Raw genomic sequence first — 70,870 nt, 5'->3', positions numbered from 1 at the left:
TAGCCTGGACAGCAGTTCATTTTGATTGTATATATTAACTGCTGTTATTGTTTTATATGCATTTTGATAGGCTACGTGTTTAGTATATGATCCACGGCCCCAGGTGCCGGTGAGATGTTTGAAACACTAACTGATGTATATAGTACCGCGAGGCCAGTTCGTACAGGGTACGGTAACTAGAGCCCGCGAGGTTTTGAAACAGTTAGTGTATATGATTGATCATATGATATACACATAAAAGTGTTGCTTTCGTTGTTTAAATGTTAAATGTTTAATGTATTCATTTATTAATTGCGAAAAATAAATTGTGATTTTAAGGCTTGCTACGGGTTCCGGAGCTACCACTCCCGTTCCCTAGCGCCGGTTGCGGCTCAATATTTTGGGTCGTGACAATGTTGGTATCAGAGCAGTTGGTCCAGTTACCACTGCAAGTTTGTTTTGATGCTTGTTTGAGAGCAGATGGTCCAGTTACCACTGCTAGATTTGTCTGATTGTCTGTTTGACATGAGATATTCTGTCAGTAAGTATACCTAGGAACTACTGCAGCAAGAGAGTCGGACCTTAGTTGTCTGCATTTGTTTGATGTGTGCATCAGTGATATGTTATAGAACGCGCGCGAATCAAGGCTATTAAGCTAATAAATGATTAGTATATGTATACACAGACGATTGAGGCAATTAAGTGTGTATTGCTCGTGTAAGGAATATTAGGTGATTCTATATTTGTGAATTAGGTATAGACTAATTGAAAGTTTAATGTTTGTGATTCCTTATGAGATGATACTGAAGTTAAGCAAGGAAAAAGAGGGCTTAGATGGTCGTTGGCGTTTGGAACTGTTTCTTTTTAGTATGTCTGGGCAGAACAGAGCTTAGTCACATGCTGCAGAGGAATGGGAGGAAGCGCCTCCTATCTGTAAAATGGTTACATGTCAGTATCTGGGATTGGCAGTTCTTCTAGAGTTAGGGGTAGAACCCACCCATCAGAGATATAGTACAGTAAAGAAAGTGAGGAGAACCCTGAGGAGGATCCAGAGGAGGACTTAGAAGAAGAAGAATTGTTAGACGAGTCAGGCGTCAAGGATTACCGAAGTGAACATTTCTGGTCCACTGTTCGGAGGTACCGCAATTTGAGAAAAGATGGAGTGTTAGCAAATGGCCATGCACAAGTGGTTCTGAATCAGGTTAGGAGGCAGATGCGCTCATTCTCTAGGGGAATACTACCAGCGGGACTGTATTCCATTGACTTTTTATGTATAGTCGAAGGAATTCCAGACCTTGATATAGATAATGAGACAATCAACTGTAGGTATGTAAGAGGATTAGGACCAGAGTATGATGAGCTAAATGAGCATGTTCACGAGCACTTTGGGACGCTCACTATGATGGCTCGTAGGATCGAGGGTGACCGCGAGTGGGATGGCAATCCTGTTCGACCCTACTTTTTCAAACGTGCGTTTTATCGAGGTTATACTAGTCGATCCTCTGGTATTAGGACTAACCCCCACTTCGTGCATAGAGGCGGAGGCAGCTCTAGTAGAAGAGTTAGGGGTCGACAAACAAGCGTAGCTATTAGGAAACCTAGTGTCCCATATTAGACAACCCCGGTATCAAATGATTAATATGCTTTGAGTATTTGTCTTTATATGTTGCATTGCTGTGTATATGTTCACTGCATGGCATGATAGAGCATAATGAGTAGAGCATACCTATAGGATAATACCTCAAATAGGCAGGGCCTATAGGAAGCGATATCGATAAACACACGCTTAAGAAGTGAATATATAAACATAACTTACAAAAACAATAACATAATAAACGATAAATAATACATTTATCGCGAACGTAATTCCTGTGTTACGTTCTAGAAGTCGTGAAAGAAAAGATGAAATACTGAAAAGGAAATTTGATATGAAAGAACTGATACCTACACTCATAAGTGATGTGTACCAATATCTATACTTGTACATGGTATGATACAAGTATAGTAAAGAGGTGACAATAGTAATTACGGCTATAAGAAGTTTCAGAATGAACTGGGTTATCGGAAATATGGAGAAAGAAGGAGTAGTGTTAACAGAAGAATAGTCAGTAAAACGACAGAAAGTGACAGCAATACAAAAATTTGTAATATACCCAATAACAATAAAGAAAGCCGTTAATAGTCGCAGAGTGTACAGTCTGGAGTAAACTTACGTTCTACGAAAAGTATGAAAGATTTTTAAAAAAATTCAAAGTACAATTGTGCTCAGTCATCGCATATGACATCACATAATCACGATAGGAATGCATAAAAGAATAATTTTCAAAGCATAGATCATGCATCATATTTTCGCAATGATGAAGAAAATGCGGTTTCGAGCAACTCTTTGGTGATGAGAGGTGTCATCACTCTGAGCTAAAAAAAATGATTTAAAGTGCTAGCTAGCCAAAGAATGTTTTGAAATCATTTGTTGAGTATGTGAACTCAGATGTGAAACTCTGCGACGAATAACAAAAGATTCTTAATAAGTAAGAATAATACTCGTAAAATAAATCTCAATAAAAGAGATAAGCCATCTTAACGTATAATTGCAATAAAGCTAACGAAGCTAAGGTAAAATACGAATAAGAAGTTATCGCTGGAGGACATATGCAATCAAGATATGATGCGTATATTCTATTGAGTAGGCAACTCACCCCTTGTCACCTATTTTTCAGGAGATAGACCTGTAATACCCCAAAGTAATTAATTATTTAATTGGACCACGTGTCCAGTTTTGAGACGCCGAAGTGGCGATATCGGAAGATTTTCCGATAAGATTTAGATAAATAAGTTTTAAGTAGGTCGGTTCTGAGAGGTTTATAATGACGTATTTAATATTATCTCCTAGCTAGAAAGTTGGAATTGGAATAAAAAGGGGAAATGTCAAGAAAAGCCCCAAAATGAAGTTCAGGGACTAAAGTGGTAATTTAGCCACTACGTCTCAAAAATGGATATTTATAAGTTTTGACGGGAAAATATTAATATTGGAATTCGTATTGTTTATTGGATATAAATAATACGTATGAAAATTGGTTAAAAGATTAATCAATTTAGTTATGGACTAAATTGAACAAAAGAAAAGTTCAGAAGATAATTTGTAACAAAGAAAGAAAACAAGGATCAAATAATCCTTTTAACCTTGATATATAAGGAATTGATTATGAAAGAAAGGATCAGGAGGAGAAGAGAAAAGAAAGATCGAGAAAATTGAATTTATTTCGCCGATACACTTCGTCACTTCGCCGTTTCGCCGTTCGACGTCCGTTTCGGACGATTTTTGCGTCGATCTCTTCGGAATTCAGTCCTCTACCTTTCCCAAGCTTCAAACTAAGGTAAGTTTGACGTTTTTATGGTGAAAAATGGATAAATGATGGCTGTTTTGGGCGTGTGACGTGCGATTGGATCGAATTCGCTTTAATCACGTCGTTATCGTCGTTTTTGATGGTTTTTAATATGGGTTTAGTGTTTAAATGATGTGGGTATGTATTGGTATGAGTTTTGGATGTTTTGGAGCCTCGGAAATGGTCTGGAAGCGCCGGAAAAACGTCGTACACGTCGGTGCACGACGTGCTGCACTTCAGCACGTCGTGCTGGCGCACGACGTGCACCACAAGGGTGCACGACGTGCCCTTCACAAAAATTGAAGGGCACGACGTGCCAAGCTAGCACGACGTGCCCTACCTCGACCAGAACCTCCGTGGGACTTCCGGGAGTGAAAATGAGCCTCCGATAGCTTGATTTGGGCATGAAACTCAGTCAAATGTTTTAAAATGAATATAAAACATTATAGAAATGAATGTTAATATGATAAGTAAGAATTCAGTTAAGAAAGTTATATAATTCTCGAGTACGAGGAATAGTACTCGATAAGTCGTAAGTACGACTAAGGATCATTGAGTATACGAGCGAACTAGAAGTGGAATCTAATGAAACTAAACCCTAAAACTTAAAAGTATTATACGTATAGGAATACGAGATTCACGTCTAATCAGTAAACGTTAATTATTTATCAGACGTGTCAGCGAGCAGAGAGGTCAGTAGACGTGGACTAGCGAGGGCATATCATTTCATAGACCACGTCATTGATTGGATTGCGGTCACTGTGAGTTGTACTTTTACTTTCATGTATTATATATATTAAAATTATTTTATGAAAATATATATATATTGTTTTCATGCATCGCATTATATACAATTGATTGGATGTTATATGTTTATTTAATTTCTATATGCGAGAACTAGTATGCGATCCGAAGAAACTAGCTACCTATTGGGTGTCAATAGGCTGTGTGATCACCAGTATCGAGTCAGTCTAGTATGTTTGCATTGAGAAATGACTTGACACAGCTGGGAGCTGATGATGATTATGAAATTTACGATTGGGTATATGATTTCGATACGAGAGTGAACTCGGCTACGGTGTAGCCTGGAAGTCCCCGTATCTAGTGGCTGGGCCACCAGCGAGTTGGACTCGCAATTGATATTTACGATTGGGTTGAATGATATATGATTATTCGAGAGATGTGTCGCATGCTAGGATATTAGTTTCACACGGATCAAATACATGTTTATATGTTTTATATTAATATTTTCTTGAGATGCGATGCTATGTTTTTATATTAATACTGTTAGTAAATGTCAACTCACTCAGTATTTCCCCAAATACTGACCCCTCACCTTTGATGTCTTTCAGGTGCTTAGCTTGTGGACTTAGCTAGAGGCCAATTTTGAAGTCCAGAAGTCAGTTGTATATGTTAGTTTCTGACTTCTGTGAGTGCTGCAGTAGTGGTCCTGTGTCGATAGTATAATAGCCTGGACAGCAGTTCATTTTGATTGTATATATTAACTGATGTTATTGTTTTATATGCATTTTGATAGGCTACGTGTTTAGTATATGATCCACGGCCCCAGGTGCCGGTGAGATGTTTGAAACACTAACTGATGTATATAGTACCGCGAGGCCAGTTCGTACAGGGTACGGTAACTAGAGCCCGCGAGGTTTTGAAACAGTTAGTGTATATGATTGATCATATGATATACACATAAAAGTGTTGCTTTCGTTGTTTAAATGTTAAATGTTTAATGTATTCATTTATTAATTGCGAAAAATAAATTGTGATTTTAAGGCTTGCTACGGGTTCCGGAGCTACCACTCCCGTTCCCTAGCGCCGGTTGCGGCTCAATATTTTGGGTCGTGACAATGTTGGTATCAGAGCAGTTGGTCCAGTTACCACTGCAAGTTTGTTTTGATGCTTGTTTGAGAGCAGATGGTCCAGTTACCACTGCTAGATTTGTCTGATTGTCTGTTTGACATGAGATATTCTGTCAGTAAGTATACCTAGGAACTACTGCAGCAAGAGAGTCGGACCTTAGTTGTCTGCATTTGTTTGATGTGTGCATCAGTGATATGTTATAGAACGCGCGCGAATCAAGGCTATTAAGCTAATAAATGATTAGTATATGTATACACAGACGATTGAGGCAATTAAGTGTGTATTGCTCGTGTAAGGAATATTAGGTGATTCTATATTTGTGAATTAGGTATAGACTAATTGAAAGTTTAATGTTTGTGATTCCTTATGAGATGATACTGAAGTTAAGCAAGGAAAAAGAGGGCTTAGATGGTCGTTGGCGTTTGGAACTGTTTCTTTTTAGTATGTCTGGGCAGAACAGAGCTTAGTCACATGCTGCAGAGGAATGGGAGGAAGCGCCTCCTATCTGTCAGAATGGTTACATGTCAGTATCTGGGATTGGCAGTTCTTCTAGAGTTAGGGGTAGAACCCACCCATCAGAGATATAGTACAGTAAAGAAAGTGAGGAGAACCCTGAGGAGGATCCAGAGGAGGACTTAGAAGAAGAAGAATTGTTAGACGAGTCAGGCGTCAAGGATTACCGAAGTGAACATTTCTGGTCCACTGTTCGGAGGTACCGCAATTTGAGAAAAGATGGAGTGTTAGCAAATGGCCATGCACAAGTGGTTCTGAATCAGGTTAGGAGGCAGATGCGCTCATTCTCTAGGGGAATACTACCAGCGGGACTGTATTCCATTGACTTTTTATGTATAGTCGAAGGAATTCCAGACCTTGATATAGATAATGAGACAATCAACTGTAGGTATGTAAGAGGATTAGGACCAGAGTATGATGAGCTAAATGAGCATGTTCACGAGCACTTTGGGACGCTCACTATGATGGCTCGTAGGATCGAGGGTGACCGCGAGTGGGATGGCAATCCTGTTCGACCCTACTTTTTCAAACGTGCGTTTTATCGAGGTTATACTAGTCGATCCTCTGGTATTAGGACTAACCCCCACTCCGTGCATAGAGGCGGAGGCAGCTCTAGTAGAAGAGTTAGGGGTCGACAAACAAGCGTAGCTATTAGGAAACCTAGTGTCCCATATTAGACAACCCCGGTATCAAATGATTAATATGCTTTGAGTATTTGTCTTTATATGTTGCATTGCTGTGTATATGTTCACTGCATGGCATGATAGAGCATAATGAGTAGAGCATACCTATAGGATAATACCTCAAATAGGCAGGGCCTATAGGAAGCGATATCGATAAACACACGCTTAAGAAGTGAATATATAAACATAACTTACAAAAACAATAACATAATAAACGATAAATAATACATTTATCGCGAACGTAATTCCTGTGTTACGTTCTAGAAGTCGTGAAAGAAAAGATGAAATACTGAAAAGGAAATTTGATATGAAAGAACTGATACCTACACTCATAAGTGATGTGTACCAATATCTATACTTGTACATGGTATGATACAAGTATAGTAAAGAGGTGACAATAGTAATTACGGCTATAAGAAGTTTCAGAATGAACTGGGTTATCGGAAATATGGAGAAAGAAGGAGTAGTGTTAACAGAAGAATAGTCAGTAAAACGACAGAAAGTGACAGCAATACAAAAATTTGTAATATACCCAATAACAATAAAGAAAGCCGTTAATAGTCGCAGAGTGTACAGTCTGGAGTAAACTTACGTTCTACGAAAAGTATGAAAGATTTTTAAAAAAATTCAAAGTACAATTGTGCTCAGTCATCGCATATGACATCACATAATCACGATAGGAATGCATAAAAGAATAATTTTCAAAGCATAGATCATGCATCATATTTTCGCAATGATGAAGAAAATGCGGTTTCGAGCAACTCTTTGGTGATGAGAGGTGTCATCACTCTGAGCTAAAAAAAATGATTTAAAGTGCTAGCTAGCCAAAGAATGTTTTGAAATCATTTGTTGAGTATGTGAACTCAGATGTGAAACTCTGCGACGAATAACAAAAGATTCTTAATAAGTAAGAGTAATACTCGTAAAATAAATCTCAATAAAAGAGATAAGCCATCTTAACGTATAATTGCAATAAAGCTAACGAAGCTAAGGTAAAATATGAATAAGAAGTTATCGCTGGAGGACATATGCAATCAAGATATGATGCGTTGGCAATGACTAGAGGACACAATATTTATCCTCATATTAGGACAAAGGACGTGATGACAAAGAGTTATGTTAGAAGAAAGAAAAAGTAAAGGATACAAAATGATAAAGAATAAAATGATTATCTTTATGTCAAGATAAGTAAGGTAGCGATCAAGAATCATCTCGGAGGAAAAAAGAGTAAGAGTACAACGGACGATGGAGACGATGATATTGAATGATGAATATCAAGTGATATTTAAAGAATATATAACTTTATCAATATAAGTGTTTGAAGATACAAAAATAGAAAGAGGAAGGATACGGACGATGAAGAAGATAATCCAGTAAGATGTGAAGGTTCGAAGTTGGACAGATCAAGAGAGATAATGATGCTAATTGACTGAGATTAAGTGAAGTCACTAGTATCAGCATTAAGAGTTATAAATTGCGATAACAGAAAGGAAACAAGTTAAGTTTAAAATTCTAGTATAAGGAAAAAGGCACATGTATAAGCATAAGTGTCAGTAAATGTAAGAATGATGGATAATATGAAAAAAAAAGTATAATGAAGGAACTCATATACCCTTGAATTTGGTAAGGTGGTTAGGGAAATGGAAAGATTTAAGAATACGTCAAAGGGATTATCAGAATAGAATAGCAATAATGGAGCTATTATAAAGAGAGGAAAAACGTAAAGAATACAGTAAGTAAAGGGTAATATGATACTTCATTGCTATTGAACAGATAGGAATGAATTACATCTAAAAAGCCATGGTATTATAAAGACGAAGTCAGTTCTAGTACAAAGGAATCAAGTTGTTTAAAAGACAAATAGAACCATGTTATAAGTATTAATGAGGCATAAAGTATATAGGACAACAGAAATTGAAATTACTCCCAATTGTTTTGGAAGTTATAAGGTTAAGTACAATCTAAATGTTAAGGGCAGTCAGAAAAACACTTCAAGAAGAAAATGAGAAACAGAATAAGGATAAGCTATGAAACGATCATGACCAGTACGAAGATGATATCTTGAAGAGCGAAAATAAGGTCGTAAGACTATTCGAAAATAAGAAGCAGAAGTGTAAGATGAAATAGAAAGTTGTTTATACTGTAAGAAGAAGTTACGATAAAGAAAGTGATAAAAACCTATAGAATTATCGGATTTAAAACAACTTAAGTATAAAAGGAGATAAGTTATTAAGGATCTATTGGATCAGCTAGATCCTAAAAGTAAGAATGAAGTTGAACAAAGGTTAGTTAGTGAGAAGGATTCTAGAGACAGTTAATGGTCAAAGAAACATATGAGACTCTTATGAGGTCATCATAGATAAGGAATCGTGAAGTAAAGAAAAGACAACTTTGACTGATGAATTAATAAGAGACTCGAGACGAACTTTAAAGAAGTAATAAAGAAAGGTAAGAGAAATAAGAATGCATTTAGTACCGGTCAAGGAAAGCAGCTGTACAAAATACATGATTAACAGAAACAATGTAAAGGACACGATAACTTAAAGGAGAAAAGAAAAGAGAAGCTAATGACAGAAAGAGGTGGATTGGACACAACTTCGCTAAGAAACAGCGATTAAGGTAGATAAAATGTAGTTTGAAGAGAGCTAATTGACGAAGGAATTACGTGGTGAATGGTCGAAGAGAGAAATAGGAATTAAAGACAATCGTCTAAAGCGGAAACATGGCAATAAGGAACGCCAGTAAAAGTTAAAAGTTGCTAATTTGTCGTTACAAAAACGAACACATATGAAAGTACGCCACTAAGAATAAGAATTACCAAAGATAATAAATCGATAAAGTATTAAGTGAGGATTAATTGATGCTAATGGTGGTCAGAAGGAAGATCATGACCAGTTGTAGATGACGTCAGGATTACGCTACCAACGATACGTCCTAAGCCACGCTATTTTGGCAAAACAACAGACGAGACAAAAGTAACAACAAGAAAAGTCTCAACAATACAATGGACGAAAGCTATAAGAAGAGAGCTAAAAATTAAAGTACAAGGGACGATACAATTATACGTATCAGTGGACATCAAGAAAAGTATAAGGACAATCCTAAGGTCCCAACAAGTTTTAAGAAAATTCGAGGACAAATTTTTATAAGGGGGGAAGAATGTAATACCCCAAAGTAATTAATTATTTAATTGGACCACGTGTCCAGTTTTGAGACGCCGAAGTGGCGATATCGGAAGATTTTCCGATAAGATTTAGATAAATAAGTTTTAAGTAGGTCGGTTCTGAGAGGTTTATAATGACGTATTTAATATTATCTCCTAGCTAGAAAGTTGGAATTGGAATAAAAAGGGGAAATGTCAAGAAAAGCCCCAAAATGAAGTTCAGGGACTAAAGTGGTAATTTAGCCACTACGTCTCAAAAATGGATATTTATAAGTTTTGACGGGAAAATATTAATATTGGAATTCGTATTGTTTATTGGATATAAATAATACGTATGAAAATTGGTTAAAAGATTAATCAATTTAGTTATGGACTAAATTGAACAAAAGAAAAGTTCAGAAGATAATTTGTAACAAAGAAAGAAAACAAGGATCAAATAATCCTTTTAACCTTGATATATAAGGAATTGATTATGAAAGAAAGGATCAGGAGGAGAAGAGAAAAGAAAGATCGAGAAAATTGAATTCATTTCGCCGATACACTTCATCACTTCGCCGTTTCGCCGTTCGACGTCCGTTTCGGACGATTTTTGCGTCGATCTCTTCGGAATTCAGTCCTCTACCTTTCCCAAGCTTCAAACTAAGGTAAGTTTGACGTTTTTATGGTGAAAAATGGATAAATGATGGCTGTTTTGGGCGTGTGACGTGCGATTGGATCGAATTCGCTTTAATCACGTTGTTATCGTCGTTTTTGATGGTTTTTAATATGGGTTTAGTGTTTAAATGATGTGGGTATGTATTGGTATGAGTTTTGGATGTTTTGGAGCCCCGGAAATGGTCTGGAAGCGCCGGAAAAACGTCGTACACGTCGGTGCACGACGTGCTGCACTTCAGCACGTCGTGCTGGCGCACGACGTGCACCACAAGGGTGCACGACGTGCACCATGAAGCTCAGATAGCTTGATTTGGGCATGAAACTCAGTCAAATGTTTTAAAATGAATATAAAACATTATAGAAATGAATGTTAATATGATAAGTAAGAATTCAGTTAAGAAAGTTATATAATTCTCGAGTACGAGGAATAGTACTCGATAAGTCGTAAGTACGACTAAGGATCATTGAGTATACGAGCGAACTAGAAGTGGAATCTAATGAAACTAAACCCTAAAACTTAAAAGTATTATACGTATAGGAATACGAGATTCACGTCTAATCAGTAAACGTTTATTATTTATCAGACGTGTCAGCGAGCAGAGAGGTCAGTAGACGTGGACTAGCGAGGGCATATCATTTCATAGACCACGTCATTGATTGGATTGCGGTCACTATGAGTTGTACTTTTACTTTCATGTATTATATATATTAAAATTATTTTATGAAAATATATATATATTGTTTTCATGCATCGCATTATATACAATTGATTGGATGTTATATGTTTATTTAATTTCTATATGCGAGAACTAGTATGCGATCCGAAGAAACTAGATACCTATTGGGTGTCAATAGGCTGTGTGATCACCAGTATCGAGTCAGTCTAGTATGTTTGCATTGAGAAATGACTTGACACAGCTGGGAGCTGATGATGATTATGAAATTTACGATTGGGTATATGATTTTGATACGAGAGTGAACTCGGCTACGGTGTAGCCTGGAAGTCCCCGTATCTAGTGGCTGGGCCACCAGCGAGTTGGACTCGCAATTGATATTTACGATTGGGTTGAATGATATATGATTATTCGAGAGATGTGTCGCATGCTAGGATATTAGTTTCACACGGATCAAATACATGTTTATATGTTTTATATTAATATTTTCTTGAGATGCGATGCTATGTTTTTATATTAATACTGTTAGTAAATGTCAACTCACTCAGTATTTCCCCAAATACTGACCCCTCACCTTTGATGTCTTTCAGGTGCTTAGCTTGTGGACTTAGCTAGAGGCCAATTTTGAAGTCCAGAAGTCAGCTGTATATGTTAGTTTCTGACTTCTGTGAGTGCTGCAGTAGTGGTCCTGTGTCGATAGTATAATAGCCTGGACAGCAGTTCATTTTGATTGTATATATTAACTGCTGTTATTGTTTTATATGCATTTTGATAGGCTACGTGTTTAGTATATGATCCACGGCCCCAGGTGCCGGTGAGATGTTTAAAACACTAACTGATGTATATAGTACCGCGAGGCCAGTTCGTACAGGGTACGGTAACTAGAGCCCGCGAGGTTTTGAAACAGTTGGTGTATATGATTGATCATATGATATACACATAAAAGTGTTGCTTTCGTTGTTTAAATGTTAAATGTTTAATGTATTCATTTATTAATTGCGAAAAATAAATTGTGATTTTAAGGCTTGCTACGGGTTCCGGAGCTACCACTCCCGTTCCGTAGCGCCGGTTGCGGCTCAATATTTTGGGTCGTGACAAGACCACAATGATCCATTTATTTAGCTTCGTGCAGTCAGCTGATTTGGTTTGGTTAGGTGGGTCAATGATGTCATCCGAGTTAGATTTCTTTTTCTTTATAAACAATTATTTTGGGGAGTGTTTAGAACAGCTATTTATTACTTTGAATTAATCTACGTGTCTTTTGTTTTGAGACTATATTTTTAGTTGTGGATTTATTGAGATATTATTATTTTGAGAAGTTTAATATACGTTTGAACAAGAGATTTTATGAAGGATTTCTTTCTTTTTTATTGGTCAATAAATAAAATAATTCAAAATTCCAGCTATTGACTTGATTAATAATAAATTTCAATTAAGTTTTTGAATAAATTTTAATATATTTTGAGAGAGGGGGTTACAGATGTCCTCTTGAGTCCACCCGGAAAGGGCACTTTAGGCACGTACGGATGTGGAGGTGGTGGTTTTGCAATAGAAGTTTCATCCACTGCATTCTCACCTTGAATTGGAACATCTTTAGGAGCGGTTTTAACAACATGTGGATCATCAAGAGCCTTTTCCACTTTGCAATTCAACTGCCTTCAAGTGCTCTCTCCGATAAGTTTCCGTGATAGATAGGAATCCGCCTTGATTTCGACCTTGCATTGAGCTTGCCAATTGAGAAAGTTTCACCTCTAGATGATGAATGGTAACAGATTGAGTTTTATCTTTTTGCCTCGATTCCGCTTTCATCTTTTTTAGGCGCTCTATAATCTTCTCAAACTTGCTTCACCCATCCAGCGTCGGTTTTTTTGAAACTCAGGTGGATGTTGTGGTCGGTTTCCATAATTATTGTTGTTTCCATGGTTCAGTTGAGGTCAATTTCCTGACTAAAAATTAGAAAACGCATCACACCTTCATTGGCATTAACATGACCCCTATTTTCTCTCCATGAAAAATTCAGATAATTTCTCCATCCTATATTGTAGGTGTTTGAATAAGGATCGTTGCCTTGCCTTTGGCCACCGACATAATTGACTTGATCATTCATAGCCTGACCTAATAGGGGGCATTCCCCTCCCATATGGTCAAATTCTCCACATATGTCACAACTAGTTTGAACCGCTGCTACGAGATTTGTTTTATTGTCTATTTGTCTTTTGAGCAAGTCCACTTGAGCTTGTAGCGGCATTCTCTGCTTTAACCGCTTCCATTTCATTAAATTGGTCTACCGTCATCACACCCTTTTGGATCGATCGTCGTAGACGCTCCGTTTTCCAAGAACAATTGCCCATTTCCAATTCCTCTAGTAGAGCATTTGCTTCGTCATATGTCTTCCTCATAAGATATCATGACCCAATTTCACGGCATCACAACCGGTGCTAGAGAACATGCAAATGCTCGGGGGCAAACCGAGACTCCAACCTTACTTCTAGCATGGCAACTTAAAATCATGCGAAGATTAAAACAAATAAACATTACTTGGAGGCAACTTGAGATTAGAACTCTCAACTCACAACATACATGAAACATGCTCGAGATAAAAAAAAACATCGATATATAAATAAATGTGGAAACATTCTCACGTTAAACCATCCAACATCAAAGTACATAAGCGATAAAGTAAAAAAATACTACAAAGACGTATAACGACAAAGATATCTACTTGCTACGGGTTAGAATTAAAATAATTTAAATTCTTTTAAAAACTCGAACCTTCGAATGTAAACTGGAAATTCATCCATATTTTACGCGATAAAACATAAAATTGGGAACAACAACGGGGCAGTCGAAACTGAGTGAGTTCATAATGCTATATTCAAATATTAAGTTTAAAACCGAGAATATTTTATAACATATATAAATCAATACAAAAATCAATTGAACCTTGTAATATCCCATAATATCATCGAAATCTAAGTGATCGTGAAGTCCGATAAATCAATCCACCGAGTAAATTCATGTAATACCCCATAATTCGATGATGTAAAAAAGTTATGTACATGATGTAATTTTTGTTTAAATTCCAACATAGTAGTTGGAATAGATAGAGTTTTTTTTTTTGACGAGGGAATAGATAGAGTTAAATGATATCGGAAATGGATAAGGGAATTTAAAGGATTTATTATGTGAAGGTTTGTAAGGATAATTAAGATTATATTATTAATATAGAAGTAATCTTAGGTATTTTAATTTAAAAATTGAAGATTTTGGACAAATGGCGTAAGTTTCGTCAAATTTTGATGTAATATAGGTAATTTCCGATATGATATGTATGACATGAGACACATATGGGTTTATTCTAAGATTTAATGTTTGAGTGTGGCTTAGAGCCCAACCTAATATAAGTAAGATAATTTAGTATAAATAGGTGATTTTGTGAAATTATTCATAATTCAAAGTATTTTCTCTCACTAAATTATACTTTCATATCTCTCTATATACATCAAATACTGTCCTATATAATCACTAATGAACACAACTTGATGCTTGCATGCAAGATCAAAAGGAGATTTTTAAAGATTTTCTCAAGAATCATCATAAAGCTTTGCAAAATCATATTTTTTATTTTTCACGGTCAAAAATTCTAAAAGTTTGAAGAGATTATCTTGAGAGGGTATATCTTCAAACCCTTTAGATCATTTTGAGTTTTGGTTGGTGTTTTATAGAGATTTTTATGAGTTTGCAGATAAAAAGTCGATAAGCTCTTGCTAATCTACGCCGTTTCTCAAGATGAGAAGAAAACCTAAGAAACCCAGTTACACTACGCCCAAGCAAATTTCGAATCTGAAACTTACGATTGTGGAGGAAATTTTGGAGGAGGAGAAACGTGAGGAAGCTGAATCGAGTAAGAAGAATAACGAAGGAGGAATTGATCTGGTAAATACTGATGTTGATTTGGTGACTAAGGAGTATGGGTTGGATCTTTCGAATCTAAATAGATATATGGTTGTTAATAACCTATTTGAATCAGATAATGGTAGAGATGATGTTGAGAGTGTTAAATCGGTAGTCAGTGAGAAGAGCCTGAAAAGTAATGGTGGGAGGATCTCTGGAGCGAGATTCTCTCCGGCTGAAGAGATCAGAGAAGAGGAGGAGAACCCAAAGGTGGAAGAGAAATCCTGGAGATCTCTTTTTGTTTCTAATAGAGTTCAGAGTAATGGTGCTAGACTGAAGTACCACCCCCCAGCTATCAGTAATGGTAACAAGGTGGTGAAATTCCATTCTACTGGAGTTCAAGAGGAGGAAGATAAATGGAAGCATGCCCTAGTGTGCTCTGTTTTAACTGAACCCCGTTTCTTCAGATTCCAAGGGTTTCTGCTGAGTAGATGGAGGAATATAGGTTTGAAGGAGGTGATTCAAATCAATCCTAAGATGTTTTTATTGCATTTTGAGAATGAGGAAGGGAAGATGACTGCCCTCCATGATGGCCCTGTATTTTTTGATCAAAAACCGGTTGTCCTAAAAGAATGGCAAAAGCGCATGAAGTTCAAAGTGGATGAGCTATAGAAGGTGCCGGTTTGGGTCCAGTTCCCTGATTTCCATGGGAATTTTGGACTCCAGTCATGCTGGGAAGAATGGCTAGCTTGTGCGGGAGACCCATGTTTACAGACCCGTGCACCAACAACCTGTCCAGGTTAGCTTATCCTTGAGTCTTAATAGAAATGGATGTGTTTGGTGAATTTCCTGCAGAGGTAATTTTGGAAGATGAAACAGGGGAGAGGTTTTTGCAGAAAATTGTGTATGAATGGAGACCCCAAGCATGCTCAAAATGCAAAACTTTGGGTCATAGCTTGGTGAATCGCAAAACTAATGGAGGGGGTGTGAAGAAATGAGTTCCTAAAAGTGTGGAAGCTATCAGTGATGAGAAGGATATTAAAAAGAATGTGGAGACTTTGAAGGACCCTATTCCAGAGTCTCTAACTGGAAATAATATTGAGGTTCACAAGGGCAGGAATATGAGTACAGGAGATACTCAGAAAGCTAAGTCTGCAGCTATGGTGAAGGGTAAAAACAAGGCTCTTAGTCAGAATGTTGTTAGTGCTATGAGCAATGTCCATACCCAAGTTGAGAGGCAGCCTGGAGTGAGAATTGGAGTGATAGGAGACAATAGGCAGAAAAAGACTAGTATACCCCCTGAAAGGGGAAAATGATTGGGGTCTGAAACATTAGGGGTCTTAATGACCCCAATAAGCAATATGAGATTAGGAACTGGATAGATAAAAATCAGTTATCTCTTATTGCTATTGTGGAAACTAGGGTAAGGAGAATTAATATGGAGAAGGTGTGGAAGGGTCTTAAGTTGAATGGTTGGAAAATCATTGATAATTATGATTTCTGTGAGTTGGGGAGAATTTGGGTGATTTATAGAGTCGAGAGGATCAATGTTACAAGAATTAAAAGCAATGATCAAATGACTCATTGTAGAATTATGTATGGGGAGAGAACTTTTCTTTGCACTTTCATTTATGGTGCTAATGAAAATGTTAACAGGAAGACTATGTGGAATGACATCAGGGATATTTCTAGAGGCAATAATGAGCCTATGTTACTGGGGGATTTTAATGTTATCTTAAGAGATAATGAAAGATATGGTGGGAATATGGCTAGTATGGCTACTTGTGAGGATTTTCAGGATTGTGTTGATGAAGCTAACCTCCTGGAAATGAAGTGGAGTGGAAATCTCTTTACCTGGACTAATAATCAAGATGGCAGCAGCAGAGTTTGGAGGAGACTTGACAGGGTGTTGATTAATGAAATATGGCTGACTGATTTTGATAATACTGAAGCCAAAGTTCTATGCCCAGATATTTCTGATCATGCTTCCATTATTGTTGTTTTTAATGATGTTAGAAGCCCTAGTATGAAACCTTTTAGGTTTTTTAATATGTGGGTTGACTGTGAGGACTTTTTGAGTATAGTGAAAAATGGCTGGGATAAGCAAGTGGATGGGTTTAAAATGTTTAGTATAATCAAAAAACTCAAGATGTTAAAGTATGATCTTAAGAAGCTGAATAGAACCAAATTTAGCAATATTTCTGGTAAAGTTGAGGATACTAGGAAAATGCTAGAGGAGATTTAGACTAATATTCAGAGTGATCCCCTAAACCCTGATTTAATTGATGAAGAGAAGGCAGTTGTGATTTATTTGAAGAAATTACTTAAGTGGGAGGAGAATTTCTTTAGGCAAAAATCGAGAGTGCAATAGATTGAATTAGGTGATTGTAATACTAGTTTTTTCCATAAGTCCCTCAAGCAAAGGAACTCTAGCAATAGGATTAACCACCTTATTGTTGACAATAACACTATCACTGACCAAAGAGAGATTGTGTTCAGTATAGTGGAGTATTATAAAAAGCTTTTTGGGGTTTCTAGAACTAGACCTAGAAGTGTGAACCATAACACCATTGCTAGGGGTTGTTGTGTGTCTGATGAGGACTGCATTAGGCTCATTGATGTAGTTTCTGACAAAGAGATTAAGGATGCCATGTTTAGCATCAATAATGATAAAGCCCCGGGGCGGATGGTTATGGTAGTCTCTTTTTTAAGAGGAGTTGGAGTATTATTGCCAAGGATGTCAGTGATGCCATTAGGGATTTTTTTTGATAATGGCTTCTTATTAAAGCAACTTAACACCACTATCATTTCTATTATCCCTAAAGTTGAGAATGTTGAAAACCTCAATGATTTGAGGCCTATTTCCTGTTGTAATGTGTTGTATAAATGCATTACTAAAATCATTTCAGCTAGAATGACCCCCTGTTTGAAGTACCTAGTGAATAAGGCCCAGTCTGCTTTTGTTCCTGGTAGGAGGATTATTGATAATATATTGCTTGCCCATGAATTAGTTTTTAACTATCATAATGGTAAGAAGAATGGTGATTGTGCTATGAAAATTGACTTTAGGAAATCTTATGACTCTATTGGTTGGGACTGTATTGAGGAAGTCTTAAATGGGTTAAAGTTCCCCCCCCCCCCCCCAAGTTTATTAATTGGATCATGAAGTGTGTGAGATCTCCTGCTTATTCTGTGATGGTTAATGGGAAGCCAAGGGTTATTTCAAGGTGAGTGTGGCATCAGACAGGGTGACCCCATGTCTCCCTTGCTTTTTGTGCTTGTCATGGAATATCTTTCCAGAGCACTTGACCTCATTGATGAAGAAGATTTTGATTATCACACAGGCTGTAAATCTCTGAGAATCAAGCACATTAGCTTTGCAGATGACCTGTTCATCTTCTGTAAAGCTAATAACATAAGTATTACCAAGATTGCAAATGTACTCAAGCATTTTCATGAAGTCTCAAGGTTACAGGTTAACACCAGCAAGAGTTCTGTTTACTTTGGAGGAGTTAATGAAAGCTTGAAAGTTTATATTTTGTCCATCCTGGGTTTTAATAAGGGTTCTCTGCCTATCAAATACCTAGGTGTCCCTCTGATTTCGAAGAGACTCACAAAAGAGGATTGTAAGGGGCTTATTGATAAAATCACCAAAAGGATTTCCCATTGGACTGCTAGACATCTTACTTATGCTGGGAGGTTACAGTTGGTTAATGCTGTCCTTTTCAGTATGCAAGTTTACTGGAGCAGTATCTTTATCATTCCAATTGCAGTGGTGAAAAGTGTAGACAGATTGTGCAAGAATTTCCTGTGGAAAGGCTCTATTGAATATAAATATGGTAATTTGGTGGCTTGGTGGCTTGGTCTGAAACTTGCTGTAACAAGAGTGAAGGTGGTTTGGGGATAAAGAATATGAGATTATGGAATAGGGTGGCTGTTATGAGGCATATCTGGGATCTTGTGGGCATGAAAGAATCCCTTTGGGCCACTTGGATTATAGAAAACAAACTCAAGAAGCTTAGTTTCTGGGGCATAACTAAGCCTTTAGTAGCTAGTTGGAATTGGCAAAATTTGATTAAGCTTAGACAGTACATCAAAAGCTGTTTTAAGTATGATCTTGGTAAAGGTGATTGCTCCTTCTGGTTTGACCCTTGGTGTAATGGCAAAGCTATAGTGGATTTGTATCCTAGTGTGTCTTTTAATAATGCAGATGTTTCTAAATTTGCAAAGGTTAAAGACTTATGGTGCAGAGGCAGTTGGAGATTTCCAGGGCCTATGGATGAGCATGTAGACAATATGTGGAGTTTCATTAAAGATAATTTCACCATTGATGAGAGCAGTGAAGATAAAGTTAGCTGGAGTGTTAGCCCTTCTGGTATCTTTTCTATTAATTCTGCCTGGAATCATTTTAGAGAGGAGAAGCCTAGAGTGTCCTGGTGGAAAGTGGTTTGGGGCCCTGGAAACATTCCTAAACAAAGCTTCATAGCTTGGTTAGCTCTTAAGAACAGATTGAGAACTAAGGATAAACTCATGAAATGGGGGTGTATTGATAATGATATATGTGTGTTCTGCAATAGAGGGCCTGAATCAATTAATCATTTGTTCTTTAGATGCAACATTACCAGTGGTATCTTCAAGTCAGTCATGTTGGCTTGTAATATCAACAGGGAGATTGTTAACTGGAGAAGAGAATGGTCTTGGTACAGTAGAAGAATAAGGGGTAAGAGCCTTTTAGCCAAAGTGAGAAGATTGGCTTTCGTCTGTACCATCTATCAGATTTGGAGAGGTAGGAACAAACTAGTGTTTGACAGAATTCCTGTAGATGCTGGAGCCATTAAAGGTTTGATTAAAAGAGATATTCTGATGAAGATGTTTGCAAAAAGAAGCAGGTCTATTGTTTTTCAAAATTTATACCATAACTGGTATAACATGTAATAGATTGAGTAGTTGCTGCTTTCCAGCCTTGATGTAAGTGAGACTTGTTTAGTGCTTAATATATCTCTTGGTATATTTTACCAAAATAAATAAATTAAATGTGAATTATATGCATGTTCTTGAAATTTATGAACATGGAGTTTGAATGTTTTTCATGCAATGGTTCTTGGGGTGTTATTATGAAATTGACCACATGGGTATGCTTAGAATCAGTAGTAGTATGTTTGGTATGATTTTGGTGGATTTTGGATGAGTTTGTGAAAAGTTAAAGTTTAGGGTCTAATTGGTCAATTGACAAAAATTTAAGGGTTTATCGGATATTTGTCCAAAAAATGATATATGAAAATTATGGACTGATTTATAATGATTTAAAAAATATAAATTATTTTGGGGTTTAATTGATTGTAAATTAAGGTTTTGGGTTAAATTGGTTAAAAAGTAAGTTTAAGGACCAAAAAAGTACTTTTCCCAAAATCTGGAAATTTGAAACTTTAGGACTGAAATAGTACCCAAGAGTATGATTTAGTAAGTTTGAATCTTTGTGAGTAAGTTTTAAAAAGAAAAATTAAAAAGGGATGACATGGTAAATTTTGAATGTTCAAGGGCCAGTTTGGTAATTTTTCCAAATCTATAATTATAGTGCCAAGGGTTTGAATTGAAACCCAGAAATTAAAATTGAGAATTTTGAAAAATAAAATGGTAAAGAGGGCGAATTTGTAAAGTTTGAAAAGTTTAGGGAGTTTTTGACACTTTTACCAAAACCCTAATATTTTAGCAGAAAGGGGATAATTTGATTTAAGATATAAGAATAATATTTCAAGAATAATATGAGAACCAAATGAATAAGATATGAAATTTATGGGTTCTAAAAGAATTTATCGGTTTATGCTCCGAGAAATGAGTTTGTCTTTTTCGATGTTTTAAAGTAATGTTTTTGATATCAATATTGGAAAAATAATTTCCAATAGTTATGGAATGAAATCCGAACTTGAAAGGAAAAACCTCAGTTAAAGTATATGATGTTAAAAAAAGAAAACGATATCGTCGAGCATTAAGTGGTGTACTCGGCTGACGAGGTACGAAAAGTTTTTTCGAAAAAGAAAAGATTTGAAGTTAGCCATTTCCTAGCTTAGCTAGGTGTCGTCTCCATTTTTCAAAACCTTTCAATCCGAAGTCAGCCATACGTTTAGGCGAGTGACCCCCAAATCCTGCCCCGCTCACAATCACCATTAGTTTTCATCCTCTCCTTTTATTATCTCCTTTTTTTCGTTTATTATTTTTCCATTCCCTCCCCATCTGGTTATATTCAACCAATAATTATTGAATTTTGAATTGACAGAGTAATTGACAAATATTTTAATACTAAAATTGATTGTAGTGTCTTCTTTCTAATTCATTTGACATAAATATGATCGAGTATGGACCCTAGAAAACTTAAAAAGTGCAACTTATAAATTAAATTTTATATAAAACAAATACCAATTAAAATGAATGAAAGTATCATTTCAATTATATGAAAAAAATCGGACTATATATGCCATAATACCAAGAAGTCGTCTTCCTGATTTTCAGCTAAAATGTTAGTTTTTCTTGGACTAATTGCGTTGTTATATCTATTTTCAATCTAGAAAGATAACAACAATGGGGAAATATGACTTAGATGACCTGGCTGGATCCTTTTCGGTCCACGGCTGGAATTGTACTTTGAATATTGGGATGACAGATCAAGCTACACTGTGTATATATAATCACCCATGGCCCCTCAATTTTAGGGGTACGGGCGCTAAACCCCCCGATGTTTAAAAACGGGCGCTAAACCCCCTAAATTTTGTGTCGGCGCTCACCATGGCTTTTTTGGACGAAAATACCCTTTGTGCCGTCTTTTATTTGGCGGCTGTCTTTAAAAAAAAAAGTTGACTGACACCATGTGTCAGTTGACACGTCATCAAAAGACAAAAAAATAAAAATACCCGAAACACCCCTAAATATAATATCTGATAAAAAAAACTCAACCCAAAATCCAACCACCTGTTCTAACCCAAACCACCCCAACCCAACCACCTCCGCCACATCACTGCCGGAAAATTTTCCGGTCATCTTCTCCAAGTGAAAGATGACCGGAAAAAATTTTCCGGTCATCCGGAAACAGATCCAGGCAAGGATCTGTTCCAAGAACAGCTGGAACAGATCCTTGCTTAGGGATGACCGGAAAATTTTTCCGGTCATCTTCCGCTCGGAGAAGATGAACGGAAAAATTTTCCGGCAGTGGTAGGGTGGCGGCGGTGGTTGGGTGGGAGTGCTGGTTGGGTTGGTTGTTGTTGTTAATCAAATGGTTAGATTAGATTGGGTTGGTTTGTTTTTTTTTTGTCTTTTTTTAACTAAAGTAAGGGTATTTTGGGTGTTTGAAATTTTTAAGGTATATTTCTGATGTGTCAGATGATATGGCAGTGTCAGTTTTTTTTTAAGACTGAGAATTGACTGAAAAAACGGCGCCAGGGGTATTTTCGTCATATTTGGAGCTTAGGGGGTTTTGTGAGCGCTGACACAAAGTTTAGGGGGTTTAGCGCCCGTTTTTAAATATCAGGGGGTTTAGCATCCGTACCCCTAAAGTTGAGGGTCCATGGGTGATTATTAGCCCTTATCCTTTGCCTGAGCTAGAAGGAGAATTCGGATTTTCCTATGAATCATTGATGAGAGAGTTTGCTGCTAAGATGAACGTCACTTCAGCCTATAAGGCTGCATCCATCCCTGGAAAGACAGATTTTTGTCTGGGATGAAATAAGACTTCAAAATAATATAATCATTAGTGGGGCAAGGGAGGTGAAATCCTCAAATCATCTTTTTTAATATAAAAATAATTTTTTATTGTTCGAAAAAATGAGGATACAGCCTCAATAATACAAGAATTATACTCCCTCCGTCCTAAATTGATAAGCAGTTTAGGACAAATACAAGTATTAAGAAATTTTATAAATCTATGCAAAATGAGTAATTCTATAAAACATAACACACTTGCCCTTATTTAATGTAGTATTGACTTTATTTTTTTAGTAGATTTTGCTCTTTTGTTTAATGTAATATATTACAATTAATGAGGGTATATATGTCATTTAAGCATTAAAGCAATAAATTACCGTTTATAATTTGGATAAAAAAATTTAAAATAGTGCCTACCAATTTGGGACGGAGGGAGTATGTGATTAGGAATAGCTTCTTATTACAATGAGAAAATTACACCAAATCACCCAAAAACTCAAAAGTTTGTTGAAATCACCCAACTTTTTTTTTTTGCAAAAATCTCTCAATTTTAAAAGATTCTTTTCATCTCTACCTTTTAATAGTTGTGATTACTATTTTATCCCTATGGTGTATTTTACCTATTGTGTTTCCATTACACCTAATAATTTCTCCTCATTTTACATAAACCGGGCCAATTCTAACCGAACCACCACCGGTCATACCATTATTGGCCGGTCAACGGCCGGACCACCGCGGTCAACGCCCAGACCACCACCATTAATGGTTTGTGGTCTAACCATTTTTAATGGTTGGACCAATTTTAGTTAGATAATTAAAAATTAAATAAAACACCATTTTGAGATTGAGGAGATTTGAACCCTTGACCTCTTATAAGAGAAAGGTTGTAATTGTTGTCAACATTTACTCTATAATATATATGTATAACTGATTATAAATTTAAATTAACTTATTAGAATGAAATTAATTTATAATGTAAATTAAATATCAACTTAAATTAAATTTATTATAAGTTTAATATTAAATTAGTCTAATTAAATTTATTTATTTATTTATTAAATATATATACAATAAAAAAATAAAATATACATATATTTATATTTTATACAATTTATTAATATATAAGTAAAACTAGTAAAAATATTTCACTTTTTAAAATTGAAAAATATAATGGTTTAGTGGTCGCAGTCGGATATGTGGTAGTGGGACCCCCGTGGTGTGCGAAAACTCAATAAGAACTCAATATAAACTCAATGACGACTTAATGTCAATTCAATGATAACTTAATGTCAACTTCATTATGTATACTATTAAAAGTAATTTATAATATAACAAATAAACTAATAGTAATTTGAAAGTAAATTATTTAAGGTTTTATTAAAATAAAATAAACCGAAAATAATTTTAATATAAGTGAACTGAATATAAACTTAATATTAACTCAATGTGAACTCAATATAAACTCAAAGTAAACTTAATGTGAACTCAATATAAATTCAATATAAATAATGTTCACTGAATGTTAATTCAAAGTAAATGTTTTGATAAATAATTATAAATTTAAAATGAAATTATTTTATATTATTATATAAAATTATTTTTCTATAATTTATACTTTCAAAAATAAACTATAGTAGATTGAAAGTAAATTATTTAAGTTTTTATTACAGTAATTTGTGTAAATTTAATGTCAACTCAATATGGACTTAATGTCAACTCAATGACGACCCAATATCAACTCAATGTAAATCTAATGTCAACTCAATGTAAATTTAATGTATTTTAGTAAATATACTTTTAAAAATTAACTTAATATCAGCTCAATGTAAATTTAATATCAACTCAATGTCGACTCAATGTCAACTCAATGTAATCCTAATATCAACTCAATGTAAACCTAATGTAAATCCGAAGTAATTTTTTAGTAAATTATTTTAATTTTAAAATGTAAATTAATATCAACTCAATGTAAACTTAATAACTCAATGTCAACTCAATATAAACCTAATATCGACTCAATGTCAACTCAATATCAACTCAATGTAAACCTAATGTCAGTCCGAAGTGATGTTTTAGTAAATTATTTTAATTTTCAAATGTAAATTAATATCAACTCAATGTAAACTTAATAACTCAACGTCAACTCAATGTAAGCCTAATGACGACTCTATGTCAACTCAATGTAAACCTAATGCCGACTCAATGTCAACTCAATGTAAACCTAATTTCAATCCAAAGTAATTTTTTAGTAAATTATTTTAATTTTGAAATGTAAATTAATATCAACTGAATGCAAACTTAATAACTGAACGTCGACTCAATGTCAAACTAATGTCGACTCAATGTCAACTCAATGTAAAGCTAATGTCGACTCAATGATGACTCAATGTCAACTCAATATAAACCTAATATCAACTCAATTTAAACTTAATATAAATTAAATTTAATATCAACTCAACGTCGACTCAATGTCAAGTGAATGTAAATCTAATATAAACTCAATATAAAATTGATGTAAACTACATGTCAATTCAAAGTAAATGTTTTAGTAAATTATTATAATTTTAAACATTAACTTAATATCAACTCAACGTCGACTTAATATCAATTTAATGACAGTTCAATGTCAACTCAATGTAAACCTAATGTCAATTCAATGTAATCCTAATGTCAACTCAGTGTAAATCTCATGTCAATGCATGCAAACCTAATGTCAACTCAGTATAAATTTAATGTCAATCCGAAATAGTAAATTATTTTAATTTTGAAATGTAACTTAATATCAACTCAACGTAAACCTAATGTCAACTCGATATAAACCTAATGTCAACTCAATGTAAACTTGATGAAGGTTACATGTCAATTTAAAGCAATTTTTTTAGTAATTTATTATAATTTTAAAAACTAACTTTATATCAACTAAATTAACTTATATAATTTATTTTGAGTTTATATCGAGTTGACATTAAGTTAATTGTGTTTCTAATACATTAATTTATAAATTTATTTTAACTTAATTTACTTTAAGTTAATATTTAATTTACACTAGTATTAATTTAATTAGAATAAATTAATTTAAATTTTAATAAGCATAATATTTTATTAGTATTTTATAATAATATATAATTTATAATCAACCATTTTAATATGTTTATATTTAGTTTAAATGCTTCCTTATACATTATTAAAGAGTATATGTATATATATTAAAGAGTAATTAAAGACAACAAACATGTCTGCCTTGATGGTTAGACACATGGACAATGTGTGAGAGTTCATGGGTTCTATTCCTACTAATAGCAAATTTATATTTTATTTAATTCTTTTAAAATCTCACCACTATAGTTGACTGCCGTTGACCGCGGGTTGACTTCCGTTGACCGCGGGTTGACCGCTATTGACCGCGGTGGTCCGGCCGTTGACCGGCGTTGACCGCGGTGGTCCGGCCGGTCGGACCGGAATTTGGCCAGTGGTCGGTGGCGGTTGGTTAGATTGTCTAACCAAATCTAGATTTGCCACGTGTCATCATTTGATTGACTCAAACATAGACCAATGAAATGTTGACAAATACCAAGGACAATATTGTCTCATTTTCTTTTATTTTGGGTTATGAGGGATTTTTGTAAACTTTTTATTTTTTTTGAGAGATTTTTGCCAAAATCAAAATGGTGAGGGAAAAGTGAAACACCATAGCATTTTTAGGGGATTTGTGTAAAAAACCCTATTACAATTTCATCTAATAAGCCCATAAAAACTGATTTTTTACTAGAGGAAATTACACCCTATATCTCATTTTTTATAAAAGTATACATTAGTGACTCAAGAAAAAAAATTATGCAGAAATCTCTCAATTGGTTTTTAAACTTTTCATTTATACCTCATTCTATTTTTATTTCTATTATATCCTCTCTCTAATAAATAAAACACATCATTCTCTGTAGAAAAATGCAACGTTAGAAGGAGCAGCAAGACACCGCCGGCGAAAGAAGAAGATGACGGTCGCCATCCATGGCTTCAGCTCCGACGACCGCCGTTTTCTCTGATAACCACTGTTTAGTGAGGATCTGGATGATTTAAAATCGGATTTTGCTTCCGCGTTCATCGATGCCGTTAGTTTTCTGATGTTGGTCGTTGCCAACTGTATTTTATCTGATATTGTTGTTCCACCTTGATTCAAATCTCTTTCTTTTCAATTTTTTTAATATCACTGTTTTTGTGTGAGTTGGTTTGTCTCGAGAGAAAAAGCAAATAAAGAAGATGATGGTATTGAATTATTCATTTTAAAATTATTTTTAGAAAAGACAGGCTGGAAAAGACGCATCATTCATGTTTGTTGGTGATGGGTGGAAGATGCAACAATCTGGTGGTGATTACAATGTGTAATATTGATTCATAAATGGATCATTGATTTAAAGTGCTGGAGATATTGAATGAACAGTGGTAGAAGGAACATGGGTGTAGGCTGTTTTTATTGAACAAATGAATTCACATTATGTTATTAGAGGATGTAGGGTGTGATGGTGATGATCACATGCTGATTTGGTTTTAGTGTGTTTTCTTAATGAAATAAATTAAAGAGGATAAAAAAAGAAGCTTTTTAGATAACAAAAAGGATTAATAATCATTTGATAGTTTAAGTAAATTTAATCTGTTATCAACATCATGTGAATCTTAAATCAATTTTAATTTATCAATATTATAACATTAAGAATGTAAAAAAAAGATTTAAACAAAAAACCGATAACTTAAAGTTGACGATGAGTTGATTTCTGACTACTTAAACACGAAATAAATTAATAAATATGTATTTAAAATATAAATTTGACAACAAGTTGATTCATGGTAATAAAAAAACAAATAATAAATTGATAAGTGTTTTATGTAACCATGATTAACTTTAGTTTCGATAAAAAAACAATTTAAACTTTTTTTTATATACATTCATTAGTTTATTATGTGTGTTTGTAATCATGAATCAACTCGTTGTCAACTCTAGATTTTATTGTCTCATAAATCTTGAATAATATTTTTTGAATGGAATAATCAAAGTAAAAAATATATGTTTGCTAATTTATTATATTTTTGTGTAATCATGAATTAACTCATTGTTAACTTTAAAGTTTAAATATACATTTATTATAGCATCGTTTATTTTTGTAAATATTAATCAACTCGTTGTCAATTCATATTTTAAATATAAAATAATTAGTTTATCATTTGTTTATATAAGCATTATTCGACTCATTATTAATTTTAAATTTTAAGATTTTATTAGCTATAAAATTTTATCAATTTCAGATTATTTTAGATTGATTATTAGTTTATATCAAGTTGATTATCAATTTACATCAACCACACTTCAATTTAGTTTTTTGATTTTTATATCTATTAAATTATTTGTTTATATAGACATGAATAGACTCATTATTAATTCTAAAATTTAAAAGTTTTATTAACAATAAAATCTTATCAATTTCAGTTTACATTATAGGTTGATTATTAGTGTACATCAAGTTGATATACTTCAATTTTATTTGTTGATTTATATATATTAAAATATTATTACTATAATATGTCAAATGTATAGTTAAAAATACAAACATAAAAAAATATACACTTTAAATTTTAAAATTATTTAAAACAAAAATCAATCAACTGTCAACTAAAGATCAACTGAACGTTAGCCGAAAATCAACCGAAAATCAACTGGAGGTCAACTAAATATTATTACCATTGCCCCCATTTTAAGGTTGAAATGTGTCGATTTTAACTGTTTTAATAAATTTTATTTAATATTGAAACTCTTTTTTTATAATTTGGCCAAATTTTAAAAATCAATCAAATGTCAACTGAACATCAACTAAATGTCAACCGAATATCAACCGTAAATCAATTAAATGTCATCTGAAGATCAACTAAATGTCAACCGAACATCTATCAAATAAATGAGAAATGAGAGATAAATGACAGACTATTATGCATAAGTGCACAAGCACACACACATTAAAAAAATAAGCCAGCAATTTTATACTCATTCAAGCACCTGCAAATTTTGGCAACCTAGCCAAAAATGATTATATTGCTCTGTACGTATGCTTTCATAATTCAACTTGTAATGAGTGGGTTTGTTGTACATGTATGGATTGACATCTATACCAAATGAAACAATAGAAAGAAGATATCGCCGTCGCCGATAAACTTCTCTATAAAATTTATCATCCACAAGATTTTAATAGCAGTGAATGTCAGTGTTATCCTCACCATCGCCGATGAATTTCTCTCCAAAATTCCTCTTTCAAGATTTTCACCGCGGCGGGCTCCGCCGCCATGATCGGAGATTCATCAAAGTAGATCCTGCCGCGATGCAAAACAGCAGTAACAATGCAAATGTGACCAAAGAAACACGATTACTGCTGCCATATCTCAGCTCTGCTCCAATATTGGTGGCCGGCCGATGGATCTTCTCCCGTCGTTTAAGGAAGCCCGACATTTCACAGTGGCAGAGAACGACTCTCGACTCCTCCACTTACCTCCGGCTCCGTCGTTACTGTATTCTCTGTCCTCCAACACGCTTATTGCCCGGAAAACATTGACTTTTACTTCATCGCATTCTCGCCGGAGAGCTGAAATTCGCCGTACAATAACCGTAATGTTTTCGGTAATTAACTTGTTCTTCTCTGTTGTGTTGGGAAGAAGAAGAAGGGGGGCATAATTGTCCTATTTTAAAACTGAATTAGCAGATTTTCGATTTTGAGGTATTTATGCAAAGTTTTATTTTTTCTTGAGAGATTTCTGTCTATTTCTATTTTGTGAGGTATAAATGTTAACCTATTGATGTTTTAAGGGATTTGTGTGCTTAACCCTTTTTACTATATAAAACATGCTCATTAGCCAAAGCCAATTTCAATTCCAGTACCTGCATTGCTTAAATTGTCACTACTCAAGCTCTCAAAAGAATTGTTATTACTCAATGTGAGAACTGAGAAGTGGTAAATAATTGATAATGTTACATGCACGGTAATTGATTTTAAAGATCACTGTACCTTTTAAAAATTGCAAAATAGTGGCCGAACTTAACGTAACATTTTACTTATTATACTATTTAATTATATTAAGATAGAAAGATTTTTGGTCACTAAAAAAAATATTTCGAGTCGATTTTTTGTTGATTGTGTGTATATATAAAATATAAGGTATTATTTATTATAAATAATTAAAATTTAATTACTACATATGTATTATTTGACCGTAAAACACTTAAAAACCTCTCAAAATCACATATTTTAAAGTTTAATAACCAGTTTATTACGTTTTGAAGTTCGGTTATCATTTTGCAATTCTTGAAAAGTATTGTAACCCCTATAATCAATTACTCAAGAAAGATTGTAGTTACATGCAAATCCCATTAACAACCGAATACGGTGACAATTACTTCATTAAAACTCATATACATTTCGTAGCTTTCTTTAAACATAAATACACCGCCAAACCCTTCTTCTCCTCTTCAAAAATTTATTAAGGTAATTGTCTTTAGCTATTATTCAAATGATTTCTTTTAATGCTCTAAATTACTTACTATGCTCAGTTTTGTGAATAATTAGTAATATCTTATTATTGTGTTGTTCATGCCTACAATCTGTTTGATCAAATTCCTAAATCAGAATGTTCATGGATAATAAACTAATGACAATCTTTTTCTGTTGTTGCTGCTGATTTCTAGGCATCTTTTAGTCTTGGAATTTCTTTTCTGCTCTACTGTTGGCTGTGTTCTTCCGATTCCTTGAAATATGAAGCACCAAAAGATAAGATTAGACCATGTAATTTGATCCATCACACATGGTTTTCCTGTCATTGCTGGGCAGAGAACGGGTTTCCCATCTTCTATGCGGATGCCGAAGAGGGTCGAATTACCAGCAAACATTCAGTCTAGTAAATGTTAAGTTAAAATGGGCGAAAGACAGGGCATTGGATGGTGTTGTTGTTGGTCAGGGGGATCTTAAAGCAACTTGCTTTCTTGTTTCCATCATCTCCTCGGCTCCTCATCGATGTCTTCCGATCTATCATCTTACACCACTCCGCAGACAGCTTGGTATACCCGATGATCTTAAGCTCTCTACGTTTATCAGGAGGTATCCTACTATTTTTCAAGAATCTCACATTCTTGATAGCGGAGGTACTCGTGTTCCTTGCTTCCGGTTGACCCCTGAAGCCTCAAATATCCACAAAGAAGAGCTCGATATCATTCAGCAAAACCAAATGGATCTCGCCCGAAGGCTGTGCAAACTGCTCATGCTTACTAAGGATAGGACGCTTCCATTACAAACAGTTGACCAGCTAAAATGGGACATGGGATTGCCTTATGATTATTTCGATACCTTGATTCCACATTACCCTGATTTATTTTCTTCAGTTAGGTTCCCTGATGATCGCATTGGCTTAAAGCTTCGAATTTGGGATGATGGCCTTGCCGTCTCCCATTTGCAGAAGAATGCTGCATTCCAACAAAATGAAGATGATGTGAAAACGGGTTGCTTAGCGTTTCCTGTTAAATTTACAAGGGGCTTTGGCTTGAAGAGGAAGTGCATGGCATGGTTGGAGGAGTGGCAGAGGCTCCCTTATACTTCACCTTACTCCGACGCCTCACATTTAGATCCACGTACTGATGTATCTGAAAAGAGGATTGTCGGAGTCTTTCACGAGCTTCTCCATCTCACCGTGCAGAAGAAAACCGAGCGTAAAAATGTGAGTAATCTTCGAAAACCATTATCTCTTCCTCAAAAGTTTACTAAAGTATTCGAGCGCCATCCCGGAATATTTTACATCTCTATGAAGTGCGATACTCAAACGGTTGTTCTTAGAGAATCATATGATGATCAACAACTTTTGCAGAAACATCCTATAGTTGATATCAGGGAAAAATATGGAAGTTTGATGAGTAGAGGGGTTCTGGATAGAAGTAGAGGCTTATACAAGAGATGTTCAACAGACTCATTAGATGGTCTTCAAGGCTATGAACCCAACGATGACTGTGTTTCTAGTCTTGAACAAGAGCTCGACTCTAATTTGTGTTAGAAACATGGTCAAAATGATAGAATTTGTGAATTATGCAGGTGGAGTTATTGTTAATTTGGAATTTATTTTTTATAATAATAAATGTTTCATCAATAGAGAAATATAAAATATAATTTGATAAAAAAATTAAATAAAAAATGAATTAAAGAAGTAAATTTGGATAATAATGAAAATGTATGTGTATAATAAAGTTAAAACGAATAATAATTTTTAATTAATATTTTTAATAGAGATATGTACACGTTAATGATAATAATTTGAGCAAATTACTATGAAACCCCTCACATTTGACATAATTTATACTTTAGTCCCTCTTGTTTTAAAATTAAACTATGTGACCCCTCACTTTTGCTTCCGTCAACATTTTAGTCCCTCCATCTATTTTTTGTGTTAGTCAACGAAGTGAAGGGACTTATGGGTAAATTAATTATCAAACCTGAGGGATTAAATCGTTGACAAAAACAAAAGTGAGGGGTGAAATCGTTGAGAAAAACAAATATGGGGGACCATATAGTTTTGTTGACCTCGTTGACTAACATCCAAAATGGATGAAAGGAATACATCGTTGACAAAATTAAAAATGAGGGGCTATATAGTTTAATTTTCAAATAAGAGGGACTAAACTGTAAATTATGTCAAATATGAGGGGGTGTCATAGTAATTTGCTCTAATAATTTCTCACAATTCATTAGATATATAATTGGGTTTTTTACACAATTCCCTCAAAAGAGCTATGATGTTATGTTTGTACCTCACAATTTTAATATTGGCAGTAATCACTCTAAAAAATAAAAATCTTTCCGTAAATCCCTCATAGTTCAAAATAGGCTGATTTTAATAATAAATAGGACAACTATACCCCTTTTTCATCTTCTTCTTCTTAACATAACAAACAAGCGACAATGGTCACGAATCATAATCTAAGGATTCAAGTTTGGATTGTAAGTAAAGTTAGAGAATTTGAGAATTGATGTAATTTCATAGAAAGATTTGAAAGCTTCTATTTTGAAAATAAGGTTACAACGTGACAGGGACGATTGGTTTAATGTGGCGGCGTGGTGGTCGGACCGGCGACATGGTGGTTGTATCGACGGTGCGGTGGTTAAATCGGTGGTCCGATGGTCTGACTCCTTCGTATTTGGTTGTTATTTGTGTGCATGTGGTGGTTCTGGGAAATTAGTTTCCCCAATTAATATTGATTTTGTTGCGCCCATGGCTGTAGAATTGCCAAGGCATGAATTTTTAAACCTTAGATCTGAGTTATGGTGTTGTATTACCAATTTAATTAGTATTGTTATTGGTATACAAGACTTGTAAAATTAAGGTGTTGCTAAAATTTCAATGAATTCTTGATTTGCAGTAACTTTCTCTTACAGAGTTATATTGTCTATTTCTTAGTTATTTTTTATTAATTGTATCTTAAAGAAACAATATTGATTTCGATATCCGCCATCATGCAATTTGCTCTCTATTAGTTTGATATGTAGTTTACAAAATTATGAGTATATGGCAATTGAAGAATGTTGATGGCAGAATCTAAGTTTTCATGATTTTATTACAATTTATTTTTTTAAGCTATTTTCAATAACAATTGTACTTTAAAACATGAATTTACATAAATAAAGTACGAGCCACATATTTTCAAACACTTGAAATGGTAATCCATTTTTTGTCATACTGCTAGAAATTTGTTAAGTGTTAAACCTTCTCATGTATGTGTACTTATAGAGTATTTAATCACAACAACATCATCATCCACCCGATAATTTACTTCAAGTTTACTTCTAGTAAATATACATACACTTTATTAAAAAGAAGCACGATAAATTGAACTAAGATAATTCATTTGATATAGGTTCATATCAGGTTCACATCAGGTTGATTTTCGGTTTATAGACTGTCAAATACATTTCACTGAAAAGAGATTCAATTTGTATATTGCACTAAATCTCAAAATTCTATCTATACTAAATATCAGATAAGATTGTAAAGAGAAGTAATGTAAATTTTATTAAAAATTGAATTAAGATTGTTTAGTTGATATAGGTTCACATCAGGTTCACATCAGGTTGATTTTTGATTTTATAGAATGTCAAATACATTTCATTAAAAGAGATATTGAATTTATATATTACACTAAATCTCAAAATTCTCTCAATATAAAATGTCATTTAAGATTGTAAAGAGCAACAAGACAAATTTTATTAAAAATTGAATTAAGGTAGTTCAGTTTATATAGGTACACATCCGGTTCACATCAAGTTGATTTTCAGTTTTATAAACTGTCAAATTTATTTCTCTTAAAAGATATATTCCATTTGTGATTACACTATATCTCAAAATTCTCTTTATATAAAATGTCATTTAAGATTGTAAAGATCAGCAAGACAAATTTATTAAAAATTGAATTAAGATAGTTCAGTTGATATAGGTTCACATCCGGTTCATATTAGGTTGATTTTTAGTTTTATAAACTGTCAAATATATTTCAATTAAAATAGATATCCAATTTGTGATTACACTAAATCTCAAAATTCTCTTTATATAAAATATCATTTAAAATTGTAAAGAACAGTAAGACAAATTTTATTAAAAATTATATTAAAGTAGTTCAACTGATATAGTTCACATCTGGTTAACATCAGGGTGGTTTTTGTTTTTATAAACTGTCAAATATATTTCACTTAAAAGAGATATTTAATTTGTATATGACACTAAATCTCAAAACTCTCTCTAAATAAAATATCATTTAAAATTGTTAAGAGCAGTAAGATAAATTTTATTAAAAATTAAATTAAGGTAGTTCAGTTAATATAGGTTTACATCTGGTTCACATTAGGTAGACTTTCGGTTTTATAGACTGTCAAAAACATTCCACTTAAACTAAAATATTTATAACATGATTTGTTGGATCACTAAAAAATGCAGAAACATAGAAATTTACTGCTAAAATTACAGCAATCATTAAGCTCCAAAATGACCACTAATTCAACTACAATTACTATAGCAACAATAATAATCTGTTTTTCAGCAACTCCAATTACAAAAACACAATTCTACTCCACGAATACACCGACTAGCGCTGAAAATGAAATTAGTTACAATTTCATGATAGCTCTTAAAACCAACAATCCTGTAAACAACCAACACAAATTCCATTAAAAACAAGTGAAATAGATACATAAGTCACCTAATCAAATTGACATGTTAATAATAAGAAACAGTAAATAAAGTATAAAAATGAAACACTAAATGAAGTTGAAGGCTATCGAAAAATTTAATTATCAATCTTGATTCTTATATTTCCACTCTTGCCCTCTTAACCTTCAACCTGTCAAGTTCCAATTTGAACCTCTCTATCTAAGTTGGAGTCCAATTTCACTATGTCTGACCTGATTCATGACTATATATAAAATTCAACAGCTTGTTAAGCGGTCACCGCCACATGATCATCGAAAAGGTGTTGAGGAGTAGAGGTATTACATAAGGGTGAGAAGAAGGCTGTGGGGCAAGTTCACGGCGGAGATTCTCGACCCAACCTGTGTGAATTGAAGAACCCATAAACTAATTTTTATGGGTATATAAATTCAATGTGTGTAAAATAAAAAAATCCATAAACTAACAGTAAAACAAATTCAATGTGTATAGATTTACACTTTTTTTTCCTTTGTGGGTAATTTAATTACTTTAATTTATACTCCTAAAGCAAATTAACAAACCAGAATGTATTTTTATATGAACATTCAAAACTGAAGCAGCCACCATCCACACCAACTCCACCATATTTGCCGGTGGCACAACTGCAATTACAATCAGATTTGACATCGCAACCACATAACATATATTGCAATTAAAAGAAATCGCCGCCGACGAACCACCGCTGACGAACCGCTGCCGACGAACCATCACCGACCATGAATGTATATACAGTGTCCGCCATTATGCTTTGAAAGAAGAAGGAAATGAATTTATTATATGTAATACAAGGTGAGGGATAAAATAGGAAAATAAAAGTAAATGAGGTACACATGAAAATAGGTTTTTAAAATTGGGAGATTTCTGCAACAAAAAAAAAGATGGGTCACTAATATAAAGTTTTCAGATTTTGGGTGATTTGATGTAATTTTCTCTGTATAATTCCTTTATTTATTTGAAGAAAAAGAAAATAAAGAAGAGTAGATATATAAAGTTAAAGAGCATTTAGAAGTGAGGATGCAATAAATTGTGAAGTCTTGATCTCTAAAATATTCACCAAAAATGAATCTTTCTCAAGCGGCCGTTGGGCTTACCAGAGAAACTCTTGTTTATTCCGTCTTCTCCAATCCTTCTTCTTCAAATTCAAATTTCAAATCCCAACGGTCACTTTTCTTTTCTCAAAGCAAATCAAACATATCTTTATCATCAAATTCCAAAACAAGAACCCTTACCTGTTCTGCCGCCGATACTGATCAAATTTCGCCGGCGAAATCCCTCCGCTTGATTCTTGAATTGCCCGGTGTTCACCAAGGCCCTGCCTGTTACGATGCTCTCAGTGCTAAGCTCGTCGAGAGAGCCGGTTTTGATTACTGCTTCACCAGTGGTATCTATGTTTTTTTCTTTATCTTCTATTCCAGTTTGGTGTATATTTTATTAAAGGGTTTGCTGTTTTATAATTAGGATTTTCAATATCGGCTGCAAGATTGGCATTGCCTGATACTGGCTTTATTTCCTATGGGGAAATGGTGGATCAAGGACGGCTAATCACTCAAGCTGTCTCCATTCCTGTCATTGGGGATGGTGACAATGGCTATGGAAATGCCATGAATGTCAAAAGAACCATCAAAGGATATATAAAAGCTGGCTTTGCAGGAATTATTCTTGAAGATCAGGTTTCTATTACCTAACTTATGTTTCTACATTTTTTGCGTGTTCTTGTTACGTAACTTTTGTTTCTCCATTTTTTGCGTCTTGGTCTCCATGTTTCACGAACTTCATGGAAAATCTAGTGAATTTAGTCTCAATGTTGATAAATGTCTTAACAATTGAACTATTGAAGAACAAGGTGGTTTGTATTATTTGAAAGCTTTTGAACCAATAACAACTCTAGTTCATATGTTGACGGAAAGTAACTTCAAACTAAATTTTTTTCAATAAAAATGAATATAGAACTAAAAAGATTTATAATCAATGCACTTATTGTGATAGAGGAAGTGTTTGAGATAGCAATACTCCATTTGTGATCACCCTCTTAACAGGATTTGTTTATTAATTATATGAGCTGCCACTGCTATCTGTCTACTTTTATGTTGCTTATAAATCTGACCTTGTAAGGTTTCTCCGAAAGCTTGTGGTCATACACGTGGTAGGAAAGTGGTGTCTAGAGAAGAAGCAGTTATGCGAATAAAAGCAGCTGTTGATGCTCGAGAAGAAACTGGCTCAGACATTGTTATTGTTGCACGGTCTGATTCTCGACAAGCAATATCTTTTGAGGAAGCACTTTGGAGGTCAAGAGCTTTTGCTGATGCTGGAGCAGATGTTCTTTTTATCGATGCATTAGCTTCAAGAGAAGAGATGAAGGCATTCTGTGAAATTGCTCCCCAAGTTCCAAAAATGGTACAGTTTGTTTTCTTTGATATGATGCTAGCCTTTCCTTACTCTTCTATAAAAGGCTTAACTTTTAAATCAGTGTCACAATGAAATTCTCATTCCACAGCCAAAATAACAGTTCTGAGATGCAGTTTTGTGTTTGTATGTAGTCAAGTCATACCTCTTAGTATACTCTGAATCTGAGATCTTAAACTTATCCTGCTCTCTTCTTTCCTATGTTAGATCCTGGGTATAGATCGTTTGTGTCGTTTAGATGCTCACAAAATTAATCAAGTAACAGAGCTACTAAAACAAATTACAGATGTTTTCAAGTCTCTGGTTTTCATTACTTGTGTTCCTAATACTACATGTGCATTCCAAATGTTCATATTTTAAACAATGGTAGCCAGCTTATGCAAGTGAATCGTATTATATTTGTATGAAAATTGAATGGTACTAGAGAACTCCAAATCTACTAAGATAAGGAAACTTTGACAAGATTAAGTTGTATATTATGTTGGAAATGGTGGCACAATATTGCAATTCCTTTTGAGAATCATGTGCAGTAATGCATAATTTTGAAATCAGAATTTAGTTTCCTCTCAGCTAGGGAACTCAAGAAAACTGACACATTATGGTCCACTTTAGTTATTACCAGAAGAGCCCTATTGTAAATGGCTTAGAGCGTCATCTTGAGGGTAATAAGCTATGAAATTTGATTTGAGTACTTTTTGTTGGGCACCTTTGGAAAATGACAGACACTATGACAACCTCAAAAGTGTGTTGCTCTTTGAATAAGTTATTCCTTAAATTTTAATGGTTCCTTCGCAAAATTACATGCCGTGCTTTTAGAAAGCATCAACATTATTAAATAAAATGACATGGATAAGCATTCTTACCATCCTTACTAACAACAAAACTTTCATACATAAGGTTTGTACTTCGTAGATTTTTTTTTTCCGTAAGTTTAATGGCATTGGAAAATTTTAGTACTTTAATAAGCACTCCTAATAAATTTGTAAGCTTATGTGGAATGGTTGTCTAGCTGTTGTCATTACTTTGCGGAGCAGTGTACAGCTGCTTTATCAAGCCTTTTATGTTTCTTTGCAGGGAAATATGCTTGAAGGAGGGGGAAAAACACCCATACTTAACCCATTGGAACTTGAGGAGGTTGGATATAAACTTGTTGCTTACCCTCTTTCATTGATTGGGGTATCTATACAAGCAATGCAGGTAATATGTCTTCATCTCTAAGATATACAACGCGAACGAATAAATTACCATTTTCTTTTGAAAAGTAACTAGAGTTGCTCTAAAAACATTCACGAGCATACATATTTCTTATATTTTGAGTCTATGTTGGAGAAACTGTATTACCCTTAACTTCATATAGTAGTAAGATATGTGTTGATGTTATTCTTGTTATTCTCCAAGGAGAAAAGATATACAATCACTCTTAGTTTCTCTACTTGTTGATAATTTCTTTTAAATTGGGTGGTTAGAATTTTTTTTTCATAAATGATGCTCTGTTGTGAATCTTAATTACATAATAGGATATTGGTCATTTGGCAAGCCTGAAACCTTAAGCGCCCATTGGAGAAGTCCAGTATCTTAACATCGGAGAAGTTCAATATCTTAGCATTTTTCTTCACCTTTGCAGGACTCACTAAAAGCCATTAAAGGAGGAAGGATTCCACCACCTGGAAGCATGCCATCTTTTGAAGAAATAAAGGAGATTCTAGGTTTTAATGATTATTATGAAGAAGAGAAGCAGTATGCTACCAGCACTAATCAGATGCTTAGGCCGACAGGTGTGTTATTAATCAATCTCTGACACCATAAGCAACTCTATTCTCCTTGAATATTTTTCTAAAATATCTTTGTCTGCTAAGCTCACTTCAAAATTAGGATTTGACTGTTTTATGAGTCTCTTTTTGGTGGTAGTTGTCTTAGTTTGTGAACGCAATTGGTTGAAATTTGAATTTGTTAAAGTCTCCAACCAAATGCTTAAACTATCGTGTGGGCAGACCTATGTATAAAGAAAAAACAAACCTCGGGATCTTTACCTCATCATGGACAATGTGTGAAAACCTTATCTTTCATGTGTAGCTGGACCAAAAAAACATAAACATCTAGGTTTTGTGGATAGCCAAAAAGGGTGCCTCGGGTAATCCAATGATAAAAGCAGAGTCTTGAGTATGGAACTGAAGTGGACCAAATTACAAACCCAACCTGCAAGGTTATTGGTTTCAGAAGTTTATGTTCTACTTCGTAACTTCACTAAAAGATTATGTACTGAGCCTTGTGAACATTTTACATGTAATTTAAGTTCAGATATTCTTCCAGTTCCGACGTCAGACTTTATTCTCATTCTCAGGAAGTCATTTCAAACCAAGCTTTTGAAATTAGCTGCATATGTTATCTCCATTGTTTTCCTGCATCTAGTGCTACTATAAACTCGTTTTTTTCTAATTTGTTGTCTATCAACCCGCTAATGCAAAAGTTTTAAAGACAATAGATGTTGCCATTACCTGTTGCTAACTGTCATAATATAGGTTATTCACCAGCCAGCAGTAATATATATGGTATACAACAGAGTACTCCACAAGATACAGAACAGAGAAGTCAAAGTTCTCAGGATCCTGTTGTTGAAGTCATAACACCTGATGTATACAGTGGCTCTGGTGCAGATGGTTCAAGAGATCCCTTTTCTGGGATCTGGTCTCGGACATTGAGAGTCAAAATAACTGGAAAAGATGGATTTGAAAAACTTGATGTGAGGATTCCTGTGAGTATCTTTCCACTTCCGGTGCTGTTACAGATTTACAGTACTATTATGCATCTAGTATTTCCTCTGATAACTTGTCAAAATTGCTGCAAACTGCATTACAAAATAAGTCTAGAGACATTTCTCACACAAACTTTAATTAGCAACCCTTGTAGCCAAAACATTGCAGTCCATTTTGGTTATCCACTTGAGTGATGTGTATTACATATATTGTTATTTTAACAAGATTATGGCATGTCTGAGCACATTTATTATTAATTTACTTTATATTTAATGCATTGCTCTTATACAACTGGACCATTGTTGATGCCCTAATTGCTTAGATACCTAGAAGTCTTAAAAATTCCAAATGCGTGCCAGCATAGTTATTATAGCTTCTTCCTATATATATTCATGGCTAACTGTCGTATCGAATTTTAATATTTCTGATTAGTTGAAGTGTGCCACTATAGCTATTTCCTTCTAATATCTATCTTTTCCTTTTGCATATTGGCAGGCTGGATTTCTGGAAGGGATCACAAACATTGTTCCAGGTAAATCAACATCCAATAGAATCTTTCAAAAGGAATGTTTTAGATTAATTTTGTTGGAATGAATGATCATTTTGCTCATTTTTTAAAACAGCCTTAGGGGGTGTAAACATCAAAGAACTCTTGAATAATGCAGCTGGGGAATTCGGTGGCAAGTTATTATTGGATTTTAATGATACCATCGGCGACAGGATTCAAGTCTTCCTAGAATAAAGATTTCACAGATTTGATAGGAAAGGTACTTCTTCTGCTGCAATGAATAAGAACTGTTTCAAAACCAGGATTTTATTGCCTACTGAGTTTATTCAAACCAGGATACTAGTTAAAATGCAAAGGCTGTAGTTTGTATTGTAGCTAAGTTTAAAGTCAGAGACTCAGAGTCAAGCTGTAATTGTGAAATAAGTGAATAATTTGAGGCTCTTATTAATTGGTTATTATATCCAATCTGTTTTTATTGTTTTCAAATGGCTGCTGGGTGAAGAATTTTCATAGAAATTCGACGAAATGCGTGGTTGAATCTAAGTACTAGGAGTGTAACCGATCCGAGCTAACTTGTGAATTACTCGGTATTAACTCGAAATCTTATTGAAATTGATTCGGTGTTAGTTGATTTCAAACTATTGAAGCTAATTACTAAGTTGAGTTCGAGAATCACGAAGCTTGTGAGCATAATCGAGTTTTGGTTAATTTTTTTTTTTTTAAGAATATCCTTGCTTTTTTAATAGAAATTAATTTATAAATTTTTTAAGAGTCAAGTCAAACTCGATTCTTTATTATATTACGAGTCGAGTTTTGGTTTTTAAATTTTAAAGTCGTGTGAAACTTAAATTTTAAAGTCCGAGTCAAACTCAATTATGTTCCCAAATTTAAGGTTTATAATCTGCAGGATATTGGATTCTGCTGCGTACACTTTGAAGATCATACATTATAAATAGTAACTTCTTAATGTATATGCAGCCGAGACAGATCTTCAAACAATGTAAATTTAAGTAAAGCGACCCATTAGTTTACTTTGTGAAATTGTAAGAGTAAATATTCCAGCATAATATACGACCTCAGCAGCTTTTAATCCATCATTTTTAATTTTGCTCTCCTTAGGGACCTAATTGTTGAGTTAATTGGGATAGACAACATAAAGTGCTCGAATGAAAAACTGGAATAGAATTCAGGTCTAATCACTTAAAAATTCCCTACCTTTATTCCCTTTTGCAAATATATTCAGACGAATGAATTTTTCAATTTTACCCTTTTATGTTTTAATTGTACCCCAAATTTCAAAATTCTGTCAATTTAATTACTTTAAGGATGAAAAATTCAAAACAACTAAATAGAAGGGTATTATCATACTCTTTTTTATTTGAGAAAGTACAAACAAATCCTTAATCTTTTAAAATTTTCAAATAAGTCTTAAATGAATTATTGATTAAATTTTTAAATTTTATTAAAAATTAAATAAATTAAAACCAAATTATTAAAACCGCTTCCATTTCCATCACCGGCCCCGTATACCGGTTCCACCGCGACCCGCCGGAGACCGGAGTGGAGAAGGAGCTGCTGCTCCTCCTTCAGATCTGAGAAGGAGCGAGGAGCAGCAACTTCTTCTCAAACTGAGAAGGAGCTCAGAAGGAGCTGCGACGGGTCGGTGCAAACCCATCGTTTTTTTCCGGAAAAATGTCTTTTATTTTTTCCGTAAGTCGATTTCATGTAAAGGGTATTTTTTTAACGGTTTTGATTTTAAGAAGTTCTTGATAATTGATAAAAATTAAATAATAATTTTTTTTATTTTAGTGGGGGAGAAGGCTTTTTTATATCATTAATAATAGAGTTAGTTGCAAATTAAATCACGAACTTTAACCTAATTTGCAATTATAATACGAACTTTAAAACTTGGCAATGTCAGTAATCAACTTTCATTTTTTGGCAAATTGATACACCGACCAATCATGCAACGACACATGACGGTATATTACAATGTCCACGTCAGTGTTTTTTTAGATCGGCGTATTGATTTGCCAAAATTGCAAAGTTCGTTGATAACATTGCCAAGTTTGAAAGTTTATATTATAATTGCAAATTAGGTCAAAGTTGGTGAATTTATGTGCAATTAACCCTTAATAATATTAGCATTTAATTAGAATATATATAAAAATGAAGGACTATTTCAAACCTTTTTTCAAATAAAAAGAGGTTAATTTAATACTTTGGGGTACATTGAAACACAAAAGGGCAAAATATTGTAAAATTGAAAAAACTCGTATGTAAGGGTATAATTGCAAAAGGAGCTAAAGGTGAGGGGTTTTTGAGTGATTAAGCCTAGAATTTATAGGAAAATATAGTCACAAAAGAGGATGGAGAAGGAAAGGTCGACTTTTGTCCGGGGACGAAATAAGACAAAATAAAATAATCATTACTCGGGAAAGAAAGTATGGGGCAGATCCGTAAATCATTTTTTATCATCAAAATGCAAATTTCTCGTTGCTCGGAAAATGAGGATACATCCGCAATAATACAAGAATTATTATTACTCAATAATATAGTGTTGTGAGAATTGATAAGTGGTAAAAAATTGACAATGTTAATGCTAATATCATTCTGAAAACAGAGCCAGCTAATTAGAAAGATTTGCAAAGATTCTATAAAAGTTTAGTTACATGAAAATCCCCAAAACAACCGAATGTAATTAATACTTAAGATACATTTCATAGCTTTCCTTAAACAAGTGGGAAACAAACAAACTATAACGGTCATTAATCTGTGCTTCTCTTACTATAAATACGCCCCCAAAACACCACTTCTCCTCTTCAATTTCAGCTAATAATGGCTCTAAGAATAGGCTCCCGAAAGCAGAATTTCATGACTAAAATCTTGAGAGGTGACAAGCAGGCTCAAGCTGCAAGTTTCTTGAAGAGAGGTCCAACTTTGAAGAAGAAAGCACTCGAGCTTCAAACGTTATGTGATGTCTCCGTCGTCATCGTACGTTATGGTCCGGACGGGAGTCTTGACGTTTGGCCTGAGAATGAAGCACAGGTAAGAGATGTTGTTATGCGTTATAAAGGATTTGAACAAACAAGAAAAAAAGAGCGCAATCTTTTTGATTTCTTGGAGGACAAGAAAGCCAGACTTGTGAAGAAGAAAACCCAGTTGATGAAAACCAAACTACATGCAACTATCGACGCCTTGTCCGAACATGTTGATGGATTGTCGGGTCACGAATCGACTCGTTTTCTTGATTTTCTTGAAGAAAAGTCGAGGAGTTATCAAGAAAAGATAGCGTCTCTCGAGTTAGCAGCAAAACAAGTGAAAGCCGCTAATAACCCATCGCCGGTGTCATCTTTTGAATGGAAAACCCCATTGGAACAATTTCACAAACATGTTGTGTGCAATGAGAATCGTCGGCCTCAAGAAAACCGTTGCAGCGTCTCAGAGGATGGTTCAAATTTCTTCAATGGTGGTGTCACAAAGACTGAGGGTATTTATGGTAATAATGTGTTTGGAGGCAGCACCAACAGTTCTTGTTTTGGGGCAGTAAAAGCAGGACAAATTATGGAAGATTTTAATGATCTCAGATTATGGTGGGATGGTGAGATGGTTGGAATCTAATTTAGTGCAGTCGGGTAGATTTGGAAGCTTTTTTTTTTGTTTGGTACTAATTGGATGTTTATTAATTGCTACTGAGTTGAGTAACACGAGTTATGGAGTTATCTCTGGTTTTTGGAAATGTAAAAAACTGATTATTATATATAGATAAATAAAGCTTTTTCTTGTCTTCTACTTCTGTTATTGTAATGTTTCACCTGGATCGGATCTAGTTGAAAATTGGCTCCCAAAGACAAAGAAGGGGTTTTTTCCCAAATAATTGCCCTATAAAAACAATATTCCCAAATAGTGTCTCTTGCTTGAATCCGCAAGTATGACTTGCGGATTGACCCATGAATCCGCAAGTCTGACTTGCGGATTCAAGCAAGAAACCCTTAATCACCCGATTAAGGGTGATTAACCCTTAATCGAGTGATTAAGGGCTGACACCAATCATTGGGAGACAATTTTGTCTCCCAATGATTGGTGATTGGAATTAATGATTGGGCATTTAGTGCCCAATCATTAATCCCAATATATCAATTAAAAGAAATTAATTTATATATTATTCTATTTTAACAAATACCTACTAATTTAAAATTGATAAAAATATTAAACATTAAAAATTAAATACAAATTATAACATTTGTAATAATTTAAAATAACAATATTATTTTAAAATTGTTTACAAGTACTAAAACTAGTCACGATATCGAGCCGGTTTCCGCATGCGGGTTCTCATGTCATAACCCTGCTGAGTGCGTCGGTGACGTGAGGTATCAGTCACAGGGTTATAGTCGCCACTGTCACCCTCGTCACTGGTATCAGAATCGTCGTTGTCTTCTGAATCGTCACTGTCTTCGTCTGTAGGCTGGTGTGGTTGTTCAATAACCGGAGCTGGAGTAGTGTCTCGCAGATCCTGCGAGGTGATGTCCGGATACAGGGTAAAACTAGGAGGCGTAAAATGCTGAAACCGATCATTGGAAAACGGATCAGCAGACAGATCTGCACCAGAGCACCACGGCTCCGTAGTCGAGAAATACATCTGCGAAGGATCTTGAGCCTGAGGCGACCCAGAAGGTGGTACCTGATGTGACGATGACGCCTGTCCTGCAGTAGGTGCGGCGGGATAGTAGAACAACTGTTCAATGAAATCCGACTCTGTCGACGTACGCCATGGGACATCTGAATGCGTCGGCGGTGCAGGCCATGACTGATCTGACTCTGGCTGAGCCGGCGTACCTAGTGGAGTATATCCCATCTCTCCCAGATATGAATGGAAAGACGGAATCGGCGGCTGGCGAACCTGAATAATGAATTGATTAGATTTATAAACTGAAATAGAAGATTATAAATTACAAATATAATAAAATAGGTCGAACCTGTGAATCAGATGGCGCAAAAGGATCTCGAGTGTTGGCAAATGTCGTATGTCTAAAAGATGAGTCACTATACGGCATCGGCGCTGGGGGGACCTGAACAACGTAACTTATTAAATTGTAAACTAAAAATGTAAATTATAAATTAACTACAATAATAATAAAGTAACTCAAACCTGTGACTCAGATGGCCCTGGTCGATCCTGAGTGGTCGTAAAGGTCGTATCTCCAAAAAATGAGTCAACATACGGCATCGACGCAGGCGGGACCTGAAACTATAACATCGGGTAGCACTAAGCGTAAGAGCATAAAATACGAGTTAATCAAGTGAAATAGTATATTAAATTGTCTCAAACCTGTGGATATGATGCTTGGGGTGTCGCCCCGGAGGTTGACCCGTAATGTTGTCTTTCCCAGTAGTCCGGCTGCGGTATGTCTGAGGTACCCGCCACCTCCGTGTGAAAAAATAATGGCTCTGGGATAGGGTACACATGCTCTGGACGGGGCTGTGGAGGCATTCTGCGTGGCTGTCGACGCCGTCCTCTAATAGAGCTTAAATCGACCTGACAGGGAGGGAGCGGAGGCAGCTGGTATGGTTGGTCGGCTGGCTCAGGAGGGGGAAGTGTGACGTCCCTGCGATCCTCCATGGTAGCAAGCTGAGAACTTCGTGCACCAAACCTAATCCTGCGAGCGGCACTCGAACTGGCCTCCCCCGTAACATGGGTTCTCTCCTGCAAATCGCGCTGTGACAATATACAATAAACCGTCACTAATATTATTAATGAAAATTAATTAAATGTAAATAGTTTTAATTTACAAAATACGTACACTAGTGCCAGCCTCTGCACCCTGAAGTGTAATCCATCTCCGGCATCGACGCCTATACCAGTCCATGTACTGGGAATGGTAATGGGGTGGGTGCTGAAGCTGCCGGCCCTGAACTACAAACGCGTTTCTATTGTTCCAAAGTTGCACCCAGTAGTCCATCTCATATGTGAAGCTCGAGGAACCCCGGTAGCGGACGTTGTGAAGCTCCTCAGTCTGCAAGGGGGGCAACGGAATAGGCTGAACTAGGCCGAACTGCTGAAGCACCCTGTCTGGCTGGTGCCACTCCACAATGTTATAGTAAATGAGTGGGACTCGCGCACGCCAGAGATGTGCCCCATCGAGGTACTCTCGAGGGATCGAGCTGAGAATATCGTCAGAATATGGCTGCCAGTGGATCTGGACAATAAAATCGAACACACTGTCAAAATGTGGTTAATTATGTAAAATTAAACTGAAATAACTACAAAACTTACATCCTCGTATCGCAGGCCATCCAAAATTAATCTCACGGCATGGATGCTGTGCCTCGGGACTGCCCGACGATCCCTACGCCCGCCCCACCTGTTAAAAAATACATTGACGAATAAATACATTGATTTACAAAAACATTATAAATACTAGTAAGTACGCACCTGTCACCCAAAGGTAGATCCTCTGCTATTATTGGGGTCAGCAGTTGGGGTCGAAGTGGCCTCAGTCGCTCGAACGCCCATAGCTGTACAATCCACAGAGGACCTCCTATGTTACGTCGGCGTTTGTGCATCCGTGTGGTAATGCACATCTCGTGGTATAAATGGGCCAAAACTGCAGATCCCCAGCTGATAGTCCGTAAATCATGTAAATTTGCTAAAAGGGGTAAAATTCTCAAACCCAAATGACCACTGTTCAGGTCTGGGAAGCACAAAGTCTGTAGAGCAGCCCATAGGTACGCCCTAACCGCCCATTCAACATGTTCAGGTGTAGCATAGGCCGGTAAACTAGTAAACTCGCGGAACTCACTATACAGCCACCTGGACCCAACCCAAGATGTACCCTCTGACTGAGAAAGCTCTAACGGTCTCCCTAACAGGGCAACACCCCTATCCTGCCAGTCGTCCACCCTGTCTCCAGTCACAGCCGTCCCATCAATGGGGAGTCCAGTAAGGATTGCAATATCCTGCAAAGTGATCGTGCACTCCCCATCTGGAAACATGAATGTATGCGTCTCAGGCCTCCACCTCTCCACTAATGCTGTGATAATGGACATGTCGAGCCGATATTGTCGCATCCTGATGAAACCAGAGAGCCCTGTCCGGCGGACTCCTTCCTGGATGCGTGAATCTATCGAACCAAAGGAGGGCAACCCGTGACTTGTCCGCGAACCTAGGACACTTACGTCCTCCTGAAAGAAAAATTGTATACAAAGTCAGAGTTTCATTGAGCACATTACCAAATTAATATGGAAATAATAAAATAGCATTACTTACAGGGTGATCCCAAGTGTAAGACGATATGTGATTGTATTGTTGAGTCAGAAGTTCGTCATTTAAAGGTCCAGGCTGAAAGTACTCAGGCTGGTAGTGACCACCGGGGGCAGCCATTGCTGCAAAAAATATGGACATAATTGATATCATTAACTACATAAACATGCCACAAAGGGGATCTTCATTTTAAACAATCTGATTGTTGAAAATAATGACATTACATTAAGAAAAATAAATACATTAAATTAACAACAAATTAATGACATTACATAAAGGGAAAATCGTGAAATTACATGAAGGAAAAAAAACAACATTACATGAAAGGAAAATAATGACATTACATGGCAGATTATCATTTTAGGCATCTCTAATCCTATTAGTGCAAGTTCTGGCATTATGGCCCCTATTTCCACATTTACTACAAAAATTTGGGCTACGGTCCTCTCTATAAGTTTGATCCATTTCATTTCTAAACCGTTGATTTACTGGTCGTCCCTTCTTTCTAGCCCAGCCAGGATTTGGCACAAACGGGAGGTCGTTCGGTTTTATCCAACGCTCACGGTCACGTAATGAATGAAAAACGTGACTCCAAGCTTGGATTGCGTTTTGGTTCCGATAGTGCGACCCAATGTAGTCATGAGGGTTCAAATTCTCCTTTAAGCACACCGCCATAGCATGAGAGCAAGGCACCTTCAGCTGCTGAAACTTACCACACGTGCATTTTTTTTATGGAGGTTTACTGTATGGACATTTCCGCCGGCTTGATTATGATTATTCTTCTTAGTCACCACTTCACACGTCATTGTGGTCATGTCATACGGCTGGACAACATGAGTACGAGACTTGTCTCCTGCTTTTCGCAATATTTGGATGCAGATTGGCGTGTACTCAATGTTCTTGTCGATCAATGACTTATAAAATTTCCAACGGGAAATGTATTTTTCGACAAGCTTACGGAAAATAGCTTCAATCATTGCGGTGATAGGCAGCCCTCTGATATTCTTGAGCGTCGCATTAACAGACTCAGCATAATTTGTTGTCATCGCATTGTGACGTTGTCCGTTGACGTCATACGCCCTTGCCCACTGATTTTTCTTCAATACTTCCTTATTCATCAAATATTTATACCCATCAGGCGATTTGATCTTCATAATTTTCATATACCGTGTGAATTTTTTTTTCTGGTAAGCACGTCCTGTACATCGCCAAAAAATTAATAAAAACATTCAATTTTTCCATATTATCGCAATATACGAACATAGATTATTAAAGCGCAATGATTTTACCTGCTTTTTCTGCCAGTTTTTTCAAATCCTTATCTCTGAAATGAGTATTGAAATTACTCGCTAAATGCCTTATGCAAAACATGTGAGAAACACCCGCCCACTCCGGACGCTTCAAAACAGCTATTATTCCACCAGCGCGATCCGAAATAATTGCCACTTTTCTCTCCTTGATAACATGCTCCCGGAGATGACTCAAAAAATATTCATAGCTTGCTGCGCTCTCCGATTCGACAAGTGCAAAGGCAAGTGGCATTATGTGATTGTTTCCATCTATCGCCGATGCGATCAACAAGGTCATTGTGTATTTTCCATACAAATGAGTCCCGTCAACGAATAGCACAGGTTTCAAAAAAGCAAATCCAGCTGTCATCGGGTAGAAGGTCCAAAACATTCTGCGAAACATTCTCACTCGGGGATTTTGCGAGTGGTTTGTGTAAATTGGATCGCCTGTTTAATGGAATTTGAACATAATTAGAGACGGAACACAATTGTCTTGGCATGGACATAATAAAATACAGATTGTACTTAAAAATGTACCTTCTGCATGCCAGAATGATCCGGGATTTGTGACCTTCACATTGGCCATGAAGCTACAAACTTCGGCGAAAGAGTCCTTCCAGTTTTCGTAGGCGCTGCATATTGCCTTCTCCTTAGCTAACCAAGTTCTTTTATAGGTAGGCATTACAGAAAATCTTTCCCAAATACCAGCCATCAGCGTCTTGATGCGAATGTCGCGTTGTTCCAACACCAGGTCCTTGATAAATTCTACGATTTGATTAGACTTAAAGTTTCGATGGTCGCGACCTGTCATAAAATGATCGCACGTGTGTGGCCCTATATATTTTGTCAGGGTCCATGTATGATTTGCCTGTAGTTTGGTTGCTCGCAACCACCATCCGCAGATTTCGTTGTGTCGGCAAACAAACACGATTGTCTTGGGGGTAGTCCGATGAAACTGGTGCTCCTTCCCCATAGCGATTGAATAAGCGGTTGCACAGGTCTGAACAGCATCGCGACTTTTGAAGGTCATCCCCGTTTGAAACTCCATTCCTGGCTGCCAAGTAAAATTCGGGGTCTCACCCTCATTCAAGTCAACTACGAAATCGTCAACATTTACACGACTAACGTGTTCAGGGAGCTGCGACTGGTAATGAGTTTGTTCTCCCGAATTGGCCATTTCTAACTCGGCGTCGATGTCTCCTGCATCATCTTCGTTGCTCTCATAAAAGTGTTCGTCTTCATCTTCGTCACTGCTCCTTACTGACTCACTGTCCCACTCTGACTCGCTCGAATCGCTTAACTCCAAATTATCCAGCGAAATTTCAGTTCCACCCAAAATCCGGTACTCAACGTAGAACTCCATAATTCGTAGATTCGGACATCTCATAGATTCGGTTAGTATTCCAAATAAATGGTTATTGTCCTGCACTAAAAAGAGTGCGTACGAATCTACTTCACCCCTTACAAATTTAGGCAGTCTGAATAAAATTTGTGTAATCTCCACTTCTGAGTTAGTAGAGTTCGGTCCGCTACAAACTGCTCTTTTACAAATGTTAACCAATTCATCGAAATTCATTCGTTCACTGAGTGGCATCTCCACTCGACAACCACCGTGATATTCTACTCCACGGGGGGAGTTTACAATTTGCCCATCGAACCATATCAGAAAGGATACATTGAGTGTCGACATTACTACACATTTTTTTACAAAAAATTAATTATCTATATTTAATATTTGTCCATAAATTAAGATAACAATTTCAAATACAAAGCATCTTTTAATCACATTTTTCTAGCACTAAATAATTATAACAATTATTTCTAATATTTAACTAACAATATAAAAATGAGTTCACTTTTAACTATTATAATTTTTTAATATTTTTAAAAGTTAAATAAAATAGAAAAATTCTTCTAAAAATTACTAATCCCTAACATTTTACTAAAATGTAATTAATTTTTATTATTATCCATTATACTATTTCTTTAAATCATGCCATTTTTTTAAATTATACTTGATTCTAGTATTTTATTTAATAATGATAATACTTACTTACCATTTTACATTATAAATACTATATAATAAATCAATAAATTCACAAATAGGATTTTCTAATTTTTTTAAACATTAAACTAACATACTAAAATTTTGTTTATTATTTGACTAATTTTTAATTTTAATATTCACAGTTATAATAAATACTCTAAAAATATCAATTGAAATTAATTATTAACATCTAATTAACAATTTATATTTAAATTAAAATAAAATATTTACTAACCTCTTGTAGTCCACAAGCAATAATACACTATCCGTTATTAACGCCTAGCTCCGATACGCTGTCCGTCGTTAACGCCTAGCTCCGATACGTTGTTAATTCCTAGCTCCGATATTTGTAAATTATAGAATTGTAAATTTAAATCAAAAAATTAAAAAGGTTTTTAAAAAAAAAAAATAAATAAGATGGGTGTGGCATCCGGGTGTGCTGAAAATGCACACCCGGGCTGCTTATATAGCTAAATGTATCCGCAAGTCATACTTGCGGATACATTTAGTCTGATTCCCATGCGGGAATCATAACTGATTCCCTGTGGGAATCAGTTTGACCCTTGACTCGTCAGGGGTCAAACTGATTCCCACAGGGAATCAGTTAATGACCTCCTTAATGGTAATTAAGGAGGTTTTTGCTTGAATCCGCAAGTATGACTTGCGAATTCAAGCGGGAGGCACTAAATGGGAAATTCTTTTTTAAGTAGGAATTATTTGGGAAAAAACCCGACAAAGAAGTAACATAAAACTCTCAATACAGGTTCATTTAGCCCCTTAATTTGGCATAAAATTATAAATCAAGCACAAACTCATACTTTTGGACAAAAACACACTAATTGGTTAATTTCGCTTATTTTACCCCGTTAACTCAGGTGGCAAAACAATAATTGCGGCTGAAATGGCAACAAACTATTGAACTATATTAAATTTAAGGGGTAAAATTAGTTAAACTCCTTTTTAAAGGAGTTTTTGTCCAAAATGTTTGTTTTAGAGGTGTTTTGCTCAAACAATTGGCCTCATTTGATACTAATTCCAAATTTAAAGTGGCAAAATGAATCTTTGTTGAGCATACATTGCAACTAGAAAAACAACTGCTAGACATGGAAGCACAACAACTAAGAAACTGTTGGGTAAATGAATTATCAGATTTATTGTGTTTTCGAATAGCCAAACGTATCAAAGATATCTGACATATTACAAAAAATATATATATGTGAAAACAAAAAATATATGGCAAATTTGACAACCTGAGAAAGGTTATCCTCACATATTACAAATTCACAATAGCTGAAATCAGCAATGCACCTACAACTCTTCTGGACCGAAATGAACAATACTGCAAGGAAGCACTGCTATGCAAACATTTCAACAAATTACAACAATGAATCAAAAACACATCTTTCAACCCCACGTCGGACTAGCAAGCGTATTCAATTGCGCAACGTTGGTTTTGCTATGACATCTCTTGACCTTGCAAAGGCAGCTTAGTTTGTATTCACTATTTATCTTCCATTGCCACAATTTCATCGATACCCACCACCATATGGTTGTTGCGTGTAACCACCTGTACCCATCATGGGGTTATAACCGCCAGGAGCGGTAGACCCAGGAGGTGGCATTTGACCGCCTTGTCCCATCCCCATTCCCATATTCATGCCCATGTTCATTCCCATGGGTTGATTCATGCCTCCACCATAAGCTCCCATGGCCATGCCTGAGACGGGACCTCCGCCCATACCCATTCCCATGTTCATACCTCCGCCCATTCCCATGCCGGGATTCATCATAGGATTTGGAGGAGCCCTGAGAACACTTGCACCTGCTCGGCCAACCCCAGAACCAGATCCCATAGCTTTACCCATGTTGATAGTAGATGTAGCAGGAGCTGCTGTTGGTTTTTCCATTCTCTTTTCTTTGCGGTTAATGGCGTCAAAATCTATTCCAATATCTGACAATGGATTGATTTTAGCTGCACATACAAAGCCCATGATGTCAAATATCCCAATGAAGATAATATTAATTGATTGATTACGAACGACCATAAAAAATAGCACTAGACTAGAATAATGTCGAGTACTCACATCCAGAAATGTTTAAATTGACAAGTCCTCTGCTCAGTGTATCTGCCCAAACCGTTGATTTGGTCTCAAATTTTTCCTTAGATGGTTGTGGGACAACAGCAAGTGATCCCGATGAAGATGGAATTCCCGGCTGAGAAGCCATAGAAGTTTTTGGTCCCTGTGAATATAAGTTACCCAGCATATCATTACTAGGTTGAGTAGCATATCCAACTGGATTTTGATAGCCGACTTGTGAAACTGGAGCAGCAAAACCCGGTTGTGGCATGAAGTTTCCATTGTTGAAATGTGGATTCGGAGTTGGTGCAGAATGCTGAGCATTTTGTGAGACAACCAGAGCAGTAGATCCCGGCTGTGGGAGAAAGCTTCCATTGTTAAACTGCGGATTCGGTGCGGTAACAGAACCGTGCGTAGGGATGAAGTTTCCGCTCTGGAATTGTGGGGCTTGGGCTGAGGAAACTACTTGATTTCCATTGTTGAATTGTGTTCCGGGTCCAGCTGGAGTTTGTGGAGCCATGTGTGAAGAGAAAGGAGCTGTATGTGGAAGGAAATTTCCACTGCCAAATTGTGAGGCATGAGGACCCATGTGTGGAGCTACTGGTGCACCAGATCCTGCCTGTACATTGTAGTTCCCATATACACTGGAACCTGGCTCAGGCTGGCCAGCCAGAGCTGGAAAACCGGTATGTGCGGCTACAGCAAGTGAAGGCCCAGTGGGTGGAAGGATGTCTGCCAGAATATCAGTTTCATCATGTGAAGTTGACAGCTCTTGTGGCATAAACTGTGAATTAGTGGGGGTTGGTTGGACATTAGGAGTCGAATATGTCAAGCCAGACAAAGTGTTCCCAAAGCCAAAGTCATTTGGCACCGTGGAGGGTATTTCAGCACTTTGAGAGAGAGTAGGCTGGAAAACAGCTCCGGATGTGGAAGTCTGCGTTTGTGCTGACATGGTATCGTTAGCGGAAGGAATAGCCTTGAAAGGAGAGTCACCAAATGGATCTTCAAAAGACTGCGCCAAGAACACACTTGCATTATAATTGTGCATCTAAGATGCCAAAATTATCTCATCATGATAGAAATAAGCAAGTCAAAATTAGAACAAGTTTTAAGTTTTAACTTGGCAAATAGACAGAACCAGCAACTCGCAGTAAGACACCAGAATGATCTACATGTGTAAAGGATATCATCCGTGGTTCCTTTTAATTAAAAACCAATCAAAAGCAGAATAGTGGTATCAAACATTGCAGAAATGTGGCAGGCAAATACCACTTTTTTTCAGGCATCTCATAGAAATGAACATAATCAAATAAACCTAAAGAATAAGTATGAGATCTTGGATGTTAATTATCTTTTTTCTTTTAGGGTACCATTTTATGACACATTAGCATCCAATATACAGAAAAATCTTCAAAATTATGAAATGGACAAATGGAAAGAAATCCTACAAAAAGATAAATAAGTCTATATCATAAGCAACATACAACACGGAATACTCTTAGGGTCCCTCAAACCTTCCGTACATGAATTCCATGTAAGGTATTTGATTTTACAAATTAGCATATTGTGTGTACCTGATTCATAGCATTAGAAGCTGGTTGTGTTGCAGCAAATGTGGATCCAGGAAAGTTTGTCTGAGGATCGACTTCGGATGTGCTTGCATATTGAACTGGCATGATGGCCAATGGATTTTCAGCAAATGAATCTGATAGAGAACCAAGTAAATCCATTTCAGCGTTGTTTGAGGCAGTACTAACAGCTGGAGCAGGAGCAACTGTAGTAGCGAAAGCAGCTGTGGAAAAAGCAATAAACCATGAGTTCACAGTCAAGGTGGAAGTTTAAACAAGAGTAGAATCAAGGCATATTTATCTCCTCCACTTAACTTCCACAGAGCAAAATCAAACACAATATTACCATAACACTTCGAACACCACTCCAATCAATTTTTCCTTCCATTCCCAGCCAGCTACCCCATATCCAGGCCAGCAACCATAACAATAATGGCCAATTACATATTTACCCATAACTTTAATAAGTGTAACCATATTTATTATAGGAAGCCTTCTATTTCCCACTGTTAAGCATAGTCATGTTAAATTGATTCCAACATCAGAGAATCAACTTGCCACCTCAAAAACATGCATGGAACAGGCCTCAGTAATAGAATGAATTGCACGAATAATTAATCAAAATGATGAAATAGTCTCCTAAGAGTATACATCAGCAAGGCAGCAAGAGAACTTTATTGCACATTTCAAACCTCTAATAGAAAGGTCGAGAAATTAACAGATATAAGGTTTGATGATTTCGTACAATTTATGTAGAGCAGAAGCGAACGCGTCGAAATGGAAAACAGTGAAATGATATTATTTAATAAGAGTAGGTCATAAAAATAGAGTTTCGGAGTTCTAGAAGAGTTTTCAAAAACAGAAACAAAATGCCGAAATGTAGGATTTCAGAGTTTCTGTGCAACATAGCTTACAATTAGTTCAAAGGCTATGCTCAACATAAACAATAATACACATGCAACACTCATAACTTTGAAGGATGATTTTGATGATGATAAGCAATGAGATATACTCGTGATTTATTAAAGATGTTGTCAAATACTCGAATGGCATTAGCAAAGCACTTTTTTGAATACCTGAACCAGGGCCACGTGGATCAAATTCATCAGCCATGCCGACTTCCTGGCTTAATGAAGATGCAGATGTACCCAAAGCAGCGGCTGCTTGACTTGGATTACTGCTTGCAGCTGGAGAGACAGCTCTAGGAGGCGGCAGAGGAGAAACTCCAGGAACAGATGCTGCTGAAGTTTCCCCAGTCCTGTAATAAAGACATTGATCCAAAATAACAAAATGAGCATTTCATTGAGCATGATTAAATCTCGATGCATTTGTATGGTTTAAAATTTGATACCTTTCATTGTGAGCAGGACTTCGAGATTCATTTACTGCTTCTTCATAGCTAGGGGGCACGATGTTTTGTTCAGAAAATTTTCGCTCAAGCCGCTTGGCAATGCTGAGATATATAAGACATTGCAATTCAGAAGAAAAAAATACACCAGAAATGTTGAATGCGACCATTAAACACTTACCTTCCATCCTGAGATTGATCATCAGCCTTAGCACCACTACCACTGCAGAAAAATGAAGCAAAATACTACAGTTAAGTAATGGTATGATAGAGACGACATGCTCAGCATACTGCAGATATTCCGTCACACATTAGCATCATCTTCTAAAAGTAGCTCTTATCTAATAAACAATACCATTACACTCAAGTTCAGACCTAGTCACTCTGTAAAAATAGCTGAAACCTCTAAATCCCTGTAATCCAGTGTTCAAAAATTTCTATTTTCGTTTCATCTACATAATCTAGTAATTTCTTACTTAATGACATCTTTAAACCTTCATATGCGTAACTCAAAAAGGCATTCCATCATATCCATTTATCAGCAAAAGACAAACCTCCAGGTCATTTGAAAAAATAAGCATTAACATTGCAACGAACAGAAACTCTTCCCCTAATTTGGCATCTATCAAATAAGAGAAACTTCTTAAAATTAAATTAAAATCATCTAGGCTCTCTAATATGGCAATACATGGCAGTCCAATCCAATGACATAATACTTGCACCCTTTCTAGAAGTTTCATTTGCGCTTTCAAATAAGGAAACACAAATATCAAAATAGGATATATTTGACTTCCTAACATGGCTGATATCTGAAAATAAATAGCCTGTAGGTAACAATTTTTTCTGTTGGGCAATGATATCAAAATAATTGAGCTATGAAGGCCCATATAGTTATAAATGATCATTTAGAAAAGTAGACACAGTACCGAGATGATTGGCCGTCATCATCAAAACCACGATCAGAGCTCCTGCCTCTTGAGCCATAATCATCAATACTTCGACTTCTTCCCCGGTATTCATCGTCTCGGTAACTATCTCTGCTGTAACGGTCTTCACTATCTCTTCCATAACGATCTCCATCACGACTATAGGAGTCCCCATATCTACCATTTCTATCTTCATCCTTGTAGCTGTATTCTCGTTCTCTTCCATAGCCATTTCTATCTTCATCTTTGCTTCCATAGCGACCTTCAGAACGGTCATCATCATATCTGTCAACATTGGAACCTGGCCTGTACATTCCACCAGCTGATGTATTGCGAAACCTATCAAAATTCGAAAGTTACAATCTAAAGGAAAAAAACTCTTCGCTGTGGTGTTATAATTCCATTCACTTGTGTTCTTTTATCTCTGGCAGAGATCATGTAGTACTAAATTGCACAAATGAAATGAGAACCATATTGTAAATGTCATAAATTGGAAAAGGCTTAAAACCTCCTCGTGATAAATTGGCAATGCGAAACAAAACAAGATCTTTCACAAAGAAAATATATCAATGAGACAGTAGACTACTTGGAACTTGGAAGAATATGAACTCACTTTTCCCGATTAGAAGCAGCCTTTTGTCTAACTTCAATTATCCTTTCTTTATCATTTACCAGGACCACAAGACTCTGAGATTTCTTTCTGACATTGCTACCCTGGTCTCTTCCACTTGAATCAATATATTGGAAATCAGACAAGGTCTATAATACGAGAAAAGAAGAATATTAGTATAGCGCTCTGGCAAATGCTATGCATACAAATAAACATTTTAAAGTTCTGAAACTGCACTAAAGAGCATGAAAATTACCGATATTTGATATGCATGCTCCCTTATTTCATCTATGACACGCTCTGATCCATGAGCAACCAGATATTCTAGAACGGTCAAACCCTGAAGGCAGGACAAGTATGCAGTTAGTTTTACAATTCAATGCTGGAAAGAACAGTGACACATGTCAATTGTGGAATGTAACAATATTGACTAATGAACATTCTGCATCATGAACCTAAAGAGCTTTTTTCACAAATGCCAATGGAGTTGCCTGAAGGATATATTATATAGCAACATGCAGAAGACTAAGTGTCTAAATGGTATTGAGTTAGCACCCTATAAAATCATTTTTTTAAGTTAAACATAAAATCTCCTCACTGCTCAGCGAAAGTATTGAACGGAGGTGTAACACTGTTCAGCTTTAAGCTTCATGTAATGCAAAACATAATACTCTAAACTCATACGCCCCTGCAGGAAAAAGAAATGCATAGGGGGGGAAATACAGACCTTGTAGACATGCCGCCAATTCTTTCCAGTATCATTTAACCGCTTCCAGATTACTGCCATAATCATCTGATACTCATGACTGCATGGAAAAATTAAAAAAATTATTTCTTTGTAATAAAGTAGAAAACAAAAAGTGTGTGAAATAATCCAGCTTACTAATTTCTCGTGGCCTGTGCAATATCGGCTAGGAGACTTCCATGAGGACCCCAGGGCTCATTACTAGTAGCATCAAGAACCTGAAAGAAAATAAACAAGAATAATTTAAAAGAGCGTCGAGCAGTAATCGACATCTCTATCAGTGCACAGGAGGGGCCGTCATCGGAGAGCCATAAAGAAATCCCCTCTTCCGCTTAAGGAACCAAATATAGGTTCTTGAGAACATTTACATTCATTTATACATTTCAATAAAGTATTTAGCTTGTGAGAAGTCAAATGGCATTACAAGTGAATACAACCTTAATCCAGTTTACAAGCAGTGATGTAACTACTCAATTGCAGAAAGAACTTGTAGAGAACACTTTACCTTCTGTTCTACTCCAGGAACTTTAAGCACTTTCTTATTTACCTCTCTTTTACTGCAACAAAACAGTAAAGAGAAAAACCATCAGATATATATGAAGTTATATGCCGAAATTGTTCACAGTTTAACTGATCCAAATTTGTACAGTTCTAAATCAGAAGAATCTCTGCCACCACCAATTTCTTTATAAAACACCTTACATTAAAAATCACGAGCAGATAGTAACTCATAAAATAATTGTATACTTACATGTCCCTAAAAGTTTGATCAAACACCTTCTTCATTGAGAGATGGCCGTGTGGATCACAAAATCCAATTCAAAGACGCCTTCTGTGCACTGTTCCAATGAAAGCCTTAGATTTTCATAATAGAACCATGTTTTTAAACAAAAGCATATAGCAAACAGAAATGTGAAGAAAACAAAAAACAAAAAACTTTAAAGACTAATAAGATTTGATAGAATACATCCCATTTGCAAGGAAGAATAAAATCCTTTTTTATCTACAATCCCAACAAATTGGACAGCATCCTAATGATTCAGCTATTAATCTTTACAATAGATCAAAAATCAACAGCCACCTTAATAAATGAAATGCTTTACATTAAACATAAATGAATGAACTAAGCAGCTTAAAATCCAGAAACCTAAAATAGAAAGAATTAATAACAAAAAGGGCATAATTCAAATCAAGCAATTGAGGTAAAACTGGAGCTGGGGTTTCCTTCAAAGATCAAATCCAATCAAAGCATACAGAAACAAAATTAGAGAGATCCAAAATGAAGAAGCAAAAACAAACCCGATAGATCTAGTGCTGACAAAACAAGATCAGAATCGAAAAATGAAGGCCCAGATCTGATCTTGTTCAATTCTGCGTGCTGCTGATAGAGAAGAAAAAAACAGAAAAAAATGGTAATATTATTAGAGAGAGAGAGAGAGAGAAGAATTGAAGGAGAAAACGGAACAAAGCGCGTAATTTGCTCTTGATTAATAAAATCGCTATTCTTATTCTGAGTGTAATAATTAAAATTTAAGTATTCTTTGAATAGTAAAAGATATTTCCGAAGAACATCATTTGTGTTTTTGTTGTTAATGTCGTTGCTGTTGCGGTAGCTGCATAGGTGTTTGGTGCTTTCTTCTTCTTTCATAAATAACCGCTTTGGCCCCTCATGTTTTCCGCAAGGTGCATATTGCCACTTCCTCTATTTTTCAGCTTTACTTATATTTTAAAGGCCTAATGCCTTCAAAAAATCCGACCTTTTAGCCCTTTTTTAAATCCTATCTCGTCGTTGAAAACTAATTAATTTTACTTTATTTTGCATTTTATTGTATCAGTTGTACCCTAATATTTTGATTTTTGTTAATTTTTTTACTTAAATGATGAAATCATTCAATTAACAAAGTTTAAAGATAAAATTAAATTCATTTTCATTTAAAAAAATACAAATAAATCCTTTATTTTTAAAAAGTAACTAAAAACTATAATCAAATTAAAACTAAATAAATTTTAAGCATACACAATTAATATATGTTAGATATGGAGAACGTTTTTAATTTTTTTTTCCAAATGAAAAAGACGGCAATTTAATATTTCAGGATACAATTGAAACACAAAAATGCGAAATAGGATAAAATTGGTGATTTTTCAACGTCAAAGTAGAACTAAAATGCGCTAAAAAATCGGAGTTTTTTTAAGGCATCCGGCCTATTTTAAACTGATAATTACTTGAACTCTTCAAAATTGAGAACGGATCGATAATGTTATATATGATGTTACATTTATTTTGTTTCAAAATGGAGAATAATTTGGTAAGTTAATTAGTTAAAGTGATACTAATGAGTTATAACTCAAACAGTATAAGTGATAGGCAGTAATTTGCTAGGCCGTGGTTTCTCCCACAAGCGCTCCCACCCTCTAATTATAAAAAAGAAATAAATTAGTTAAGTGATGCTGAATTTGTTTTAGTTCATATTAAAGTGGCCATTAACGGTGTGCATCAATCTGATTTGATAAAACAAAATAGCTGTAAAAAAGCCAAAGTGATTTAATTAATTTGGTTTGAGTTATTTTAAAGTGTTAATTGCAATTTAAATTATGAATTTTAGCATAATTTGTAATTACAATATAAATTTTAAAATTTAATAATGTCGGATACCAATTTTCATTTCTTGGCAAATTATTGTTTTTCGATGTAAAATTACTGAGTTGTAAGCCGAAATTGTCATGTGTACTGACACAGTGAATTTCAGTAATTGCCATATAGTCCGACACGTGGCAAATTAAATTGTGAATTTTAGCATAATCTGCAGTTATAATATAAATTTAAAAATTTGGCAAAATTTGTTATCAACTTTTACTTTCTTGCAAATCGATATATAGTTTATTTTCTAACGAGTTAGCCTACATGACAATTTCGGCTTCCAACTTAGCAAATTTGTATAAAAAAAGCGAACGATATTTTAATTTACCAGAAAGTGAAATTTGATAACCGATGTTACCAAATTTAAAGTTTATTTGTTATTGCAAATCACAACATAATCCTATTTTAAATTAAGTAGAAAATTAGTAGAAATATATTAAATTAATATTATACACACAAAGACATATATATATATATTTAATATATATATATATATATATGTATATATATATATATATATATATGTATATATATGTATATATATATATATATGTATATATATGTATATATATATATATATATGTATATATATATATGTGAATTTAAATTAACTTATTTAGATTGATTATTTATAACAAAAATAGGAAATTCTCCAATCATCAATATGGCATCATAATAATTTATTTCTGCATATTATAATTGATAAAGTAGGTAATAGGTGTTGTTCTCAAGTGATTTTCCCACAGCACACCGGATTAGTTAGATTTGTTGGCCTAATTTGTCACTTTCTTGGTTTCATATTTACAGTTCTTTATTTCTACTTTCTTTTTGTTCTATGCTTAAATGTACCAAAAAATTACCAACTCTCGCGTGTTTTTAATATTTAATATAATTTTTTAATTTTTCCATATTTAACATGAATTTTTAATTTTTTTTTCAATTAACAACACGGTTGCGTTTTTTTTTTAAATGGTATCGTTTTACACCCAAACAGTGTTGTTTTACATCCAAAAAACTGTCGTCTTACATCCAAAACGGTTTCATGGTCTTAATTTTTGGATTAGTATTATTTATTTGGGTATAAATAATACGAATGTATTTGAGTTAAAGTGAGTAATTGATCGTTTGGTTAAAATAGAAAGTCATAAGAGAAATGGTTTGAAATAAAGAAATGAAGGATTAAAGATGTCAATTAGCCATAACATATATAACCAATCCATATGAATCATATGAATTCAAAGAGAAAAGAAGCATTAGATAGCATATTGAAGCAAAAGTTTGCGGCTAGGGTTTGATCGTTTCTCAACGGAATCGCGTGTTCTTTAAATCGATCTCTCCGGAATTCAATCCTCTATCTTCCCCAAGCATAAAAACAAGGTAAGGATGTGCTCTTCGCTTAAGGTTTTGATGATTAGGACTGTTTTGAGTTGTGTTATGTGCGGTCGAATCGAATACATCGGAATCATGTTGTTATAGTCGTTTTTGATGGTATTCAAGTTGGGTTTGGTGTTAAATTGAAGTGTTAGCATGTCTGGATCTTGGAAGTATTTATAATGGTCGAAGACGTGTCGGAACAGCTCTAGGAGCTATTTTTGACAGTCTCACGATGTGAGACAAGCTTGAAGTTGTCTCGCGACGTGAGACAGGGGTCTCACGATGTGAGACTGAGCTTTTCAGTCTCACGACGTGAGACAACCTTCTCACGTCGTGAGAAGGTAGGGCACACCGTGCCCTACGCCGTGACGAGACCCGACACGATGTACCCTAGCTCGAAACCACTCATTGGACTCCATAAAAATCATGAAATTGGATATAGAATTAGACGTTTAAGGTTAAGGCTTCGGAATTTAATTGACGAACAATTGATAATCGATTAGTTGAATACCACGAATGATATTAACCAAGTATAGGAGTATGATCAAGGATCGAATTAAAATAACCTAAGTTTATAACTTAGAGTTTTGTTTTGGATATGCGAAGTTGACTAAACGTGTAATTGATTTGAATATGTAGCACACATATCGGCAAGCTACAAGATCGACGTGTTTGGATTAGCAAGGGCTTACTATCGTGTCGATAACTTAGTAGATTGGATAGCGGTCCATGTGAGTTACATTTTACTTTCGTGTATTATTCGTAAAAGCTATTTGATATATTATACATAGAATTATCAAATGCATCGCATATTATATGATTTGATTATATAGTATATCGTTTGATTGGTTGTTTTTAAGTATGAGAATCTGGTGTAAGATCCGAGGGAACAAGCTACCTATTGGGTGTCAGTAGCTTGTATGATCACCAGTGTCGGGTACGTCTTACCAAATAGAATTAGACTAACTTATTTGTGTCAGACACAAGGTTGAAACTCAGTCGAACTATCCCGGAACCTGTGTCTAGTGGGTTGAACTCGGTCAAACTACCCTGTCACCCACATATCGATCGATCGTTTGGATTGAGTAGTGGTACTGGTAAAACTCGGTTGAACTATCCCAGACTATACCACCTGGTAAAGGTTAAAACTCGGTTGAACTATCCCGGTACCTTACACACGAGAATTGAGAAATTACTATCGCTTGTGCATACTAGGAAATACCTAGTTTAGGATTGTTATAAGATTAGCGTTTCGATCATATCAAATGGCTTATATTGTATAATTGTATATAAGTTTTATCTTTTAATGCAATGCTATTTTTATAATACTGTTAGTAATATGTAATCTCACTCAGCATAGTCTGACCCATTGTGTTTAACAATTTCAGGTGCTTAAAGTCTGGACTTGGCTAGAGTCCACGTTTTTAGGTCTGAAAATTTTCAGTTGCATATATAGTTCCTGACTTTCGTAGAGCTGCAGGAGGTTGACAGAGTCGTGGCCTTGACAGCAGTATATTGTGTTTGTTGTATATATTTGTTGTCTTTGTTTATATCTTTTCGTAGGCTACGCCAGTTGTAGTTTTGTTCCACAGTACCAGTTACCCGTGATATGACCTAGATACACTAGTATGTATATAGTATCGTGGGGCTAGTACGTACGTGGTACGGAAGTTATATGCCCATATGTTTGATCGATTGACTAGTGTATATATATGTATATATGTTTATGTATTTACTTCCGTCTGTATGATCGTTATGTGATTGTTATTTGCAAAAAAGTTTTTATTGTTTTAGGCTTGCTACGGGTTTCGGAGCTACCACTCTCATTCCCTAGCGCCGGTCTCGGCTGAATAATTTGGGCCGTGACAAAGTTGGTATCAGAGCAGTTTGTCCAGTTACCACTGCTAGTATGTGTTTTGAGTGCAGTTGGTCCAGTTACCACTGCCAGTCTGTGAATATGTTGTTTGACTTTAGACACTCTGTCATCAGATAACCTAGGAAGTACTACAGCTATCGAGTTGAACCTTAATTGTTTGAATTGTTTGATTTTGTGAGTTATTACTGGTTTGTAGAATGTATTAGTGTGAGATATGCTTAAGTATTTGTGATATGCATAGATAGATGATTGGAGCTTTAAATATATAGTGCATATCATAAGTTAAGTTCTCCGCTATTATAGAAATTGGATTTAGACTGTATCTTACACTTAAAATTGTTTTTGTTTTACCATGTCTGGGCAAAACGGAGCTCAGCCACGTGCTGTATCAGGAGAGGAGGAAGCGCCTTCTATCTTTCAGACTGGGTTTCATTTTGAAGTTGGCGGACCATTAAAGATCCACCAGAATGGATTTCACACTAACACTACGGGGTCACATGAGATCTATCAGAATGGTTTTATGTCAGACACCGATAGGTCTTTTATGGCTAGGGGTAGGACTCATTCACCTGAGTTAGAGTATAGTGAGGAGAGTGAGGAGGACCCAGCAGAGGAAGACCCAAAAAAATCCACCAGAAGAAGATCCAGTAGAGGAAGACCCATCAAATGAATTTGATATTGAGGAGTACAGAGGTGAACAGTTATGGGGTGACGTATAGAGGTACCGTAGTCTGAGGGAGGACACAGCTGTGAGTGATGGTCAGGCAGAGGCTGTCCTGAACCAGATTAGGATACAAATGTGTTCTTATTCGAGGGGTATGCTCTCAATTGGAGCACATACTATAGAGTTCATGCGGATGATTGAGGAGATTCCTGAGCTGAATAAGGATAACGAGGAGGTGAACCGTAGGTATGTTAGGAGTTTATGACTCGAGTTTGCTGGGTTGTTTGACCATGTGGACAAGCATTTTGGATCGCTATCTACCAGGGCTCGCAGGATAGCCATTGATCGTGAGTGGGATGATAATCCTATTCGACCTTTCTTTTTCAGGCGCGAGTTTTATCCAGTGCTTAGAAACTGCGCTCGTGCTACTTGGAATAACCTTGTGTTTGTACCTAAAGGTGGGGCTAATGCTAGGAGGGGAGTTAGGGGGACGACGCTCCAGTATAGCGATTAGGGTGCCTAGCGTTCCACATCAGGCACCCCAAGGTATAATATGATTGATATGTTTTGTATGTTTATATGCTTATATGTTTATACTGTTTTGCATTTCTATGTGTATTGCATAATTAGAATTTGATCAATAGGACGCATCTATAGAATAATGTAGCTAATGCCGATAGAGATAGATTTCAAGGATCACACGCTTAATAAAGAAACGCCTATACATAAACTAGGATAGTAAGTAAATGAAAAACACATAATAATCTATCGTGAAACGTAATCCCTATATTACATTTTAGTTATCGCGAAGGATAGCACATATTATTGAAGAAAGATCGATGTGAATAATGGATACGTGTGCCCAAGGGCCATGTTATACAAGTTGCGATCGAGGAAGTGGGTTGTAAATTTTGAAGAAGGACGATGTAGGTCGCAAAACACTTAGGTAAGTGTTAGCGGATAACCTAAATACTAATATCGAAATCATGATACACTTCAATAATTAATAAGAAAAGCTATTTAATTGTCGTACAGGGTGTAGTCTGAAGGGACTTACGGTTTGCAAAAGATATGAAAACCTTATGATTTTAACAATGCAATTGTGCTCAGACATCGCATATGGCATGTCATAATCACTTTAGCAATGCATACAAGTATTATTGTGTATATAATTTCTACAAAAGAATGAGTTTCAAAATATAGATCATGCATCATACTTGTATAAATATTGAAAAAAACATGATTTTATCGAGCAACTCTTTAGTGATGAGAGGTGTCATCACTCTGAGCTACAATTGTACTAACGATTTCAAACGATTTAAAAACAAAGTATCCAAATTGAAGAAAGGATTGGAAAGCTGGTCATCCAAAAGATTTTCAAATTCGTATTTGTTTTGTGAGTTAACTCGGACGTAAGACTCTGTGACAAATAATAAAAGATTGTCGATAAGTAAGATTAAAAATCGTAAAATGAACCCCAATAAAAGGATTAGGCCATATTAATAACGAGATGCTTATGGGGTTGACGAAATAAGGATAAGATACTGTTGGCAAATTTGGATGTGAACAGAAGACGATGAGTAGCAACGCGTATAACCCGAAAGGGCCAAAGAAGAGGATGAAAATTATGTTTTGGATAAGGACTATGGAAGGTTAGCCAAGATATATACGTGTGAGAAGGATGCGTACGATGCACAATAACCATAACTAACCAAACAAAGACACGAAGGACGAAGATAGCGAAAGAGGGGGACCCAACGATATACGGACAATTGGCGAAAGCAATTTAAAAGAAAATGTGATAAAAGTGTAAGATTTACATCAATAGTCGAGGTGTCAGAGGAATATGAGAATGAAGATAGTGGATATGTTACGAGATATGAAATAACCTAAGAATCGAGAAGAGTAATATGGACTTTTCTCCCAAAGAACAACAAGGAGGAATGGACAAAACGGGATGCTAATAAAAAGAGATATCAAAGGAAAGCACGAAGAAGAAGAATGAAAAGGAGAAAGAAGATGACATTATATGTAAAGAGAATGATAATAGGGTAAATCGATAGAAGGAGCAAGCAATTAACGAATGGACGAGATGTAATAAGGAAAACAGTACCAAGTTTTTCATGATTGTCTAGGACAAGACGTATTTCATAATGATTGCGACGAAAAGGGGTAGATTAAACCTAATAGTGAAGCCATATAAGGAGTAAGTAAGGATACTGCTACGAAGAAAGTTGTTCGAGAAGCGAAGTACGATCATGCTATAAGCATGATGAAAACGAAAGGTGTTATAAGTGAAAGGAAATAATGATATTTTCCTCACCTTAAGATAGATAGAATATAGTTATGGTTCGAGGGACGCATACAATTAGCAATATTACAAAGAATGAAATCGAAGATTGTACAAGAATGCAAGAAAGGAATGATTCTTAATGAGTAATGATAAAATAAGAGATCAACTTTATGCAAGAAGCGAGGATGATATTCAAGTAAAGATAAGCTAAATGACGGATAGAGAATTGTAAAATGGATAGTTACAATTACTCATGCGTTAAGGAATATGCGGGAAGGGTGTAATTAGAACTAGTTTAAGTCGTCAACCGTAGAACGACTTAAGCATGGCAATGGATGAATCAGTGAAGAATTGACGGATTTATCAACTAAAGCTTTGAACGTGATTTCATAGCGAGATATAAGAAGCGGATAGTTAAAGTTGAAATGGAATGAAAAACTCAAGGATAGTAGTGAACTATTCTTGACCGATAAATTGACGAGAGGCTCGCTACAACTGTTGATAGATGAAAGAAACAAAAATTTGAAGAAAGTAAAGGATGTGGATTATATCACATTCAATCTGTTCAAATGAAGGTATTCATTAGGTTTGTGATATAAGTTGGCCGCTAAACCAAAGGGTTACTAAATAAGAATTTGGTTAGTATAACGCTAAGAAAATAGCAGTTGTACTATGTGAGGTAGAAATTGAAAGTGATTCGGAAATAGACGAAGTAGACTCCAGACATGATCGATGTGTAAAGTATGTGACCATTATAGTCCAGAGATAAAGAAGGACGAGTACAACGTCCTATAGAAAGTTGGTTGCTCTATGAGCACTCTACTTAGATGTAATTAAAGAAATCAAGTGAGTAAGTAACGATGATTGAGATTCGACTGAAGTTGATAAGAATAAAGATTCGAAGACATCTATACATGAAGAAAAAGATTTATTACAAAAGACAAATAGACAGAAGTACAACCATAGATCATCAAGGACAAAGATGATCAATTATTGATGTAAAAGATTGCAACTAGCATTTCATCTAAGACGCGAGCGTTATGACAGTAACTATACCAGCAATGGATAATAAAGTATAGTTGCTAATATTGAAAGGATCGTTAAGAATTGAACGACAATCGAGTAAGCCCAATCAATGATGACAGAGGCGAAGACTCAATCATTCAACAATGATGATGAACTTCTAATCTTGAAATGTAATTCAAGTGTGTGTGACAATAGTGAAGTAAACACTCAGTCAATGATCGAATGACAGAGACTACACGTACATAATCACAATATGTAGAATTTTAAAGATAGTAACAGAATTGAGGTACCGTAAAGAGAATAGATTGACAAGCCAGCAATGGTTGCAAATTGGTATCAAATCGCTAAGTCTAAGTGCTATTTACACCATAAAGGATTAAGAATCAATTTGTTAAGAGTAAGATGATAAACTCAACCCTTCAAAGAGGCGATTAAATACAAGAAAGAAGAAACAAACTTCATAAGGAGATTCGTCAAATGTCGATTCCAAGTCATTATGATGCAAAGTATAAGAAGTGGAACGATGATGCTACGTGCCAACTAGTGTCATAAAGTGAATAAGGATAAAGTTATAAAAAGATAAGGAGTTATATGAAAATTCGAGGATGAATTTTTATAAAAGGGGAAGAATGTAATACCCCGTACTTTCGATGTTGCCAAAGTAGGCAATTTGTCTCTTTTTCAATGACTCGAGCTAATAGGATGAAGATTGTCAAAGCTATATATTAAGACAAGACCCGAGTAGGTCGGTTTTGAGAATTCTAATACAGAAAGTTTGGTATTATAACTTAATTAAAAGAATGGAATTGGGACTAAAGGAAACAATAAGAAAAGTTATTAAAAATAAAGTTTAGGTCCCAAATTGGTACATATAATATATTAATTCTCGAGAATTGCAAATTTAAAAGATTATTGACGGAAAATATTAATTTTTGGATTAGTATTATTTATTTGGGTATAAATAATACGAATGTATTTGAGTTAAAGTGAGTAATTGATCGTTTGGTTAAAATAGAAAGTCATAAGAGAAATGGTTTGAAATAAAGAAATGAAGGGTTAAAGATGTCAATTAGCCATAATATATAAACCAATTCATATGAATCATATGAATTCAAAGATAAAAGAAGCATCCGATAGCATATTGAAGCAAAAGTTGGCGATGGCTAGGGTTTGATCTTTTCTTGACGGAATCGCGCGTTCATTAAATCGATCTCTCTGGAATTCAATCGTCTATCTTCCCCAAGCATCAAAATAAGGTAAGGATGTGTTCTTAGCTTAAGATTTTGATGATAATAGGGTTGTTTTGAGTTGTGTTGTGTGTGATCGAATCACGCCAGAATCACGTTGTTATAGTCGTTTTTGATGGTATTCAAGTTGGGTTTGGTGTTAAATTGAAGTGTTAGCATGTCGCGGTCATTCGGAGGTGTTTTCGATGGTCGGAGACGTGAGTCTGATGTCTTACGACGTGAGACTGATGTCTTATGTCGTGAGACTGATGTCTTACGACGTGAGACAAGTTTGAAGCTGTCTCACAACATGAGACAAGCTTGAAGATGTCTCACTACATGAGATTAGCTTTTCAGTCTCAGGAGGTGAGACAACCTTGTCACGTCGTGAGAAGGCAGCGCACACCGTGCCCAACCAACTTTTAGCCGGGCACGATGTGGCGAGGCCCGAGACGACGTACCCTAGCTCGAAACCACTCCTTGGACTCCAAAAAAATCATGAAATTGGATATAGAATTATACGTTTAAGGTTAAGGCTTCGGGATTTAATTGACGAACAATTGATAATCGATTAGTTGAATACCACAAATGGTATTAACCAAGTATAAGAGTATGATCAAGGATCAAATAGAAATAACCTAAGTTTGTAACTTGGGGTTATGTTTTGGATATGCGAAGTTCACGTCTACTTACTAAACGTGTAATTGATTTGAATATGTAGCAGACATATCAGCAAGCTATAAGATCGACGTATTTGGATTAGCAAGGGCTTATTATCGTATCGATAACTTAGTAGATTGAATAGCGGTCCATGTGAGTTACATTTTATATTTGCGTATTATTCGTAAAAGCTATTTGATATATTATAGATAGTATTATCAACTGCATCGCATATTATATGATTTGATTATATCGTTTGATTGATTATTTTTATGTATGAGAATTTGGTGTACGATTCGAGGGAACAAGCTACCTATTGGGTGTCAATAGGCTGTGTGATCACCAGTGTCGGGTATGTCTTAAATAGAATTAGACTAACTTATTTGTGTTAGACACAAGGTTGTAACTCTGTCGAACTATCCCGTCACCCACTTATCGATCGTTTAGATTGAGTAGTGGTACTGGTAATACTCGGTTGAACTATCCCGGACTGTACCACCTGATAAAGGTTAAAACTCGGTTGAACTATCCCGGAAACTTACGAACAGGAATTGAGAAATTACTATCTTTTGTTCATACTAGGAAATACCTAGTTTAGGATTGTTATAAGATTAGGGTTTCGATCGGATCAAATATTTGGCTTATATTGTATAATTGTATGTAAGTTTTATCTTTAAATGCAATGTTATTTTTATCATACCGTTAGTAATATGTAATCTCACACAGCACAGGCTGATCCATTGTGTTTAACAATTTCAGGTGCTTAAAATCTGGACTTGACTAGAGTCCACCTT

The 70,870-nt window shown here is 35.4% G+C and overlaps 8 protein-coding genes across 10 annotated transcripts; 4 read left to right on the top strand and 4 right to left on the bottom strand.

Moving 5' to 3' along the window:
* Window positions 1-18,727: 18,727 nt before the first annotated feature.
* LOC126670147 (uncharacterized) lies at window positions 18,728-19,750 on the top strand. Its single transcript, XM_050363819.1, has one exon. The coding sequence runs from the start codon at window positions 18,728-18,730 to the stop codon at window positions 19,748-19,750; it is 1,023 nt and encodes a 340-aa protein (XP_050219776.1).
* A 10,093-nt stretch (window positions 19,751-29,843) lies between these two features.
* LOC126671024 (protein WHAT'S THIS FACTOR 9, mitochondrial) lies at window positions 29,844-31,616 on the top strand. The gene is made up of 2 exons (XM_050364716.2): window positions 29,844-30,027; window positions 30,228-31,616. Exon 2 carries the CDS (start codon window positions 30,344-30,346, stop codon window positions 31,577-31,579), a length of 1,236 nt encoding a protein of 411 aa, XP_050220673.1. The 5' UTR covers window positions 29,844-30,027; window positions 30,228-30,343; the 3' UTR covers window positions 31,580-31,616.
* Window positions 31,617-35,770: 4,154 nt separating this feature from the next.
* On the top strand, window positions 35,771-40,927 carry LOC126665432 (uncharacterized). 3 transcript variants are annotated; one of them, XM_050358251.2, is made up of 8 exons: window positions 35,771-36,158; window positions 36,236-36,447; window positions 36,890-37,171; window positions 38,255-38,377; window positions 38,805-38,955; window positions 39,835-39,932; window positions 40,429-40,465; window positions 40,557-40,927. In XM_050358251.2, the coding sequence occupies exons 1-8, from the start codon at window positions 35,837-35,839 to the stop codon at window positions 40,673-40,675; spliced, it is 1,344 nt and encodes a 447-aa protein (XP_050214208.1). In that variant the 5' UTR covers window positions 35,771-35,836; the 3' UTR covers window positions 40,676-40,927. The 3 variants fall into 3 exon arrangements, with proteins under 3 accessions (XP_050214208.1, XP_050214206.1, XP_050214205.1); XM_050358249.2 differs by having other exon boundaries at window positions 39,712-39,932; XM_050358248.2 differs by having other exon boundaries at window positions 35,772-36,158; window positions 39,700-39,932.
* A 2,131-nt stretch (window positions 40,928-43,058) lies between these two features.
* Window positions 43,059-44,233, top strand: LOC126664664 (agamous-like MADS-box protein AGL81). Its single transcript, XM_050357171.2, has one exon. It carries the CDS (start codon window positions 43,280-43,282, stop codon window positions 44,060-44,062), a length of 783 nt encoding a protein of 260 aa, XP_050213128.1. The 5' UTR covers window positions 43,059-43,279; the 3' UTR covers window positions 44,063-44,233.
* Window positions 44,234-44,628: 395 nt separating this feature from the next.
* On the bottom strand, window positions 44,629-45,513 carry LOC130015691 (uncharacterized). Its single transcript, XM_056106339.1, has 2 exons — window positions 45,421-45,513; window positions 44,629-45,344 (listed from the first exon to the last, which is right to left on the bottom strand). Exons 1-2 carry the CDS (start codon window positions 45,496-45,498, stop codon window positions 44,739-44,741), a joined length of 684 nt encoding a protein of 227 aa, XP_055962314.1. The 5' UTR covers window positions 45,499-45,513; the 3' UTR covers window positions 44,629-44,738.
* A 4-nt stretch (window positions 45,514-45,517) lies between these two features.
* Window positions 45,518-51,575, bottom strand: LOC126666032 (serine/threonine-protein phosphatase 7 long form homolog). Its single transcript, XM_050358977.2, has 7 exons — window positions 51,277-51,575; window positions 47,712-47,827; window positions 46,878-47,626; window positions 46,719-46,806; window positions 46,246-46,641; window positions 45,774-46,160; window positions 45,518-45,692 (listed from the first exon to the last, which is right to left on the bottom strand). Exons 2-7 carry the CDS (start codon window positions 47,823-47,825, stop codon window positions 45,588-45,590), a joined length of 1,839 nt encoding a protein of 612 aa, XP_050214934.2. The 5' UTR covers window positions 47,826-47,827; window positions 51,277-51,575; the 3' UTR covers window positions 45,518-45,587.
* LOC126666031 (uncharacterized) lies at window positions 47,959-49,615 on the bottom strand. Its single transcript, XM_050358976.2, has 3 exons — window positions 49,532-49,615; window positions 48,995-49,441; window positions 47,959-48,903 (listed from the first exon to the last, which is right to left on the bottom strand). The coding sequence occupies exons 1-3, from the start codon at window positions 49,578-49,580 to the stop codon at window positions 48,401-48,403; spliced, it is 999 nt and encodes a 332-aa protein (XP_050214933.2). The 5' UTR covers window positions 49,581-49,615; the 3' UTR covers window positions 47,959-48,400.
* Window positions 51,576-52,170: 595 nt separating the features above from the next.
* LOC126681330 (clathrin interactor EPSIN 2-like) lies at window positions 52,171-59,909 on the bottom strand. Its single transcript, XM_050376875.2, has 14 exons — window positions 59,616-59,909; window positions 59,068-59,155; window positions 58,822-58,873; window positions 58,455-58,534; window positions 58,299-58,377; window positions 57,828-57,911; window positions 57,575-57,720; window positions 56,962-57,300; window positions 56,217-56,258; window positions 56,039-56,140; window positions 55,764-55,945; window positions 54,694-54,911; window positions 53,126-54,131; window positions 52,171-53,013 (listed from the first exon to the last, which is right to left on the bottom strand). The coding sequence occupies exons 2-14, from the start codon at window positions 59,100-59,102 to the stop codon at window positions 52,568-52,570; spliced, it is 2,811 nt and encodes a 936-aa protein (XP_050232832.1). The 5' UTR covers window positions 59,103-59,155; window positions 59,616-59,909; the 3' UTR covers window positions 52,171-52,567.
* Between the last annotated feature and the right edge of the window lie 10,961 nt (window positions 59,910-70,870).

The sequence above is a fragment of the Mercurialis annua genome, linkage group LG1-X (assembly GCF_937616625.2).
Source record: "Mercurialis annua linkage group LG1-X, ddMerAnnu1.2, whole genome shotgun sequence".
NCBI lineage: Eukaryota > Viridiplantae > Streptophyta > Magnoliopsida > Malpighiales > Euphorbiaceae > Mercurialis > Mercurialis annua.
This window is presented reverse-complemented; position numbering and strand designations above follow the sequence as displayed.

What these genes read in the sequence shown, in the direction of transcription:
- LOC126670147 (XM_050363819.1), top strand. Translation starts at nt 18,728, where the DNA reads ATGAGATTATGGAATAGGGTGGCTGTTATGAGGCATATCTGGGATCTT.
- LOC126671024 (XM_050364716.2), top strand. Translation starts at nt 30,344, where the DNA reads ATGGTTTTCCTGTCATTGCTGGGCAGAGAACGGGTTTCCCATCTTCTA.
- LOC126664664 (XM_050357171.2), top strand. Translation starts at nt 43,280, where the DNA reads ATGGCTCTAAGAATAGGCTCCCGAAAGCAGAATTTCATGACTAAAATC.
- LOC126681330 (XM_050376875.2), bottom strand. Translation starts at nt 59,102, where the DNA reads ATGAAGAAGGTGTTTGATCAAACTTTTAGGGACAT. An exon ending in AGCATGCATATCAAATATCG is followed by an intron (nt 57,721 to 57,827) that starts GTAATTTTCATG and finishes CTCGTATTATAG; the next exon opens with ACCTTGTCTGATTTCCAATA. An exon ending in GATCAATCTCAGGATGGAAG is followed by an intron (nt 56,141 to 56,216) that starts GTAAGTGTTTAA and finishes TATATATCTCAG; the next exon opens with CATTGCCAAGCGGCTTGAGC.
- LOC126666031 (XM_050358976.2), bottom strand. Translation starts at nt 49,580, where the DNA reads ATGGCCAATGTGAAGGTCACAAATCCCGGATCATTCTGGCATGCAGAA. An exon ending in ATCATTCTGGCATGCAGAAG is followed by an intron (nt 49,442 to 49,531) that starts GTACATTTTTAA and finishes TCCATTAAACAG; the next exon opens with GCGATCCAATTTACACAAAC. An exon ending in AAAACTGGCAGAAAAAGCAG is followed by an intron (nt 48,904 to 48,994) that starts GTAAAATCATTG and finishes GGCGATGTACAG; the next exon opens with GACGTGCTTACCAGAAAAAA.
- LOC126665432 (XM_050358248.2), top strand. Translation starts at nt 35,837, where the DNA reads ATGAATCTTTCTCAAGCGGCCGTTGGGCTTACCAGAGAAACTCTTGTT. An exon ending in TCAGATGCTTAGGCCGACAG is followed by an intron (nt 38,956 to 39,699) that starts GTGTGTTATTAA and finishes GTCATAATATAG; the next exon opens with GTTATTCACCAGCCAGCAGT. An exon ending in GATCACAAACATTGTTCCAG is followed by an intron (nt 40,466 to 40,556) that starts GTAAATCAACAT and finishes TTTTTAAAACAG; the next exon opens with CCTTAGGGGGTGTAAACATC.
- LOC130015691 (XM_056106339.1), bottom strand. Translation starts at nt 45,498, where the DNA reads ATGCCGTATAGTGACTCATCTTTTAGACATACGACATTTGCCAACACT. An exon ending in TTGCGCCATCTGATTCACAG is followed by an intron (nt 45,345 to 45,420) that starts GTTCGACCTATT and finishes TTCATTATTCAG; the next exon opens with GTTCGCCAGCCGCCGATTCC.
- LOC126666032 (XM_050358977.2), bottom strand. Translation starts at nt 47,825, where the DNA reads ATGGCTGCCCCCGGTGGTCACTACCAGCCTGAGTACTTTCAGCCTGGA. An exon ending in GATCTACCTTTGGGTGACAG is followed by an intron (nt 46,807 to 46,877) that starts GTGCGTACTTAC and finishes ATTTTTTAACAG; the next exon opens with GTGGGGCGGGCGTAGGGATC. An exon ending in GTGCAGAGGCTGGCACTAGT is followed by an intron (nt 46,161 to 46,245) that starts GTACGTATTTTG and finishes ATATTGTCACAG; the next exon opens with CGCGATTTGCAGGAGAGAAC.